General features: G+C 43.5%; 4 protein-coding genes across 7 annotated transcripts in view; 1 reads left to right on the top strand and 3 right to left on the bottom strand.

Annotated features, from left to right (window-relative positions):
* Positions 1-3,872, bottom strand: part of LOC111977945 (NFU1 iron-sulfur cluster scaffold homolog, mitochondrial-like) — a 7,207-nt gene extending 3,335 nt beyond the window's left edge. Inside the window, exons 1-4 of the mRNA XM_070448567.1 lie at positions 990-3,872; positions 810-876; positions 338-438; positions 123-183 (exon numbers count right to left, since the gene is read on the bottom strand). Coding sequence (XP_070304668.1) covers positions 123-183; positions 338-438; positions 810-838 — 191 coding nt within the window. The 5' untranslated portion in view covers positions 839-876; positions 990-3,872. The remainder of the gene's footprint in view (positions 1-122; positions 184-337; positions 439-809; positions 877-989) is intronic.
* LOC111978534 (transmembrane protein 150A) lies at positions 2,609-18,047 on the top strand. 3 transcript variants are annotated; one of them, XR_002879187.2, is made up of 9 exons: positions 2,609-2,687; positions 4,687-4,848; positions 8,532-8,579; positions 8,957-9,019; positions 9,349-9,416; positions 10,396-10,526; positions 15,745-15,922; positions 16,326-17,105; positions 17,565-18,047. XR_002879187.2 is itself a non-coding variant. In XM_024008642.2 (9 exons), the coding sequence occupies exons 1-8, from the start codon at positions 2,623-2,625 to the stop codon at positions 16,511-16,513; spliced, it is 903 nt and encodes a 300-aa protein (XP_023864410.2). In that variant the 5' UTR covers positions 2,609-2,622; the 3' UTR covers positions 16,514-16,549; positions 17,565-18,047. The 3 variants fall into 3 exon arrangements, 2 of the variants coding, with proteins under 2 accessions (XP_023864410.2, XP_070304667.1); XM_024008642.2 differs by having other exon boundaries at positions 16,326-16,549; XM_070448566.1 differs by having other exon boundaries at positions 16,326-18,047.
* A 9,916-nt stretch (positions 18,048-27,963) lies between these two features.
* Positions 27,964-46,241, bottom strand: LOC111978162 (eukaryotic translation initiation factor 4E). 2 transcript variants are annotated; one of them, XM_024008057.2, is made up of 7 exons: positions 45,566-46,241; positions 43,272-43,372; positions 33,371-33,466; positions 32,766-32,829; positions 29,817-29,930; positions 29,312-29,451; positions 27,964-28,536 (listed from the first exon to the last, which is right to left on the bottom strand). In XM_024008057.2, exons 1-7 carry the CDS (start codon positions 45,596-45,598, stop codon positions 28,422-28,424), a joined length of 663 nt encoding a protein of 220 aa, XP_023863825.1. In that variant the 5' UTR covers positions 45,599-46,241; the 3' UTR covers positions 27,964-28,421. The 2 variants fall into 2 exon arrangements, with proteins under 2 accessions (XP_023863825.1, XP_023863826.1); XM_024008058.2 differs by having other exon boundaries at positions 45,581-45,931.
* A 3,235-nt stretch (positions 46,242-49,476) lies between these two features.
* Positions 49,477-65,192, bottom strand: LOC111978183 (methylcytosine dioxygenase TET3-like). The gene is made up of 9 exons (XM_024008097.2): positions 60,391-65,192; positions 60,092-60,182; positions 57,485-57,578; positions 56,397-56,605; positions 56,038-56,188; positions 55,273-55,500; positions 54,314-54,490; positions 53,676-53,826; positions 49,477-53,415 (listed from the first exon to the last, which is right to left on the bottom strand). Exons 1-9 carry the CDS (start codon positions 62,753-62,755, stop codon positions 52,241-52,243), a joined length of 4,641 nt encoding a protein of 1,546 aa, XP_023863865.2. The 5' UTR covers positions 62,756-65,192; the 3' UTR covers positions 49,477-52,240.
* Between the last annotated feature and the right edge of the window lie 6,897 nt (positions 65,193-72,089).

The following is a 72,089-nucleotide window of genomic DNA, read 5'->3' as shown; positions in this document are numbered from 1 at the left end:
CATACAACATAGCTCAATATTTTAATTATTTATTTTATAGTCATTTTTGCTCATCTTTATCAACGGTGTCAATCATTTCAGACCCCACTGTACATCATACTAATAGTATATGGGGATTTTACCTTATCCGTGTATCTAGAAGCTCGTTAATCATTGAAACGATTTCATCATCTTCAAAGTGACCTAAGACAGGAACAGCATGTTGAAAAGTCTTAAATTCATAATACAAAAAAACAAACATTTTCATTAGATGTATGCAATTTATCAAGATGACAATACAGTACAGATTGACCCTCAACACCCATATGAAGAAGAGTTTTGTTCCTGTCATACTCACTGCTCTCATGGTGGGTCACCTGCGTGGTCATGGGGTCTCCACTTAGTGATGGCATCCATGACATGGTGCTTGATGTCTGTCCACTCCACATCGTCTTCTGCCTGACAAAGGCAACACAAAACATGCAAAGGCCTGTTAGTAAATGAACATGGCCCGATACCCCACCCTTCTCCCGAATTCTGCACTTGCACACTTTCTTGCATGGATTTAGCAATGGTGAAAACTCACTCTTGCCAATGCTTATACCAATCCTATGTTTTCAAATCAATGACAAGGATTGTGCAAGTGCACAATTTGGGAGAATGTCAAAAATTTGGACATGGCCCATGAATTGAATCAGAAAATGTCAGTTAAATTGTATTTGTGACATGATCCATTCAGTCATCATGGTCTAATTGCACACAATATCCCAGAGTAAATGGATAGGGTTGGTAGATGAGGGTTTAAACTTTAAAGTGTATTTATTGGGTACCTTGGTAACTGTGATGAAGTCAAGGCCATAGAACGCACTTTTCACTCCTTCCATTTCAAACAGGTTCCTGTGAAAACCAAGGGGGGTCACCAAACAGTGGAGAAGCACATTGCACGTTGCAATAGATTTTTACTTGAGGCATGCACAGAACTGTAACTTAGGCTAATCAGTACAGTAAACCTCTAAGAAATATGTTCCTAGAGCACAAATGATCATCTTCGGTTCGAGTTCTCCTACAGCAGTTCATGTACAAACGTCACTGGTTCTCCCACACTCTGAAAGCAAACAAGCTGATGTTTAGAGAACAATTTGTGATTCACGTTGGAAAACCTCAGTTTATTCACACTGTCTGGTTTGTCATGGTTACTGCTCATTGTTCACATTTCCAATATGGGGAAAAGATGCACTGAGTACAACCCAGGGAATAACACATTAAAGCAATTCCACTTGTTTCCAACGTGATCCCCGATGGAATAAACAAAATATAGACAAAACCAGAAAACGACAGTAATCCATACAGTAAATAAAAAAAACGGTATTACACAGCATAGAATAAATACATTTAAAATAAGAGATAGTCAACCTATCCTATTCCCATAATTTGTTCTCCCAGACTCTCAATACATTATACATCAATAAATCTATATTGCTATCAATACAACTGTAACCGCAATCATTTGAGCATATAGCTACAGCTAACTGCCAAAATAAAGGAAACACCAACATAACGTGTCTTAATAGGGAGTTGGGCCACCACAGGCCTTGGCATAGACAAATTCCCTCATTTGGTGTTTTGTTGATGGTGGTGGTAGAAAACGCTTTCTCAGGCGCCGCTCCAGAATCTCCCATAACTGTTCAATCTGGTTGAGATCTGGTGACAGAGACACACACACCCTTTAATCCCACTATGCTCCATTGAGACCCTTCTTTCAAAGGCACTGAGATCTCTTCTTCTAGCCATGGTAGCCAAAATGATGGGCAACTGGGCATTGTTATACATGATGGGATGTTAATTTCTTAATTAACTCGGGAACCAGGGTGCGATGACACAGAAGCATAAAAATGGCACTAAGTACATACCTACGTCTCCTGAGTACAAACCTTTGTTCAATCATTTTCTTCTCCTGAATACAAACCAAGTAAAATGACCTATAAATCTACTTGTGCTCTTGAGAACATCGGTCAGCAGTAGTGAGTGCTCTGAAGTCACGGATTTAGGTGTCACGGATTCAGACATGTTGCAGCAGTGTGTAGAAAGGAGATCCCACAATGTGAGAAATGTGCAGAAGGGCATAGTCAATGGGAGTGTAAAGTTGGGTTAGAAAAAGCACTGTGTGTCAACTGTGGGGGCGCCCATGCAGTTGGAGATCCGAAGTGCCCTGTGAGAGAGAGAGACCGGTTGAGTGGGGCAGAAAGTTTCCTATGAGGCAGTGAAGAGACTAGAGGACAGCCCAAAGGTGAGTGATTCAACTGGGAGTTCCCAAGTGAGTAGGCCTGAAGAAAGAACCAAAGAGGATGAGTTTTTCAGTAAGGTTGGATTTCTTGCGTTTATAGCAATGGTGATCAACTGCACTGCACTGATGGACTGCAAATCACAGAACATAGATGTGTTAGTCGCATCGGCAGAAAAATATTTGGGTGAGAGATTGTAGTGCAGAAGATCTACAGGGAGTTTTGAGAAAAGGGGTTAGATGGTGGTGCAATTTAAGAGTTTCCCCTTCCACTTTTTTGGGGGACCAAAATGTGCAATCTGCACTCCGACCTGCGAAAGGCAGAAATATGCAACACAGCGTCCAGTCTGCCAGAAATTCACATGAAGAACTCCGGAACCACACCTGTGTGGAAGTACTTGCTTTCAATATACTTTGCATCCAAAATGTACGCAAGTGTTTCCTTTATTTTGGCAGTTACCTGTAGTTCCACTTGTAGGCCTACTCTGTATGTACTACAGAAAACGTGACAACTGTAGCCTTTGAATGTGGTTCTTATAGTTAGTAAATGTGATCAGAAAGGACGGTTTCTCATCTGCGAACTGTGTGGGTCCCGTCAGAGACAGAAGTTTTCTGAAGTTCTGGCCAATGTGTATTGTGTGTGGAACTAGTTTCTCGTTTTAATTGTAAACCTATAACACAGTTATGTCATGGTCGGACATTCATTCAACAGAGTGGGTTTATCCTTACAAACCGAATCTGTTGGATGAATGTCCGATGGTCTTGAAACATTAACTTGAGACTGTCAAAAAGCAAAGAAACGACAAAAGCAGCTAAAGTTAGCTACCTATGGTTGTGCAGTGACACTGACTAGGCTAGGTAATGCCTCAATGACCAGCCTGCAGAACAAAACGGAATGGTTTTTAGATAGCTAGCTAGCTAACGTCGTTAGCTACTTCACTCAATCAAGTTGCTGATGACGGGTTTAACGTTAGTTAGATAACGTTAACTGAAGAAGACCCAGGCAAACAGAGTTCTTGTTATACTTCTTGGCCCATCGTTATTGTTGACTGAACTTTATCTTTAATACATTTAGAGAAATTTCAGCTGCGCAACATGAAGATGGGATTAGGCTAGGACCTGGTTTGACATCGATGATGTGGCAGTTAGGGTTTAGCTACTGTAACGTCCTAAAGATATTGGCAACCAATCGAGCTGAAATCACAGCAAGACGTTCATTAAGTTGGTATACCCAAGTAGAACTCTTAATTTAATAGAAAATGTTGAAACTGAAACCTAAAATGTAATGTATTTCATGACCGAATCAACGGTAGAAAACTCAATTTTACGCGGACCGCCATGATTTTATTTGTTTTGAAAATGAGGACTTGAGASAGCTGGCTTGACATATCCTGTTTAAAATCGATTCCAATTGCTCTACTGTTTATTAATCGTACGTTTGCTAAGTAAATATTCTTAGTCATTACAATAAATAAACATAAATTCAACCTATATAGCTAGCTAGATACATTTATAGAAAGTACGAATATTGGCATCTGAACAGCCAGCTACTATTGAGATGAATTAACTGTTGGTTCTGCAGACTGCAACATAAATCAGAATTCTTGCATGGAATGTATTGGGATTTTGTTGCTGCTACTAAAGCAAAATATAGATATTTAATGTAAATGATCACTGAAGTGGGAATATGTGTGATAGGCTACATAAATAATATAATCTCTAAATTTGGTATGCATTTTGTCAAATTTGCCACTATAGTTTCCGGAATTTGTAACAAGATGTTAAACACAGGAATGACAAGACATGCATTCAAGGCAGAACTTCGAAAGGCCATTTACTACAAAGCTGCAGTTCTCTCTCCCCCCTCCCTCTCTACTCCACTTTCACGAGTTGTTGGCCAATTATTTCAAATCAATCTCATCATTTACCATAGCATAAAGTTTGATTTCTGGACAACTTTAATAACACATTTTTAAGCTCATCTGAAAGTTATAGTTTTAGTTTACAGTTCAGTAAAGGAATCTAAGAAACATATAGTTGGATAGAGCTCCACACTGCCCCTGGGGAACTAGAGTTTGACCGCTATGCAGTCTACAGTGTGTGCTATGTAATTTAAAACAAACAGGGAGATAGCGTCGAGAGGGCCCACCCCATGTTACCTCACGTCTGTCCTCTGACAGGACAAGGTGGTACTCCCTTCCAAAAGGAGTGGCAATAGTGGTTAGACCTTTAGTTTCCTCTGCTGCTCTCAAATGGCAGGAATGTTGCCTGGGTGGTGGAAGGTACACAGACAAACTGGTGCTACGTCAATCTGCTGGATATACTTGAATGATCTAGTTTGGTGACAGGACATACTTATTGGGATTCTACAGTTACGATGAGGCGTCAGGTTTATGGGTGACTGACTCTACTGTGGGGGAATCTAGAGGCAGAAATCTTCAAAGTGCCAGAAAGACAGACCGTGTCTGGACCCAGATCGTCACTACTGTACTTCTGCTGCTGCTCTCACTAAACTACCAAGACATGGTCCTCTGGAGTCTACTCCCAATCTCCCTCTCCCTGGTGTCTCTCATTGGCACATGGGTGACGTAAGTTATATTTATATTTTCTTCTAATGTTTTATAAGAATAACATGTTCTTGAGTTTATTGACTTAGATTTCTGTCCAGCCTGGTCTCATAGACTAGATGTAATTTAGTAAACGTAAATCCGGGACACTSAAATTAGTATGTTACGTTACACTGAGTGTACAAAACATAAGGAACTCTTTCCATGACAGACTGACCAGGTGAATTCAGGTGAAAGCTATGATCCTTTATTGATGTCACTTGTTAAATCCACTTCAATCAGTGTAGATGAAGGGGAGGAGACAGGTAACATGGATTGTATATCAAATCAAGTCAAACTTTATATGTCACATGCGCCGAATACAACAAGTGCAGACTTTACTGTGAAATGCTTACTTACAAGCCCTTAACCAACAGTACAGTTCAAGAAGAGTTAAGAAAATATTTACCAAGTAGACTAAAATAAAAAGAAATAATAAAAAAGTAACACAATAAGAATAACAATAATGAGGTTATATACAAGGGGCACCGGTAGTGAGTCAGTGTGTGGGGTACAGGTTAGTTGAGGTAATTTGTACATGTAGGTGGGGGTGAAGTAACTATGCATAGATAATAAACAGCGAGTAGCAGCAGTGTACAAAAGGGGGGGGGTCAATGTAAATTGTCTGGTGGCGATTTTATGAATTGTTCAGCAGTCTTATGGCTTGGGGGTAGAAGGTGTTGAGGAGCTTCTTGGTCCTAGACTTGGCGCTCTGGTACCGCTTGCCATGCGGTAGCAGAGAAAACAGTCTATAACTTGGGTGACTGGAATCTCTGACAATTTTATGGGCTTTCCTCTGACACCACCTATTATATAGGTCCTTGATGGCAGGAAGCTTGGCCCCAGTGATGTACTGGGCCGTTTGCACTACCCTCTGTAGTGCCTTACGGTCAGATGCCGAGCAGTTGCCATACCAGGTGGTGATGCAAGCGGTCAGGATGCTCTCGATGGTGCAGCTGTAGAACCTTTTGAGGATCTGAGGACCCATGCCAAATCTTTTCAGTCTCCTGAGGGGGAAGAGGCTTTGTTGTGCCCTCTTCACGACTGTCTTGGTATGTTTGGACCATGATAGTTCGTTGGTGATGTGGACACCAAGGAACTTGAAACTCTAAACCCGCTCCACTACAGCCCCGTCGATGTTAATGGGGGCCTGTTCAGCCCACCTTTTCTTGTAGTCCACAATCAGCTCCTTAGTCTTGCTCACATTGAGGGAGAGGTTGTTGTCCTGGCACCATGCAGTGGTGGGGGAACAGGGAGTACAGGAGGGGACTAAGTACACATCCCTGAGGGGCCCCAGTGTTAAGGATCAGCGTGGCAGATGTGTTGATACCTACCCTCACCAGCTGGGGTGGCCCATCAGGAAGTCCAGGATCCAGTTGCAGAGGGAGGTGTTTAGTCCCAGGATCCTTMGCTTAGTGATGAGCTTTGAGGATACTATGGTGTTGAATGCTGAGCTGTAGTCAATGAATAGCATTCTCACATAGGTGTTCCTTTTGTCCAGTTGGGAAAGGGCAGTGTGGAGTGCAATAGAGATTGCATCATCTGTGGATCTGTTTGGGCAGTATTCAAATTGGAGTGGGTCTAGGGTTTCTGGGATAATGGTGTTGTTGTGAGCCATTACCAGCCTTTCAAAGCACTTCATGGCTACGGACGTGAGTGCTACGCGTCTGTAGTCATTAAGGCAGGTTGCCTTAGTGTTCTTGGGCACAGGGACTATGGTGGTCTGCTTGAAACATGTTGGTATTACAGACTCAATCAGGGACATGTTGAAAATGTCAGTGAAGACACCTGCCAGATGGTCAGCACATGCCCGGAGCACACGTCCTGGTAATGCGTCTGGCCCCGCGGCCTTGTGAATGTTGACCTGTTTAAAGGTCTTACTCACATCGGCTACATAGAGCGTAATCACGGAACAGCTGTCCGGAACAGCTGATGCTCTCAGGCATGCCTCAGTGTTGCTTGCCTCGAAGCGAGCATAGAAGGGATTTAGCTCGTCTGGTAGGCTCGTGTCATTGGGCAGCTCGCGGCTGTGCTTCCCTTTGTAGTCTGTAATAGTTTGAGACGAGAGAGTCGGAGCCGGTGTAGTACGATTCAATCTTAGCCCTGTTTTGACGCTTTGCCTGTTTGATGGTTCGTCGGAGGGCATAGCAGGATTTCTTATAAGCTTCCGGGTTAGAGTCACACACCTTGAAAGCGGCAGCTCTACCCTTTAGCTCAGTGCGAATGTTACCTGTAATCCATGGCTTCTGGTTGGGGTATGCACGTACAGTTACTGTGGGGACTACGTCATCGATGCACTTATCGATGAAGCCAGTGACTGATGTGGTGTATGTCATCGGAAGAATCCCGGAACATATTCCAGTCTATGATAGCAAAACAGTCCTGWTGTTTAGCATCTGCTTCATCTGACCGAGTCACTGGTGCTTTCTGCTTTAATTTTTGCTTGGAATCAGGAGGATAGAATTATGGTCAGATTTGCCAAATGGAGGGCGAGGGAGAGCTTTGTACGCATCTCTGTGTGTGGAGTAAATGTGGTTTAGAGTTTTTTTCCCCCTGGTTGCACATTTTACATGCTGATAGAAATTAGGTAAAACTGATTTAAGTTTCCCTGCATTAAAGTCCCCAGCCACTAGGAGCGCCGCCTCTGGATCAGTTGTGGCAGCTTTGCATGATGTATTGTTGTCTTTACCGCCTTGCCCTTTGTGCTGTTGTCTGTGCCCAATAATGTTTGTAACCTGTTTTGTACTACTACCATGTTGTGCTGCTGCCATGTTGTGCCCATCCCCCGTCCCCGCAGGAGGCCTTTTGGTTGGCCATCATTGTAAATAAGAATTTGTTCTTAACTGACTTGCCTAGTTAAATAAAGGTTAAATAAATAAAATGTCGCTTAGTGGCTAGGGCCGACGCTGAACAAAACTTTCCAGAAAGAAAGTCCCATGCTGATACTAAATATTTTTATTCGGTTGAGTTATCTTTTAAGATGCCTGTAGAGCCAGAACCACCACCTTACACCCCACCTCACAACCTCACAAAATATAAACCACTTGTTTCACTGATTCATACATTGTGAGACATTTTATTTAACCTTCATGCTAATAATATTCTAATGACCTCCAACTGTGTACTCTTGCTTAGTCACCCTAATCAGTTCCTGGTTACCCATTGTACCTCTCAAGATTATCAGTGTTTTTTCTGCGAGTGTACTGTATATCACATTGTAAGTTGAGGGTGCGAGTACAAGTGGATGGATGACTTTTCTGGATGGAGATGGATAACTATTTAGCAGCTTTAAAGGTCAAACCACATTGAACACCATCAGCAACCACACTAGAACTGACTGTCACTTTCTGTTTCAATAAAGCGTATTCAACACAATTAATGCATTGGCCAATAAGAAAACAGGTAATTAGTTACTCGGTAAAGAATTAGGTAAACAGTTATTTCCTAAAAGACCGATTCACCACATATACTGTAAGCAATGTGTATAAAGGGAACAGGTTATTTTGACAAAATATAAATGCTCATAAAATAATTATGCTCATAAAATAATTAGTACAATATTACAATATTAGTACAATATTGTACATTGAAAAAATATAGGCCCTAACATAGATAATTAGGCACTTCAATCATATCAAATGGGTGTGTTTGTTTTGTTGTTTCAGGTATGGCCTGGCTTACAGCTATGACCATGTGTGTTCCCTCAACAACTGGTACGTTGTGTTCTGTCTGTGAGAACTCCTACAGACCATTGTGAATGGTTATCTCAGCCAATTATATGTCAATGAAATACATTGCTTTAATGTAACACAAGCATATTTATAAAGCAGTATTGTTCAACACAAGTCCTGGAGATTGACAGGGTGTCCAGTCTCTTCGTTTTAGCCCAGCACCAACACACCTGATTAAATTAATCCACTAATCATCAACTTGATTAGTTGAATCAGGTGTGTTGTTGCTATTGGGTTGGAACAAATGCCTGCACACCCTGTAGCCCTCCAAGACCAGGGGTGAAGACCACTGCATACTGTATACACACTATACATAAAAGGAAGGTCTGTAACCATGATTATTTCCCCTCTGTCTTCAGGGCCCCTGGGAACCCCTGCGGAAACAATACAACTATGGCATGTTGTCAAGTTCCCACCATAAGGTAACCATAGACCACTATACCAAGGCTGGGTTCAACTAACAGAATTTAATCTCATTTCAGAAAGTGAAGAAAATAATTGAAATTATAGTAAAACATTTATAGAAATACTTACTGAACATACATTTTTTGAATTAGACTTTCATTTTTAAGTTTGTCAATTTAAATGGAATTTAACATTGAATTACAATTTGAACTTTAACTCTGTTCCATTCACATCAGAACACTTAGTCAGCTTTTTAACAGACATTCCTAGTTTGTTCTCTGTCACTGGGGAATTTGAGTATTGTTTGAAATAATAGTTTCTTACACATGCTTTGGCCTTGTTGCAGCACGAGTGGAACAAGCTCACCAGAAAACTCTTTCTTCACAGCCACCATCAATGCTGCTTCATTTCTGTGTAAGATTACCTCTGTGACTGTACAGATTACCCACTCTATACATACACAGGTCAACCTGGATCTCTATGCACTATGCAGATGTCTATACTGACACAAAGATGAGAGTGTGCGAGTATGTGCTTATAATGTTGTAATGTAATGGGAGAATCATGAGGCGTCGTACGGGTTAGGGTAGGGTTTGGCCAGCCAGGAAGTCCTTGTCCCATCGCGCTCTGTGGCGGGCCGGGTGAATGCGCGCTGACACAGTCGCCAAGTGTACGGTGTTTTCTCCGACACATTGGTGCGGCTGGCTACCGGGTTAAACGGGCAGTGTGTCAAGAAGCAGTGCGGCTTGGCGGGGTCGTGTTTCAGGGACGCACGGCTCTCGACCATCGCCTCTCCCGAGTCCGTACGGGAGTTGCAGCGATGGGACAAGACTGTAACTACCAATTGGATATCACAAAATTGAGGAGAAAAAGTGGTAAAAGTACCAAACAATTACAATAAATATAAAAGGGTTTGGTATGTCATATTTAGGGCCCTGTGTTTTGGATAATCATGTCACATGACCTGGATTTTAACCTTTATTTAAATCTTTTTCATCAAACTGTCCCCTTTTCATTTTATATCAGATGGTCCAGCACCATCCTCAGACAATTGCTTATATTTTTTGTTGAATTCTTGTTTCTGGAAAAGGCTTAAAATGAAGGTTAAAATCCAGGTCATATGACATGATTAACCAAAGCACAGGGCCCTAGTCATATTTCATATCAAATGTGTTGCTTGTCCTGCTCAGAAAACATCTTCCCGAAAGAAAAGTTATTACGAGTTGATTGTCATTGTTGTGTTATTGAATAATAATCATATAATCACATTGTTTTAGATCAGATGTGATGTTGCACCTATTGTATAAACATGTAATAAACATCTTATGAACATTTGATCAATTATACTGTTATAGATGCATTATAATATACATTTTTACTCTCTCCTCCTTAGTTATGGTGTTCTGTATCTTCCACCATGCTCACATCTTGGAGAGGAACAGTGTCCACTCCATGCTCAGTAGAATCGCCCTGGTGTTTGGTGGAGTGGCAGCCATCGGGGCCTTCGTGGCTGGGAACTGCAATGTTAGTACTTCATGTATTACATACAGTAAATATAATATGCCATTTAGTAGACACTTTTATCCAAAGTGACTTACAGGCGACTTAGGCCTGCGCGGCTGGCTACACTGTACACAACGATGCAGAGAGGAAAAATAAATACAAATAATAATGGAGCTATATACAGGGAGTACCAATACCAGTTCAAGTTGCAGGGGTACGAGGTATTTGAAGTAGATATGTACAGTTATCATCTATCCTAAGTGACTAGTCATCAGGATAGATGATAATAATAAGAATAAAATAAAGAACAGAGTAGCAGCAGCACATGATGAGTGCAAAAGTGTGTGTGTTTGTGGTGTCGGTATGTATGTGTATGTGTTTGTCAGTGGAGGCTGGTGGGAGGAGTTATAGGTGGATGGGCTCATTGTAATGGTTGGAATGGAATGAATTGAACGGAGTCAAGCATGTGGTTTCAATATGTTTGACGTGTTTGATACCGTTCCATTCATTCCATTCCAGCCATTACAATGAGCCCTTCCTCCTATACAGTGAAGGAAAAAAGTATTTGATCCCCTGCTGATTTTGTACGTTTGCCGACTGACAAAGAAATTATCAGTCTATAATTTTAATGGTAGGTTTATTTGAACAGTGAGAGACAGAATAACAACAAAAAAATCCAGAAAAACGCATGTCAAAAATGTTATAAATTGATTTGCATTTTAATGAGGGAAATAAGTATTTGACCCCTCTGCAAAACATGACTTAGTACTTGGTAGCAAAACCCTTGTTGGCAATCAGAGAGGTCAGACGTTTCTTGTAGTTGGCCACCAGGTTTGCACACATATCAGGAGGGATTTTGTCCCACTCCTCTTTGCAGATCTTCTCCAAGTCATTAATGTTTTGAGGCTGACGTTTGGCAACTCGAACCTTCAGCTCCCTCCACAGATTTTCTATGGGATTAAGGTCTGGAGACTGGCTAGGCCACTCCAGGACCTTAATGTGCTTCTTCTTGAGCCACTCCTTTGTTGCCTTGGCCGTGTGTTTTGSGTCATTGTCATGCTGGAATACCCATCCACGRCCCATTTTCAATRCCCTGGCYGAGGGAAGGAGGTTCTCACCCAAGATTTGACGGTACATGGCCCCGTCCATCGTCCCTTTGATGCGGTGAAGTTGTCCTGTCCCTTTAGCAGAAAAACACCCCCAAAGCATAATGTTTCCACCTCCATGTTTGACAGTGGGGATGGTGTTCTTGGGGTCATAGGCAGCATTCCTCCTCCTCCAAACACGGCGAGTTGAGTTGATGCCAAAAAGCTCCATTTTTTTTTCTCATCTGACCACAACACTTTCACCCAGTTGTCCTCTGAATCATTCAGATGTTCATTGGCAAACTTCAGACGGGCATGTATATGTGCTTTCTTGAGCAGGGGGACCTTGCGGGCGCTGCAGGATTTCAGTCCTTCACGGCGTAGTGTGTTACCAATTGTTTTCTKGGTGACTATGGTCCCAGCTGCCTTGAGATCATTGACAAGATCYTCCCGTGTAGTTCTGGGCTGATYCYTCACCGTTCTCATGATCATTGCAACTCCACGAGGTGAGATCTTGCATGGAGCCCCAGGCCGAGGGAGATTGACAGTTCTTTTGTGTTTCTTCCATTTGCGAATAATCACACCAACTGTTGTCACCTTCTCACCAAGCTGCTTGGTGATGGTCTTGTAGCCCATTCCAGCCTTGTGTAGGTCTACAATCTTGTCACTGACATCCTTGGACTGATATCCTTGGAGAGCTCTTTGGTCTTGGCCATGGTGGAGAGTTTGGAATCTGATTAATTGCTTCTGTGGACAGGTGTCTTTTATACAGGTAACAAACTGAGATTAGGAGCACTCCTTTTAAGAGTGTGCTCTAATCTCAGCTTGTTACCTGTATAAAAGACACCTGGGAGCCAGAAATCTTTCTGATTGAGAGGGGGTCAAATACTTATTTCCCTCATTAAAATGCAAATCAATTTATAACATTTTTGACATGTGTTTTTCTGTATTTTTGTTGTTGTTATTCTGTCTCTCACTGTTCAAATAAACCTACCATTAAAATTATAGACTGATCATTTCTTTGTCAGTGGGCAAACGTACAAAATCAGTAGGGGATCAAATACTTTTTCCCTCATTGTAGCTCCTCCCACCAGCCTCCACTGGTGTGTGTTTGTGTTGTGTCGGTATGCGTGTGTGTGTGTGTTATGTGTGAGTATGTATATGTAGTGTGTGTGAATGTGTGTGGGTTTTATGTGAGAGTGGTAGTGTGTGTGAGTGTGTATGTACACCACCCCGTTCACAAAAATGGTTTGCTCCTACAGACAGTGAGTCACGTCGATGTGGCATGCTATATAAAGCAGGCAGACAAGCATTGAGGCATTCGGTTACAGTTCGATTGAATGTTGGAATGGGCAAAACGAGTGACCTCAGCGACTTTCAGCATGGTATGATCGTCGATGCCAGGCTCGCCGGTTCCAGTATCTCAGAAACGGCCGGCCTTCTGGGCTTTTCAGGCACGACAGTGTCTAGGGTTTACAGAGAACTGTGGGACAAATAAAAAACATCCAGTCGCCGGCAGTCCTGTGGGCGAAAGGAGCTYGTTGATAAGAGGTCGAAGGAGAATGGCAAGAATCGTGCAAGCTAACAGGCGGGCCATAACCAGGCAAATAACAGTGCAGTACAACAGTGGTGTGCAGAACGGCATCTCGGAATGCACAACTCATCGGTCCTTGTCACGGATGGGCTATTGCAGCAGACGACCACACTGGATTCCACTCCTATCAGCTGTCAACACCCCAATTGTGTTTGTACATTTCCTCAGACAATTGAGCAAGTGTGAAGAGATCGCAGAAGAAGCGGCTCCAGTGGGTACACCAACACTGGACAATTGTGGGAAAGTGGAAAAACATTGCTTGGTCCGACGAGTCCCAGTTCATGTTGCGTTATGCTGATGGCAGAGTCAGGATTTGGCGTAAGCAGCATGAGTCTGTGGACCCATCCTGCCTGGTGTCAACGGTATAGACTGGTGGCAGTGGTGTAATGATGTGGGGAATGTTTTCCTGGCACCCGTTAGGGCTGTTGATACCAATAGAGCAACGTTTCCATGCCCCAAAGAATTCAGGCTGTTCTGGGTGCAAAGGGGGTCCGACCCGGTACTATATGGATGCACCTAATAAACTGGACACTGAGTGTATAGTCTTGTGAGTGTGCATAGAGTCAGTGCAGATAATCCGGGTAACCACTTAATTAACTGTTAACTGCCTTATGGCTTGTGGGTAGAAGCTGTCTTGGAGCCTATTGTTCCGAGAGCCGTTGCTCCGGTATCGTTTGCCGGACGGTAGCAGAGTGAACAGTCTAGGGCTTGGGTGGTTGGAGTCTTCTGCAATTTTTCGGCCTTTCCTCTGACACCGCCTGATACAGTATAGAGGTTGTGGATGGCAGGGAGTTCGGCCCCAGTGATGTACTGGGCTGACGGCACCAGTGCCACCCTCTATAGCACTTTGCGGTCGAGGGAGGTGCATTTGCCATACCAAGCGGTGATGCAGCCAGTTCACATGCTCAGACGTTGCATGCATCAACCAATGGTTATGTGCCATGTCATCGACTGTGTCATCGTCTGACAGATTGAGGGGATTCGATTAATCTGGCTCGGGCACCCGGGTAGGCATGTTTTGCACCATTCGTTTTGGAACCGGGCTAACTCCCGGGTGTGAGCCAGGTGCCACATTCAAAGCCCAAGGTGAAGTTGGCTCAAAACAAAAGTGATGTAATAATGAGTAGGATTCTGTGTTTTCACATGCAAAAGTGATTGCTTTTGATAAAAACGCTTCATCTGCCTTCCCAAATTCAAACATACTGTATATTTTATGGAAAAGAGATGTTGTATGTTTCTGGACGATACATCATGCTGCCTGGCTGACAACATGACAGAGCGGCATAGATTACTGAGAAGGGAGCTCCTTCCTCACTGCTTTTGCAGGCCATAGACTGGTGTGTGCCCTGCGGCTCAGCATAATCCAATCCGCCCATTGCTAAAACTTATGATGTGGTTAGCTGATACTTAAAATAACTATCCAGGCATTGTAAGATCTGGCATGCATCAGCAACACCTGGGCAGAGGAACACACCAAAAGTCTGTATAGGCCAAAAGATGGGAGACGTCGTGACCTGTGCTCTTAAGGTCGTACTGCCTTAGTTAGCAACCGGAATCACACATACACCTATTAAGTTGAACGGTACGACCTTTCCGTTTGTCTCTAGAGCTGCCACAAAGACACATTCAGAACAGAGAGGAAAAGACAAAGCGAGAGGGTTTACTGCGCCCAAAATCTGTCCACGTTAAGCAGATAATTAATTATACTAAACAAAAATATAAACTCAACATGCAATAATGTACTTTACTGAGTTACAGTTCATATAAGGAAATCAGTCAATTTAAATAAATTCATTAGGCCCTAATCTATGGATTTCACATGACTGGGCAAGGGCGCAGCCATGGGTAGGCCTGGGAGGGCATAGACCCACCCACTTGGGAGCCAGGCCCAGCCAATCAGAATTCGTTTTTCTCCACATAGGGCTTTATTACAGACAGAAATATGCCCCAGCATCCACTCAGACGATCCAGAAGGTGAAGATGCCGGATGTGGAGGTTCGCGGCTGACGTGGTTACACATGCTCTGCGGTTGTGAGGCCAGTTGGACGTACTGACAAATTCTTTAAAATGACGTTGGAGTGGCTTATGGTAGAAAAATGAACATTCAATTCTCGGGCAACAGCTCTGGTGGACATTCCTGCAGTCAGCATGCCAATTACACGCTTCCGCAAAACTTGAGACTTCTGTGGTATTGTCTTGTGTGACAAAACTGCACATTTTAGAGTGGCCTTTTATTGCCCCCAGCACAAGGTGCACCTGTGTAATGATCATGCTGTTTAATCAGCTTCTTGATATGCCACACCTGTCAAGTGGATTGATTATTTTGGCAAAGGAGAAATGCTCACTAACTGGGATGTAATAACCCAGGAGCTTGAGAATGTTCTCTGTAACACAAACATATCCATCATTGAGGAATTGGAGTATTGTGTGACATAATGGTTTCTTATAAGTGCTTTGGCTTTGTCATTTGCAGCTAGAATAGTTAAATGGAACCTTGTCTTAAGCCTCTCCTCTAGCCAAGGTACCTGATACTAACTGTAACCTGTCCTCTCTCCTCCAGCCCGCGTACCTAACGCTGGCCCATTACCTGGGGGCTGCGGTGAGCTTCCTGTGTATCTGTTTCTACAGCCTGCTCCTCACGGTGCTCACAGGGAAGTGTGTTCTGACCCGGATGGAGTGGTTCCTCTACCCAGCACGGGTCATGTCTACTGCGGTCCAAATCATTGTCACTATTGGCTGTATCCTTTCACTTGCTCTGATGAACACTATAAGCCTTACCCCTGACCTTATAACCCCTGAACCTATTAAACTCTGCTGGGTGTGCATACACTCAGGAAAATTATAGGGATGACACAGTGCAAGAGTAAATATACAAGAACAGTAGTGTCCTCTTCCATACGTCTTCAACTTCAACTTTGCAAACGCTCACAGGCCCTGAAAGGCACAGGACATCCTAGGTAGTAGTGGTATTTGATAACAAGAAGATACCGTCCAGAACATTGACAGTGAGGTTGCCTATCTGTGTGTTTTGTCTGTTTACTGATGAGTAATGTTTGAACATCTTCAACGTTCCTTTGAACATATGCGTAGGGTTACTATTAACAACTACAGTTCTCCCTCCTTGACCTCTGACCACGACAGATGCAATCTTGTTTGTACAGGAGGAATACATGTACAAGCACTCAGCGGCCGTGTTTGAGTGGATACTGAGCGTCAACCTGGAGCTGTTTGAGCTCAGCTTCGCTGTTGAGTTCTGTTTCTTCTCCTCCTCCATGTTGTGTATGCTGCTGGGGAAGAAAGATGAGGAGGAGCCTATCCTTCTGGCCTGAGAAGATAAGATGCTACTGGGCTGGGGGAGACCCACTGTAAGAGACACTTGGGTCATGTGATGCATGAAATGGAAGAAAACGTTCCAAAACGGAGACCAGCTGGACTTGTCCATTTAAGAGTCGGTTAAAAAAAAATCACGTTGTGCCCTAATGAAATAACCCAGTAGTTTACAAACTTTTCTATGTTGTGACCGATCTAAAGCTTGTGGAATTGGACCAACCAAGTAAAGGGAACAATTGTTTGTAACCGGTTCTGGCTGTGACCAAAAAACGAATCAGCTGAATCGTCCACGACCCACCGTTTGGGGAAACACTGACCTAGTGGAATCAAAGATGGGGATCATACATAACCTTTGATCTCGTTCTCAGACCAAGTCTTATTATTGAGGATGATTTAAAAAAATAAATAATCAGGGCTGAAAACATTTTTCTTATGCAGTCCCTAAATACAAAACGAAAGATGAGTTATTCGGGTCACAACAAATCAAAGTATTTCTGAAAGCTTTGGAAAAGGAAAACTGTCAATCCTACAACTTTCATAGCCACTGATGGACCAATACCAGGACACCTTAGCATTTGAGTAGTAGTCACTGTAAGTACTAAAATCATTATTTCTATTCCCATGTTCTGAATTGATCAAGGTGAAATTTCCTATTTTATGGGCCATGGAGAATTGTGAATGATATTATTCTTTCAATGTTTTGTCTATATGTCTAAAACGTAAAGTCTTGGGTGCATTACTCTGCCTTTGAAGTATGCCAGGCAACAACAGAAAAAGGTTTCATATATATTGTGTATAAAAATGTAACTGTCTGCAAAGTGAAGTATTGAGGTGTAATGTTGTGATGGAATCTGAGGCCAGTAATCTCTCGACAGCTTTAACATAAAAATTATGATCAAGTAGCTGATTTGGTTATTGGTGTGGAGATTAGAAGCCAGTGATGGTTCTACCTTTGTGATAGAACAGGTGATGTAATGTGAAGGAGGCAGGAAATTCAGGCAGGTGTGGTGGTTAAGATTTATTAATAGAGGCCTCTGTCTTTTGTGATAGATCATTCTGGAAAGCTTTTTGATGGCAGAACAGCTGGTTGTACAAGTTTTACTGCATACCTGTCAGATGAGAAGAACCCGAACATAAGCAATCATTCATCCAGAAACAATGTAACTGAAAATGTTATGAACAGAACAAATTTCTTAGCAAGGCATAATACTTTGTATTTGTTGCTTTCTTATGTATCGGTCTCATTTTCTACTGCTTTTCTACAGTGTTCCTATTCAAGGATTTGTGCAATGATGATTCACTTGTTTACAACAACAATATATCATGGACTATATGGTTACATCTTAACAAAGTGGTACATAAATAAATAGTGACAAACTGATGTTTACTTAGGGTATAAATAAATAAAAGCCTTTAGCCTAATTCAGTATGAAAATATCGACTTGGAAGGTTTCCTYAAGGCTCTTAATTTTTGGAGGCATTTCTTTTGCCAAGTGTAATTGAACAATAAAACGTGTGGAAGATCAAATCTAATCATTGTTGTATTTGTGATTCCTCTGCAGGACTGTCTCATGATATCACACACTTTATAACAAGATCTAGTCGTCACATCCCTTAAGCTGTCATATCAGTGACGTGAAAACTTCTCTGACAAGTTCAACCGCATGGTTTCCGCATCAACACAACTCACTCCAGGGTCTGTCATGTGTTTATGTAATGCTCCAAAGGGGACAGTGTGTAGGCCGTTCATTATAGGTGTGTGTGTGTGTGGGAATGCAGGCAGGAGTCAGTAAAAAGCATGTAATGTTAACATATCTAAGGGGAGTCTGACTTCGCTATTCCTGGGGTATACTGTACAGAGTTGGGGTCAACCATGATACTGTATATGAGTTGTGTCCACAAAAACATCCCCCTTGCCTCACTCATATGTGGAAACAAGTAGTGCTGTCTCTTCACGCTTGCTCAATTGTCTGAGGAAATGTACAAACACAATGAATGTCAAAAACATGCATACCTCTGGAACACAAGCATTAAGTGTTCTTAGAACACAGGCATGACTCATATCAGTGGTGTTCGGTACAGTAGGTGTTGCCCCATCATTATATAATTACTATGGCATTGTGGGGTGTTAACACTTATCGGCTCCCAGGTGGTATTTGCGTGGGGACAGGTGTGTACTGTAGGTGCACAGGTAACTCAGGTGGTATTTGCGTGGGGACAGGTGTGTACTGTAGGTGCACAGGTAACTCAGGTGGAGTTTGAACCGGAGATGTTTGAGAAACCTAGTCATTGTGTTGTTGACTCTCACTGCGGACTGATAGCTGTCTGAATTGTAGGGTCTTGGAATAATGAATGTCTGTTGGGTGTGTGCACTGGCTGAGGATGACTTGGGAATGTACAGAACAAGAAGTACTTGAAATTGATTAGCCTACTTTATGTACAAAGGGTGCATAATTATAAAAAATATATATAAATATGTTTTTATTGTCACTTCCCCCAGATAGGTGCAGTGAAATGTGTTGTTCTACAGAGTCAGCCATAGTAGTAAGGGTCCACTGGGGCAAATTAGGGTTAAGTGCCTTGCTCGAKGGCACATTGGCCGATTTTTCACCTTATCGGCTCGGGTATTCGAACCAGCGACGAACACTCCAACCACCAGGTAACCAATATGGCAAGGTGAAGCTACTATATCCAATCCTTTGAGATCTACATACATTGTAGAGGTAGGGAACGATCTGGATTTCAACATAGAGCAAAAGTAGATACTGGGTGCATTTCAGATACAGATTCTGTGCATTTTATTGGGAGATTATATGATGTTCATACAATATGTTTCCTGGGATTGTTATTAAACACTTCTACAGGCTTTGTACAGATCTGATTATCTATTCAGACCAGAGCGGTATACTATGATTGAATCTAGTTCTACCTAGGGTTTTCCAAAGCTAGCAGGCTACCATCTTCCCATTCCAGCTCAGGCTTCATCTGTAGAGTGTCTCCTGACCCCTCCTGTCTCAGCCTCCAGTATTTATGCTGCAGTMGTTTGTGTCGGGGGGCTAGGGTCAGTCCGTTATATCTGSAGTATTTCTCCAGTGTCCTGTGTGAATTTAAGTATGCTCTCTCTAATTCTCTCTTTCGGAGGACCTGAGCCCTAGGACCATGCCTCAGGACTACCTGGCATGATGACCTATGGAATGGAACCCTGACCTGTTCACCTGACGTGCTACCTTTCCCAGAACTGCTGTTTTCAACTCTCTAGAGACAGCAGTAGCGGTGGAGATACTCTCAATGATCGGCTATGAAAAGCCACTTGACATTTACTCCTGAGGTGCTGACCTGTTGCACCCTCGACAACCACTGTGATTATTTTTATTTGACCATGCTGGTCATTTATGAACAATTGAACATCTTGGCCATGTTCTGTTAAAATCTCCACCCGGCACAGCCAGAACAGGACTGGCCACCCCTCAGCCTGGTTCCTCTCTAGGTTTCTTCCTAGGTTTTGGCCTTTCTAGGGAGTTTTTCCTAGCCAATACACCTGCATTGCTTGCTGTTTGGGGTTTTAGGCTGGGTTTCTGTACAGCACTTTGAGATATCAGCTGATATAAGGGCTATATAAATACATTTGATGAATGACAACTACGTGCCGTTTAAGGGATTGTTAAATAAATGTTAACTATTTGGTTTTAAATAATATCACCTCTTGAAGAGCATAGTAGTCAGAACTACACATTTCTGATAATTCCACATTTAGCTSTATCATCAGTTGCACAGCAAGTAACTGCATGCTTTTCATGATCAGTAAACATCCATTGATCGTCATCCTGATAGTTGTCAGTCGGACTACTGTCATCACCACTAGATGGCAAGCAAATATAGCCTAGCCATTTAGTTTATCCCCTGAAAGTTAGCTTGTCTAACTTGCCATATGGATGTGATCTGTTATTAGCTAACGTAGCTAGCCTATCATGTCTGTCAACATACATCGTGATTAAACACTCACAATGTTGAAAAGGGGATAAAATAATGTTAGCTAACTTCGCTAGGTAGGCCTACGTTGGTTGGAGAAAAAAATACATGAGCATTACTTAACTTATCAATATGTTTAGCCAACTGTACAACGTTTCTACCGGTAGCTTGCATTGTAAACATTATGCCTATAAGCTACCGCACATCGGCAAATGCGACATTCTGCTGGCACGCAGCTGTCAATGGTTTTAGCGGAGCTTGGAGTCTCGTTGTCCCCCAGCAGGCAAATCGAACGCTCTGCACTTTATAACGACCTCGAAGCGTACTCTGTTTGAATGTTAAATGACGAGACAGAGGCATTGATGCGAGTAACCAGTCTTGTTCCGTACATCACAATACATACGGGTATCTCAAGCACACCGATAAAACACATGAGTTGCAGTAATGAACATTTACCAACTGATGGCATCACTGTGCCATCTTACACCCATAACATCTTCCCTTTAATAAAATAGGACAGGAGGTGTCCATTCACTAACAAAACAAACCTAGTAATAAKTTCCAACATGAACAGTTTAGTTTTTTTTTCTTTCTTCTCCTCAGGTAACAACAACACATTTTGATACTCTCTTCACTTTTATCTCTGTCTGTCAACAATCCCTGATGGGAAACCTACAGATTAAGTATTTTTGGTGGCTGGGACAGATGCCCGCAGTGTGAAAAGACAGGGGGCTTGTCTGCGAGGACTGCAGGTTCCCGCACAGGCGTGTCACCTGACTGTCTAAGGGGAGTATTGATGGGCGAAGGAGCGGCCGACCTGTGATGCCCTGGCTCTTTGCCCAGTGCCTCAGGCCCCATGTGACTTGCTGGGGTTCCGTCTTTTCTCATGCGACCCCTTTGACCATCAGGGTTCTGAGTAGGTGCTGGCTCAGCAATCCGAAGGTCAACCCTGTTGCGACGGTACAGTGATCCATTCACTTCGACCAAGTAGRAGCGTGGTGCCMCTTTCTGTACACAGGATCCGAGTCTCCAGAGGCCCGTCCGGTCCCCTGGTAGTGGCTTCATTCGCACCGTTTCACCCACCCTGAGCTCAGGTAAGTCTTTTGCTGATTTGTCATAGATGAACTTGGAGACCTGTCTTCTGTGACGTAGCTTCACCAGCATGTCTGTCACCACACATGGCTCCAGGAGAGTGCTGGAATCTGGCAGAGCTGCTTTTAAGCGCCGTGCTATGAGGCACTGGGCCGGGCTGCTATCCATGCCTTCTGTCGGGGTATTGCGCCACTGCAGGATTGCTTTCCAGGCATCTTTGCCCTCTTGCAGAGCCTTTTTGCAGACGTTCTTTGCGATTTTTACTGCGGACTCCGCCTTCCCATTAGCTTTTGGGTGTCATGGTGATGAAGTGACAAAGTGCTCGAATTCCCATCCTGCAGAAAATTTTCGGAACTCAACTCCGGAGAATTGGGGTCCATCGTCTGAAATTACCCTATCTGGCTGGCCATAGCGGGCAAACTGAGCCTTGCAGCATTTGATCGTTGTCTCTGCTGAGAGGTCGGGGTCAATCTCCCAAAAGTCTGAGTAATGATCGACTACCAGCAGAAAGTCTTTGCCACTGTGCTGGAAGAGATCTAGACTTACTATCTGCCAGGGGCGCATCGGTAGCTCGTGGGACATCATCGTCTCTCTCTGTTGCTCAATGGCATATTCATTGCAGATTGTGCATTTACTGTCATAGTCTTTGATTTCACTCTGCATTCCTGGCCAATACAGTGTGTCACGTGCTTGTCTGTAACAGGCCTCACCTCCTATGTGACTTGAGTGCACGCGCGCCAACATCTCAGGACGCAGAGACCGGGGAATAACGACTCTCTGACACTTGAAGATTACTCCGTTTTGAACACTGAGCTCCTCTTTGACTGGCCAATATTCTGACGGCTAAAGCAGTTTCTTCCTTGAAGTCGGGCCAGCCCATCAGAATCACAGACCTCAATGCCTGGAGTTGCTCGTCCCTGTCTGTGTGCTGTCTGATTTGTATTAGGCACTGGTCCGTAACATTGAGGTAGTCAGCCTGGTTGATGTGTTCAACATCCACTTGCTCTGTTTGTAAACTGCACACTGCGTGTTGTTCATGCATGGAGCGTGTGTGAGTGCCTGATGCAGTAGCCCTGCTGAGCGTGTCACTCACATACATCTCTGGCCCTGGCTTATACACCACCTTGAGGTTGTAGTTTTGTAGGGCCAGTAGCATGCTCTGCAGTCATTTTGGGGCATTCAGAAGAGGCTTGCTGAATATAGCAATAAGGGGCTTGTGATCTGTCTCTGCGGTAATATTGTCGCGCCCGTACAGGTAGTGGTGGAGCGTGCAGCCAAAACACAATGCTGAGGCACTCCTTCTCTATCTGGGCATAGTTCTGCTCTGTTGGGGTGAGTGCCCTAGAGGCGAATGCCACAGGCTGGCCCTCCTGCATGAGGCAACAGCCAAGTCCATACTGGCTTGAGTCACTCTGAATCGTGACAGGTTTTGACACATTGTAGTATCGCAGTACAGGTGTCTGGGTACCAGTTGTTTTATTTCCCTCCCGCTGCGTCATGTTTTGGGAGCCAATGCCAGATGGTGTCCTTGTCCATGACCTCCTTAGTGGCTCACACACTTCAGAGAGCCGCGGTAGAATTTGGCCAGGCAGGTGACGAATCCGACAAAGCGCTGCACTCCCTTCACGTCAGATGGGTGGGGCATTTCCAAGACAGCCTCACTTTTTCAGGATCCGCTTTCAATCCGGTGGAGGACAAGATGTGCCCATGAAAGCGGACCTCTGGCACTTTAAACTGAAGCTTTTTATGCTTAGCCTTAGCTTGACCTGTCTGCATCTGACCATCAGGGCCAGCAGCTTGGCGTCATTCACATTCTGCCTCCTCATCACTGTCCCCACAGCCACTACGAGGATGTCATCTGCTATGGTTCCACGCCACTGAGTCCCATCAACAGCTCATGCTGTTTCCGTTGATACACCTCTGGAGCCACGGAGACACCAAACGGAAGCTTCAACCACCTCTTCCTGCCCAGGTGTCCAAAAGGTGGTCATGTAGCTGCTGGGCTCGTCGAGCTTGCACTGCGGAAGAGCATCTCTGGCATCCACGAGCGTGAAGACTCTGTCCTTTGGGAGCTTGTAAAGAACATCCTCCAACGTGGCATAAATTAATGTGAACGTCGCAGAGCCCGGTTGAGGTGTTTAGGATCAATGCATATCCGTAGCTTGTCTGGTTTCTTGACGATAACCATATTACTTATCCAGTAGCTCGGGCATGTCGCAAGTGGCTAGACGAACGCTGAACACTTCATTGCCACAATGCTGACACATCAATCTATGGGCAACTCCGTGCCACATAAAGACAAGTGCTCTTGAAAATTCCGCAGACAATGCTGTGAAATGTTGAAGTGCCGTCTTTATTCTATTACTTATCGTTAATATCTACTGTTAACTCTTTGGCGTGCTTATCTATTCACAAGCAATTTTTTCCCCACTCATATTAATAAAATTAATGTATTGTAATGAAACAGGCAGGGAGCAGGTCTCGAACCCTCGACCTTCTAGCCTGAGGTCCGGCTCGCTATCGACTGTGCTGCAAAAGCATGCTCGTGCGGCAGAGTCGATTTCCGCGCTTATAAACCCAGGGTCGTTACAGTATTATGTCATACACTAGTTTTACTTTGTCAAGTTTCAAATGCATTCTATCATTAAATGTGTAATGTGATAGGTATTTTAACATTACAAATGTTTAAAACACACACACACAAATATTAAACTATTGAATCAGCCGTTTTACGCAAATGAATGGGATGATGAAGCAATCTTTGCAAGAGGAAGGGGTTCTGATTTAATTTATCCTGAACTTGCAGCGCTGAAGTATTTGTACAATTATTCATGCAAATTGTTGACAAGCACTTCAAGAAATGAACTGAGAACTGTTAGAGCCCCCTGGATTGATGACGAATAAAACGCTATAGTTCGAATAAATAAATAAAAATAAGAAATTATATTACCAAACCAAGATAAATGGTACAGTTAGTGTGGCAGAGGTGGAAAAACTATTGTTATCCATCAATAATGATAAGCCACCAGGTACAGACAACCTTGATGGGAAACTACGGAGAATGGAGGCAGACTGTATTGCCACCCCTATTTGCTATATCTTTAGCCAAAGCCTAAAGGAATGTGTGTCCACAGGCGTGGAAGGAAGCTAATGTAATTCCCCTGCCTAAAAATATTAAAGCACCCTTTGCTGGCTCTAACAGCCACCCAATCAGTTTGAGGATCGTTTTTAGTAAACTGATGGAGAGAATTGTGTTTGACCAAATACGCCATTTTTCAGAGAAAACGTTAACTACTGACTTTCAGCATGCATAAAGAAGGACACTCAACTTGTACTGCACTGACTCAGGTGACTGATGATTGGTTAAAATAAATGGATACCCTTACAAAAAAAGATTGCAGTCAGAGTGCAGTCTAACTGCAGTATGCTGCAAATACTGTGTCCAAAATAACACTATTTTTTACCAAAGTAATTTTGCAGTATAACTGCAGTTATTCTGCATTTACTGCGTCCAAAATACCACAGTAGACTGCAGTTACTGCACGTTACTGCGGTTTCAAAATGGCAATATTTTTTTGTAAGGTGATACTGTAGTTGGAGCTGCATTGTTAGATTTCAGTGTAGTCTGATGTCATTGATCATAAATTGTTATTGAAAAAACTRCCATCACATGGTTGGAGTTATTTATCCAATATAACCCAGTGTTCTTCAATTGGAGCTTACATAAGATATGTACAGTGCGCTGTGCTGTTACTGTTTTCTATTTTTGCAAATGATTTGCCACTGGTCTTACACAAAGCTAGAATGAATATGTATATTGATGATCCCACACTTTTGTCAGCACCCAAAGCCAGTGAGCTCACTTAAATTCGAAATAATATGTTAGTCAGTATCAGAGTGGGTGATTAATAACAAACTGGTTTTAAATACATCTAAAACTAAAAGCATTGTATTTGGTTCAAAACATTCTCTAAGACCTAAACCGGAGTTTTGCATAAATTGACAAAGTTGTTGTAAAGATGGGGAGGGGTATGTCTGTTATAACAAATCAACTGTACTAGTTGTTCAGGTTCTGCTCTGGTCTTGTCCCATCTGGATTACTGTCCGGTAATATGGTCAAGTGCAGCAAAGAAAGACCTAGCAAAGCTGCAGCTGGCTCAAAACAAAGCAGCATGCCTTGCCCTTAACTGCACATACAGAACATCAACAACATGCATGCCAGTCTTTCCTGGTTGAGAGTTGAGAGATTCCGTCTCTCACAGTTGAGGTGTACCTATGATAAAAATTACAGACCTCTAACATGCTTTGTAAGTAGGAAAACATGCAAAATCGGCAGTGTATCAAATACTTGTTCTCCCCACTAAGTATTCAGACCCTTTGCTATGAGACTCGAAATTGAGCTCAGGTGCATCCTGTTTCCTTTGATCATCYTTGAGATGTWTCCACAACTTGATATGACTCCACCTGTGGTAAATTCAATTGATTGGACATGATTTGGAAAGGCACACACCTGTCTATATAAGGTCCCACAGTTGACGGCATATCAGAGCAAAAACCAAGGCATGAGGTCTAAGGAATTGTCCGTTGAGCTCCGAGACAGGATTGTGTCGAGGCACAGATCTGTGGAAGGGTAGCAAAACATTTCTGCAGCATTGGTCACAAAGAAAGCAGTGGCCTCCATCATTCTTAAATGGAAGATGTTTGGAAACACCAACACTCTTCCTAGAGCTGGCCAAACTAAGCAATTGGGGGAGAATGGCCTCGGTCAGGGAGGTGACAAAAAACCTGATGGTCACTCAGAGAGCTCAAGAGTTCCACTGTGGAGATGGAAGAACCTTCCAGAAGGACAACCATCTCTGCAGCACTCCACCAATCAGGCCTTTATGGTAGAGTGGCCAGACAGAAGTAACTCCTCAGTAAAAGGCACATGACAGCCCGTTTGGAGTTTGCCAAAAGGCACCTATGAAACCAAGATTGAACTATTTGGCCTGAATGCCAAGCATCACGTCTGGAGGAAACCTAGCACCATCCCTACKGTGAAGCATGGGTGGCAGAATAATGCTGTGGGGATGTTTTTCAGCAGCAGAGATTGGGAGACTATTCAGGATTGAGGGAGAGATGAACASAGCGAAGTACAGAGATCCTTGATGCGYGCTCAGGACCTCAGACTGGGGCAAAGGTTCACCTTACAACAGGACAACGACCCTAAGCACGCAGGAGTGGCTTCGGGACAAATCTCTGAATGTCCTCGAGTGGCCCAGCCAGAACCTGGACTTAAACCCGATCTAACATCTCTGGAGACCTGAAAAATAGCTGTGCAGCAACACTCCCCATCCAACCGGAGAGGATCTGCAGAGAAGAATGGGAGAAACTCCCCAAATACAGGTCTGCCAAGCTTGTAGCGTCATTCCCAAGACTAAAGGCTGTAATCGCTCCCAGGGGTGCTTCAACAAAGTACTGAGTAAAGCATCTGAATACTTATGTAAAACATTTATATATTTTTTTACTTTGAATACATTTTTTCTAAAAACCTGTTTTAACTTTTGTCATTATGGTGTAGTGTGTAGATTGAGAAAAAACAACAATTTAATAAATTTTCGAATAAGGCCGTAACTTAATAAAATGTGGAAAAAGTCAAATGCACTGTATGTGGTATAAGGCTCTGATCTAGGTATAATCTGTATATTGAACGCACCCCCATGACACTATAGGAAGTGATGCTAAACAGACGACACAGAAAAGGAGACCGTGTGGTTCTGGTTTTAATGCAAAGCACTTAACCTTTACTTGAAAGAAGGTAATATACATCCTGGAATTACAGATAATAAAGATACATTATAAGCTAAATAATTTCACGATGGATAGATATCCTTTTTTCTCCACTCGCACAGGCCCCAGAGTAGTGCGAAATGTTCTACAGTTTGTTAGGAAGAAAACGGTAAGAAGCAGACCTAAAACTTGTCCAGGCATCTTTACTTAGTATGATACACTGTAAAAAAAATTATCTATATTATTAAGCAGTAGTCCATGTCGTTAACCTCCTCAAAAACAAAARAAATGGTAAAGAACTTGAGTTTTTCCCCCCTATGGTTGTCCTCCAACTATGTAGTTCAACTGCAATGCATATATCATAAATGCATGTAAGGGAAACAAAAGTTCAAAATAGTTCTACAAGCAAAGGATCCACAATCCCAGCATGGCTGAAACTATGTGTGGCCGTTCTTCTGTTACCGCTACTATTCTTTTACACAAAAAATAATTATGGTACCGTTGTCTTTTCTGCAACAGGTGCATCTGCAATCCCTTCTCATGCCAAACACCTCCAACTAAAGAAGGTTAAAACGCTGGTTGCCCTTTAAAATCTGCTGAATGAATGAATCTCGTCTACTTTTCTATCCTGGGTGGTTGGTGAGAAACACTTTTCATAACAGGGAATGATCATAAACTCTGCATGAGAAAAGGAAAAGGTTGTACAGCTAAGAAAGTTGTCTGTCTTTTAATCAAGCCTTAAACGACAGATCTTCTCCTCAGTTACGTTAATAGGGGGAAAGCCACTGGTATTATTAGTCACATATACTCTCCAATTCTAAAATTAACTCATTTAACGATCTTCTAGCTCAAATCCCAACAGCTTCAGCTGACGCTGTCCTTTCTTTCCGACAAGAACCGGAGGTTAGCCAGCCGGTCCATCGGGTGTCAGTGGGGCGGCTCTAATTTTGTATACGTTTCAACAATTCTCTCGTCTGTAAAAAGGACACTAACAGCAGTTGACAACTGAAAAGTATTAATGGATTGGTGATGCAGGGGGTTGATAGTTGAGCTGAGATGGGGGGTAGGTGTTGTTGATCAGACTGAGTACATGTTCTTGGTGGTGGAACCACTCTTGCTAGACGTGTCGTCGTGTGACTGGTAGCCAATCAGGAGCTTGATGGGGATACTCAGGCGCTCTTTATACTGTTGTCTGGAGAGAGATGAGTGAGATAATATTGAATAGGTTCTCAGTACAGTCTTACATGCATTGTCTCTACTTAGTGGGGAACTAGAAACAGCACAGTACTGTTAGTCTCAGAACTGATGGCATTTCTGCCAACTACACACTTTTTGCACTCCCGGGTTACCTTAAAAGAAAACCTTTTCATCTGAAAAGTTTCACACTTGAATAACATGCATGTATGATTATCTGAACTTGTTCAATTAACATAATATACAGAATTTGCTTATGTGCCAAATGAAATGTGTAATTGGTGGATAAAAGAGTGTGTGCGCACGAGAGACTCAATTGGGTTCTCTCAACTCCTCACGTTCTTTCCTCACCTCCTTTTGAAAAAGGTCAATGGTAAGTGAGGAAACATAGAAACCAATGCGCGCATATGAAATTAAGCAAATTCCGTTTACAGGGGTGCAATCCCAAAATACATGTGTAAAGTGGTAAAAAGAAATTAGCTAGTTGTGCTAGACATTTTTTGATAAAATAAGAAGCAGCATATTGTTTTTAATCAATGTGTGCACGYGTTTCTCCTTAAAGAAAACAACTGTGTTTTCAAAGGGTGTGTGGCTGATTTCAAAACTCTTCAGCGGTAGGATACACCTGAGCATCCTCTACTGGAGGAAGGCATTCGAGGAAGAAAATCCTCTTCACTTATTAACAAAGTAAACACTTTGTTTCCAAGTCACAGAGGAGTGGAGGAAAGGACAGACTTTTGCCCAATTGACAAAAGGCCAGAGAGATGACCTACCCTATTGTCACGATGGCTTCCTTGTTCTGACAGTTTCCGGTCCAGATGGATATTTTATCTCCCTTGGGTCGGATGTTGACCACCGCTCCACACACATCTTCACTGGCCTCGTCAAACGACTCACCGATTAAACACAACAGCTACAACACACACACAGTACATGATATTATGGAATTAATCAAATGTTATTTACGTGTTAAGTTGCCCTCTAGCAATCCATCCCATACATTAGATTATTTGACAATACTTTGGAAGTATAGTCATGGACAGTTCCAGCAGGGTTGTGTTCATTAGGTACCATATGAAAGAAAACTGGACCATCCAAAAATATTTTTGTGTGTCCTAATGAACTATTCAAAACTCAGGGTCGTATTCGTCAGGGCACACAACGGGAAACATTTAGCAATGAAAATGAGCGTTCAGGTAGTCCATCCTTGTTTCAGTCCCATTTTCTTCCGTTTGGTGTCTAAGAACAGGACCCAGGTTTAAGGATAATGATGCTGACCGTCTCCATCCAGTAGCGGTCGAGGTCGATTTGTCTCTGCTGTTTGCTGAGGGTCATCAGCCACCTCCCACCCAGCTTGTTCTTGTCATCCTCCCACATTGGCTTCACCCCATCCTGAAACACACAGAGAGCAGTAGGGGAACGTTAGGTAACTTGACCCCAATCTACATTCTGGGTAGGGTTTCCGTTAGCCGGCAAATTTTGAGACATGTCTTACCTTGCCTTAAAGTAGCTTATAAGTAAAATCAGAGTTAGAGTTCATAAAAGGAAATCTGTCAAATTAAATAAATTCATTAGGCCCTAATCTAGGGATTTCACATGACTGGGAATACAGATATGCATCTGTTGGTCATAGATACCTTAAAAAAAAGGTAGGGACATGGTTCAGAAAACCAGTCAGTATCTGGTGTGAACATTTGCCTTGTGTCGCGACTCATCTCCTTCGCATAGAACTGATCAGGCTGTTGATTGTGGCCTGTGGAATGTTGTCCCACTCGTCAATGGCGGTGCGAAGTTTCTGGATATTAGCAGGAACTGGAACACGCTGTCGTACACGTCGATCCAAAGCATCCCAAACATGCTCAATGGGTGACATGTCTGGTGGAGTATGCAGGCCMTRGAAGAACGGGGCCATTTTCAGCAACCAGAAATTGTGTACAGATCCTTGGTGACATGGGGCCATGCATTATCATGCTGAAACATGAGGTGATGGTGGCGGCTGAATGGCATGACAATGGGCCTCAGGATCTCGTCACAGTATCTCTGTGCATTCAAATTGCCATCGATAAAATGCAATTGTTTGCTATCCATAGCTTATGCCCGCCCATACCATAACCCCATCGCCACCATGGGGCACTCTGTTCACCACGTTGACATCAGCAAACCGCTCGTCCACACGACACCATACAGTCTGCCAACTGTCCGGTACAATTGAAACCGAGATTCATCCATGAAGAGCACACTTCTCCAGYGTGCCAGTGGCCATCGAAGGTGAGCATTTGCCCACTGAAGTCTGTTATGACGCCGAACTGCAGTCAGGTCAAGACCCTGGTGAGGACGACGAGCACGCAGATGAGCTTCCCTGAGACGGTTTCTGACAGTTTGAGCAGCAATTCTTCATTTGTCTCAATTTGAGACGTCTGTGGCATTGTGTTGTGACAAAACTGCACATTTAAGAGTGGCCTTTTAATGTCCCTAGCATAAGGTGCACGTGTGTAATGATCATGCTGTTTAAATCAGCTTCTTGATATGCCACACCTGTCAGGTGGATGGATTATTTTGGCAAAGGGGAAATGCTCACTAACAGTGATATAAATACATTACGTGCACCAAATTCGAGCGAAATAAGCTGTTTGTGCGTATGGAACATTTTTGGGATCTTTTATTTCAGCTCATGAAACATGGGACCAACACTTTACATGTTGCGTTTATACTTTTGTTCATTGTGTATTATCATTCGCAATGGATGTAAAAAAAACAACACTTTCCTTCATGTCCACGCAGCAGGCCAGGTACTTCTATGCGTGCTCAGGCACACACACTCCCTCAACATTATCAGGACAGAGAAACCAGGCATGCTCATTGCTCACATGGAGCACTCCAAATAAAAGACAATGAAAAAATTGACAAATCTCATTAATGATGGTTATGAAATAAACCAAAACTTGTTTCTCACAAGTGTAGCCGGTGAACTCCGCAAATAACGTTTCCACTCCGAGAATGAGAACGGAAAATGACTAATACATGCATTAAAATAAATGTAACCAAAATGGGGATTAATAGTACATCTACTACTGGTGACATATGAAATTGTTTTTATTTTATTTATCTAAGTGCAAACAATTCACACAATGAATGTACAAGTATTGGCAGGAGCTAGCTGAGCCATTCTGGAGAGGCTTGTCTATATCTTCGCCACACACCCCTCCCCTTTWTGTCTCAAAAGTTTAAATTATACTCAAGACACATTCTCTTCACACATATTTTATATGCTTTTCACTGACAGCCCTAACTCAATAATCAGTTAGGCCTATTGCCACGCACACTGCCCAAACGGCGGGCCTCCCAAATAGGCATAGGCCTACGAGCTTGTGATTTGAAAGAATCCACAGCAATTTGTYTACAAGAAGCTAATGATCCTCAATTCCTCTGTGGCTAAGTTCTGCTTTCTGGTGAAGTATTTGGAATTATTTAATTTATTTTTCTGTATAGACAGGAGAAATTATATAATTTTGGCAAATATATTTCCATTTGCTTCCCTATTAGACCCAGCACTATGCCATTTCTCTCCTGTTCTACTGGTTTTCATAGAAACTTTCTTTCATTGTCCAGAAGCCAAAGGCACAATCCTAGTCATATTAGCAACACATCTTAGTTGTTGCATCTTTAGATTTCCCCTCGCAGTTTTCTGTCTGTCACAAATGGAACCACTATCAGGTGCGCTGTTTACAATGGTGTTTTCCCAGGTGTGCTGTTTTGACAAATTGTATTTTGGGAAATGTTTGAAAATAACATTTTATTGGCTGCTTCATTACATGAGTTGCATGTTCTGTTAAGATGCATTACCATAATCTAAATGTGATTTGTCATTCTGATCACCATGGGTAGACGCCCTAATGAGTTATGCACCCAATGCATATGGGTCCAGTACATTTCTCAAAATGGCCGGTAAATTAAAATCTTCCCGGCGATATTGTCCGGCGCCACATTTTGTTAATGGAAACCCTKATCTTGGGCCCGTATTCATAGTGTCTTACAGTAGAAGTGCCGATCCAGGATCAGTTTTGCCTATCAGATCATAATAAGATTTAAATGGACAGGAGAAACTTGATCCTAGATCATCACTCCTACTCTGAGATGGTTTATGCATACGGGCCCTGATGTTTTTCATTTAACAGAACAGCGACAAGTCCTCTGAAGGGATACTGTTTGTTTCAGAAGTGAACTTACCTTAAATAAGCAGTAGTCACAGCCGAAGCCCAACTTGCTGGGCTGCTGTATGTGGTTATATAATCTACAACACAAAACCAAGAGGCACACTTAAACAAAGGCCCATATGCAACAATATTAGACACCACAATTATAAATATCAATGTCCTGTTCCACGTCATTCTCCATAATTTCTATTTGGAGAGAACTAATGACTAATTTGGGCTCCCGAGTGGCGCGGCGGTCTAAGGCACTGCATCTCAGTGCTAGAGGCGTCACTACAGAGCCTGGTTCGATTCCAGGCTGTAACACAACCGGCCGTGATTGGGAGTCCCATAGGGTGGCGCACAATTGGCCCAGCGACGTCCGGGTTAGGATTTGGCCGGGGTAGGCCGTCATTGTAAAAAAAATAAAAAAAAATAAAAAAAATCTTAACTGACTTGCCTAGTTAAATAAAGGTTAAATATATATATATAATAATAAATGAGGCACAGATAGCAATGCATAGAACTGCCAGTCCTTTACTCCACATAGAAACTTGTCTCAATTCTGTACAATGCACTCTGTCATGGTTACGTCATAGCGTGGAGGAGAAAGAGGATAAGGAGAAGAGAACGAGTACTCACGCCCAGAAGTCTTCCACTGTGTCAAACTTTGCGATGAGACGAAGGTTCTCTGTCCAGCTTTTGCTCTTGTCGTTTTTGAAATACCACAGGGCCCATCTGAGGAGAGAAGACTCAGTCAGAGATTCCCTATCGTGCTCCCCAGTACCCACAAGACAGAACAGGTTGGACGTTTACTGTCATGAATCAGCAGTCAACAGAACTGATCGCAGTAAAATTCCACGTGACCGTTGAGTAACCGTGATCTCCTCTTATGCACTCTGGACATGCGTTGGTAGTACCTAACTCACTAATGACCATCAGGTAGCTAATAGGCTAGTACTCAGTTCTCAATTGTCCCTCTAACCACTCTGACAATGCAACTGCATTCAAAAACTCACCTCACCGTGATTGATCAATTTGAAGAAAATAGTTCCACAACTGTTTGAAACTGAGTGGAAAATATGGTCGTTGATGTTTCAAAGCCTAACAACGAAATGGACAGCTTTCTAAGATGATGATTAATTAAAAACGCATACACATAGAGTTTATGCATACACATAGCTCAGACATGTATACAGTGCATTCGGAAAGTATTCATACCCATTTACTTATTCTACATTGTTACGTTGCAACCTTATTCTAAAATGTATTAAAATATATATTTGTCTTATCAATCTACACATAATACATCATAATAACAAAGCAAAAACAGGTTTTTAGAAATTCAGCAAACGTATTAAAAGTTAACTGGACGTAGCCATTCCTCTAGTGCAGTGGTTCCCAAACTTTTTATAGTCCCGTACCCCTTCAACATTCAACCTCCAGCTGCGTACCCCCTCTAGCACCAGGGTCAGCGCACTCTCAAATGTTGTTTTCTGCCATCATTGTAAGCCTGCACACACAAACACTATACATATATTAAATATAAGAGTGAGTGTGAGTTTTTGTCTCAACCCGGCTCGTGGGAAGTGACAAAGAGCTCTTATAGGACCAGGGCACAAATAATAATATAATAATAATCAAAAATGTTGCTCTTTATTTAGCTATCTTACATATAAAACCTTATTTGTTCATCAAACATTGTGAATAACTCACCACAGGTTAATGAGAAGGGTGTGCTTGAAGGATGCACATAACTCTGCAATGTTGGGTTGTATTGGAGAGAGTCTGTCTTAAATAATTTTCCACATACAGTCTGTGCCTGTATTTAGTTTTCATGCTAGTGAGGGCCGAGAATCCACTCTCACATAGGTACGTGGTTGCAAAGGGCATCCGTGTCTTAACAGCACAATTAGCCAAGGCAAGAAACTCTGAGCGCAGCCCAATCCAGAAATGTGGCAGTGGCTTCTGATTAAATAAAAATTTCACAGAACCGCTTGTTGCAATTTTGATGAGGCTCCCATGTTCAGATATTGGTAAGTGGACTGGAGGTAGGGCATGAAAGGGATAACAAATCCAGTTGTTTGTGTCATCCGTTTCGGGAAAGTAACTGCGTAATTGCACACCCAGCTCACTCAGGTGCTTCGCTATATCACATTTGACATTGTCCGTAAGCTTGAGTTCATTTGCACACAAAAAATCATACAATGATGGAAAAACCTGTGTGTTGTCCTTGTTAATGCAGACAGAAAAGAGCTCCAACTTCTTAACCACAGCCTCAATTTTGTCCCGCATATTGAATAAAGTTACGGAAAGTCCCTGTAAATCTAGATTCAGATCATTCAGGCGAGAAAAAACATCACCCAGATAGGCCAGTCGTGTGAGAAACTCGTCATCATGCAAGCAGTCAGACAAGTGAAAATGATGGTCAGTAAAGAACTTGAAGCTCGTCTCTCTCAAAAAAAAAAAAAAAGATAACCAGCTCACTTCTTTCTGTATGTTATAAAAGCGTTACATGTTCGCTGTCCAAATCATTGCATAGTTCAGAATGTACACGAGAGGTCAGGGGCCTTGCTTTAACAAAGTTAAGCATTTTCACTGTAGCATCCAAAACGTCTTTCAAGCTGTCAGCCATTCCTTTGGCAGCAAGAGCCTCTCCGTGGATGCTACAGTGTACCTAAGTGGTGTCGGGAGCAATTGCTTGCACGCGCGTTACCACTCCACTATGTCTCCCTGTCATGGCTTTTGCGCCATCAGTACAGATACCAACACATCTTGACCACCAAAGTCCATTTGATGTCACAAAGCTGTCCAGTACTTTAAAAACATTCTCATGTTGTCATGGTTTCCAGTGGTTTGCGGAAGAGGATGTCTTCTTTAATTGACCCCACATAAACGTAATGGACATATACCAGGAGATGTGCCAGGCCTGCCACGTCTGTTGACTCATCCAGCTGTAACGCATATAATTCACTGGCTTGTATGCGAAGCAGTAATTGTTTCAAAACATCTCCTGCCATGTCAATGATTCATCAAACGACACTTTCGCGACGCAAGCATTGTCTGTATCGTTTTTTTTAACCTTTTCCCCCAGCATTGTCCCAGCCATATCCACGGCAGCTGGTAGAATTAAGTAATCCACAGTGCTATGGAGCTTGCCTGTCCTAGACACTCGGTAGCTCACCATGTAAGACGCTTCTAGACCCTTCTTATTAATGGTATCTGTTGCTTTTAAATATGTCTTACTACTCGAAAATCGTCTTAATTCTCGCTCAAAAAACTCCTGTGGTTTATTTTTCAAATGGTCATGTTTCGTTTCTAAATGTCTGCGCAAGAATGAATGTTTCCTGCGAGAGAGTAACAGTTAATGTGATTGGATGTTAATTATTTGACTAGGCTACCTGTATTTGACATTGTGTTATTTCGCTGAACACTAGATGGTTACATTTTATTTTTGGCAGTGAAACGCGGCTACTCACACGAGAATAAATACTCACCCAAATGTATAGCCCCATTGGAAAATATAAACGCACTGTTTAAAAATATGATAGGGATAACTAATCCAGTTGTTTGTGTCGTCCGTTTCGGGAAAGTACCTGCATAATTGCGCACCCAACTCACTCAGGTGCTTGTGCCAAGAAACACGAGCAATGGACATTAGACTGGAAGTCTATCCTTTGTTCTGATGAGTCCAAATTTGCGATTTTTGGTTCCAAATGCCGTGTCTTTGTGAGACGCAGAGTAGGTGAATGAGTGATCTCCACATGTGCGGTWCCCACCATTAAAGCATGGAGGAGGTGGTGTGATGGTGCTTTGCTGGTGACACTGTCAGTGATTTATTCAAGACAGCATTCTGACAACGATACGCCATCCTGTCTGGTTTGAGCTTAGTGGGACTATCATTTGTTTTTCAACAGGACAATAACCTAAAACACACCTCCAGGCTGTTTGACCAAGAAGGATAGTGATGGAGTGCTGCATCAGATGACCTGGCCTCCACAATCACCGGACCTCAACCCAATTGAGATGGTTTGGGATGAGTTGGACCGCAGAGTGAAAGAAAAGCAGCCAACAAGTGCTCAGCACATGTGGGAACTCCTTCAAGACTGTTGGAAAAGCATTCCTCATGAAGCTGGTTGAGAGAATACCAAGAGTGTGCAAAGCTGTCATCAAGGCAAAGGGTGGCCATTTGAAGAATCTCAAATATATTTTGATTAGTTTAACACTTGTTTGGTACCTACATGATTCCATATGTTATTTCATAGTTCTGATGTATTCACTATTATTCTACAACGTAGAAAATAGTAAACATACAGAAAAACCCTTGAATGAGTAGGTGTCCAAACTTTTGACTGGTATTGTACCTTAATAGGATAACACAGTGCCACTGACGCGGCCTGCTACCAAAGACTGGTCTCTCCTCCTCCGTGTCCGACGTAAGACATTTAAGCGTGATAACACTCGCAAGACTGCCGGCCCAGAGCATGAGCAGACCAGCTGGCTGGAGTGTTTACGGACATATTCAATCTCTCCCTATCCCAGTCTGCTGTCCCCACATGCTTCAAGATTTCCACCATTTACCCTGTAACCAAGACAGCAAAGGTAACTGAACTAAATGACTATCACCCCGTAGCACTGACTTCTGTCATCATGAAGTGCATTGARAGACTAGTCAAGGACCACCTCTTCCTTACCTGACATCCTAGACCAACTTCAATTTGATTACTGCCAAAATAGATCCAGACGATGCAATCGCCATTTGCACTGCACACTGCCCTATCCCATCTGGACCATACGAATACCTATGTAAGAATGCTGTTTATTAACTATAGCTCATCATTCAACAACATAGTACCCTCCAAGCTCATGAATTCAAGCTTGGGGCCCTGGGTCTCAACCACGCCATGTGCAACTGGGTCCTGGACTTCCTGACGGGCCGCCCCCAGGTGGTGAAGGTAGGAAACAAAACCTCCACTTCGCTGATCCTCAACACTGGGGCCCCACAAGGATGCGTGCTCAGCCCCATCCTGTACGCCATGTTCACCCATGACCGCGTGGCCTCGCACACCTCCAACTCAATCATCAAGTTTGTAGATGACAAGTGTGGTTCCAGGAAAATAACCTCACCCAATGTCAACAAAACAAAGGAGCTGATCGTGGATATCAGGAAACAGCAGAGGGAGCACCCCCCTATCCACATCGACGGGACCGCAGTGGAGAAGGTGGAAAGCTTCAAGTTCCTCGGCGCACACATCACTGACAAACTGAAATGGTCCACCCACACAGACAATGTGGGGAAGAAGGTGCAACAGCACCTCTTCGACCTCAGGAGGCTGAAGAAATCTGGCATGTCACCTAAAACTAGAGGTCGACCGATTAATCGGAATGGCCGATTAATTAGGGCCRATTTCAAGTTTTCATAACAATCGGAAATTGGTAATTTTGGACGCCGTTTTTTAATTATTTTTTAACACCTTTATTTAACTAGGCAAGTCAGTTAAGAACACATTCTTATTTTCAATGACGGCCTAGGAACGGTGGGTTAACTGCCTTGTTCAGGGGCAGAACGACAGATTTTTACCTTGTCAGCTCAGGGATTCAATCTTGCAACCTTACGGTTAACAGCCTCCAGTATTTATGCTGCAGTAGTTTGTGTCGGGGGGCTGGGGCCAGTTGGTTATATCTGGAGTACTTCTCCTGTCTTATCCAGTGTCCTGTGTGAATTTAAGTATGCTCTCTCTAATTCTCTCCTTCTCTCTTTCTTTCTCTCTCTCTCTCTCGGAGGACCTGAGCCCTAGGACCATACGTCAGGACTACTGGGCATGATGACTCCTTGCTGTCCCCAGTCCACCTGGCCTTGCTGCTGTTCCAGTTTCAACTGTTCTGCCTGCAGTTATGGAACCCCTACCTGTCCCAGACCTGCTGTTTTCAACTCTTAATGATCGGCTATGAAAAGCCAACTGACCTTATTCCTGATTATTATTTGACCATGCTTGTCATTTATGAACATTTTGAACATCTTGGCCATTTCTTGTTTAATCTCCACCCGGCACAGCCAGAAGAGGACTGGCCACCCCTCATAGCCTGGTCCCTCTCTAGGTTTCTTCCTAGGTTTGTGGCCTTTCTAGGGAGTTTTCCTAGCCACCGTGCTTCTACACCTGCATTGCTTGCTGTTTGGGTTTAGGCTGGGTTTCTGTACAGCACTTCGAGATATTAGCTGATGTACGAAGGGCTATATAAAATAAACTTGATTGATTGAACTAGTCCAACACTCTAACCACCTGCCTCACGAGGAGCGAGCGTGTGTTACGCGAATGCAGTAAGAAGCCAAGGTAGTTTGCTAGCTAGCATTAAACTTATCTTATAAAAAACATCAATCAATCATAATCACTAGTTATAACTACACATGGTTGATGATATTACTAGTTTATCTAGCTTGTCCTGCGTTGCATATAATTGATGCAGTGCACATTCGCGAAAAGGACTGTCGTTGCTCCAACGTGTACCTAACCATAAACATAAATGCCTTTCTTAAATCAATACACAGAAGTATATATTTTCAAACCTGACATATTATGCTAAGGAAATCCAGGTTAGCAGGCAATACTAACCAGGTGAAATTGTGTCACTTCTCTTGCGTTCATTGCACGCAGAGTCAGGGTATATGCAACAGTTGCCGCCTGGCTCATTGCGAACTAATTTGCCAGAATTTTACGTAATTATGACATAAATTGAAGGTTGTGCAATGTAACAGGAATATTAGACTTATGGATGCCACCCGTTAAGATAAAATACGGAACGGTTCCGTATTTCACTGAAAGAATTGAATAGTTTCCGGATTCTACCATATTAATGACCTAAGGCTGTATTTCTGTGTGTTATTATGTTATAATTAGTCTATGATTTGATAGAGCAGTCTGAGCGATGGGTGGGCCAGCAGGCTCGTAACCGCATTCATCTCAAACGCACTTTTGTGCGTTTTGCCAGCAGCTCTGCTGTTTATGAATTCAAGCCTATCAACTCCCGAGATTAGGCTGGTGTAAACCGATGTGAAATGGCTAGCTAGTTAGCGGGTGCGCGCTAATAGCGTTCAAACGTCACTCGCTCTGAGACTTGGAGTAGTTGTTCCCCTTGCTCTGAAGGGTACGCTGTATCGAGGGTGGCTGTTGTCGATGTGTTCCTGGTTTGAGCTAGGTAGGAGCGAGGAGAGGGACCGGGAGCGAGGAGAGGGACGGAAGCTATACTGTTACTTGCAATACTAAAGTGCTCTATAAACATCCAATAGTCAAGGTATATGAATACAAATGGTATAAGAGAAATAGTCCTATTATTCCTATAATAACTACAACTAAAACTTCTTACCTGGGAATATTGAAGACTCATGTTAAAGGAACCACCAGCTTTCATATGTTTCTATGTTCTGAGCAAGGAACTTAAACATTAGCTTTCTTACATGGCACATATGCACTTTTACTTTCTTCTCCAACACTTTTTTTGCATTTAAACAAATTGAACATTTTCATTATCTATTTGAGGCTAAATTGATTTTATTGATGTATTATATTAAGTTAAAATAAGTGATCATTCAGTATTGTTGTAATTGTCATTATTACAAATACATTATTTTTTTWATTTTTTTAATCGGCCGATTAATCGGTTGCCCCTGAGCAAGGCAGTTAACCCAMTGTTCCCCGAAGACGTGGACGTCGATTAAGGCAGCCTGCCGCACCTCTTTGATTCAGAGGGGTTGGGTTAAATGCAGAAAACACATTTCAGTTCAATACATTCAGTTGGACAACTGACTAGGTATTTCCCTTTCCCAATCATGGCTGGCATAGTGTAATAAAGGCTTCTGATGAATAGGCTGGGGTCGTATCCAAGAAGTTAAATACTGAAACGAATACTAGAAAGAGAACAGAGCGCAAGCTTTTTTAGCGACTTTCTCAAATCATCAATAATGTTAAGAAACAAGACGACGTGTGCCATGACTCGTCTGGTGAACCAGGGTGAGGTCACAGACAGATGCGTAAACAAACACTAATGTGTCACTTGAGGTAAAGCCTGTGGACTTATGGACTAGTAGGAATTACCTCCACTAGGTAATTCCTACTACAGTCACACAGTGTGTGTGTTGAGTGACTCCAAACTTCCTATCCCTGGTATCACCCTGAAAAACATAATAAACATGAGGAAGAGGTTTCACAAGGCAGTGTTTGGCCTTGTTTTTTCTCTGGTGCAAAGACACCCCAAAGTAACATTCAGAGAGCTGCAAAGTACCAACACCAAAACCAATAGAATCTGAAATCCACTGGACTAAGATCACTTTTTCAAACAGGAAAAAAGACCAGAACAATGGAGTTTAAAGCATCATACTAGTCCAGAATCGGTGGCTAGGGAGGAACAGCCGCCACCTGAGAGGCAGGGACAGAACAGACGGAAAGGTCTAGAGAAGGTCTATCCTGAGGCTGTGCTCTATGTCAGCAGTTCTACTCAGCCTGCTGTACTGCCTACAGTAGTCTATGGCCTAGCGCCCTATTGAATAGACAGCCACTGGATGGGATGTGCTAGAAGAGACAAAAGTGGTGGTATCACAATGTCACATCTTTAGAGCGCAAGTATGATCAGCTTTGTTCTTCATCTAGGTTTAGGGTTAAAGCTAGCTGTGAGAATGTAAAGGGAAATATGGACAAAACATTTTGGGAAGCACCAAAGCGTTTAATTGGCCTAGTGAGCGTGACCCTAGTATCCCAACTGGGTCATGTTAATTTGGGCACACAATAACATGTGCTAAAACATTTTGCAACTGAAATCAAAACTTAAAATTGACAAGCCCAGCTGTCCTTTTCCTTCCGTTTGGTGCCTATGCCTAATGAATAAACACAACCCTGGTGTCAACAATGAGTAGCAAGTGTGTTGTAATCAGCAGCCAGTTATCAAAAAAGTAGAACTATTGTACCAAACAAGCACTGCTTCAAGCTGAAACATCTACAGGACCCACTTARAGTGCATTCGTTAAGTATTCAGACCCCTTGACCCTTTCCACATTTAAAAAAATGATCATCAATATACACGCAATACCGCGTAATGACAAATCAAAAACAGATTTTTAGAAATGTTTGCAAATGTATAAAACATTTAAAAAACTGAAATATCAAATTGGCTGTGTGCTTAGGGTCATTGTCCTGTTGGAAGGTGAACCTTCTCCCCAGTCTGAGGTCCTGAGCGCTGTGGAGCAGGTTTTCATCAAGGATCTCTATACTTTGCTCTGTTCATCTTTCCCTCGATCCTGACCAGTCTCCCAGTCCCTGCTGCTGAAAAACATCCCCACAGCATGATCATGCCACCACCATGCTTCACCGTAGGTAGGCCAGGTTTCCGTAGGCCAGGTTTCCTCCAGACGTGACGCTTGGCATTCAGGCCAAAGAGTTCCATCTTTGTTTCATCAGACCAGAGAATCTTGTGTCTCATAGTCTGAGAGTCCTTTAGGTGCCTTTTGGCAAACTCCAAGCGGGCTGTCATGTGCCTTTTACTGAAGAGTGGCTTCCGTCTGGCCACTACCATAAAGGCCTGATTGATGGTGTGCTGCAGAGATGGTTGTCCTTCTGGAAGGTTCTCCTATCTCCCCAGAGGAACTCTGGAGCTCTGTCAGAGGGACCATCGGGTTCTTGGTTACCTCCCCAACCAAGGCCCTTCTCTCTCGCTTGCTCAGTTTGGCCGGGCAACCAGCTCTAGGAAGAGTCTCAGAGTTTCCAAACTTCTTCCATTTAAGAATGATGGAGGGCACTGTGTTCTTGGGGACCTTTTTGGTACCCTTCCCCAGATCTGTGCCTCAACACAATCCTGTCTCAGAGCTCTACGCTCAATTTATTCGACCTCATGGCTTGGTTTTTGCTCTGACAGGCACTATCAACTGTGGGACCTTATATAGACAGGTGTGTGCCTTTCCWAAATCATGTCCAAACAATTGAATTTACCACAGGCAGACTCCAATCAAGTTGTAGAAACATCTCAAGSATTATCAATTTCTAAAAACCTGTTTTCGTTTRGTCAGTATGGGGTATTGTGTGTAGATTGATGAGGAAAAACATTTATATAATCCATTTTGAAATAAGGCTGTAAGGTAACAAAATGTGGAAAAAGCGAAAGGTTCTGAATACTTTCCGAATGCACTGTAAGTCATATGTCTTACACAGCTACTGTATACCACCTGGGTCAGAGAGAAAGTCTCAGCTACTTGCTGTAGTGTGTCACGGGATACAGTGGCAGACTATGCAGTTTCTCTGCGTATTAACCTATGGTGAATAATATGGCAATCACTGAGAGTAGATTCAATTAGGACACATTCTATCTCTTCTGTTATGCTATATAAACCTGTTATTCTGCAAAGTAATAAGCTTATGTTTCAGGCTACCTTTGTCACTGATTGTTGCATGTGCTGACTACCACAACAATTTGTCTCACTGGAAAATGCACTAATTGTAATGCCTAAACAGAGACAGACATAGACAGAAGCACACACACACACACCCAGCGGTGTCCATACTTATTTTGCAGGGGGTGTTTGATGTACTGCTGAGAACCAGCAACCACAGGTGGTGCAGTGAGTATAACTTCAGGTTGGGGCTCTTCTGTTTCAGGTGCATTCTGGATGGGATGACACCAAAAACATGAATCAATACAATATAAGCTGTTTGCAGGAAATCTGACAATAATAATATCCTTAGACCCATCCTGCCAATARTTCTAAACATTTATAAACATATCAACATCAAGGATAATCATGTATACTAACTACTTCTGATAGTAGATCAATACTAAATGTGCAGGTATTCCATCCATGTCTGACTAGAATATAMAATTTTGATTCAACCCAAACCTAGAATTTTAGGTCCATATCTGCCATTTCTACTACTGAATGATGCATACAATGACTCAACATGCCTACTGAATATCTACCAACATCTTTGTAGGAGTGGTGAAGATCTAGACTTTCACTATTGAAAGATCAAGAACAAGCTCCGACTGACACACTGCCCTAATTTGGGTGRGGAGACATTGGGTAGCTAGTCTGCTCAATGGCCTTACTGAAGAGCTCAGTGACTTTCAATGTGGCACCGTCATAGGATGCCATCTTTCCAACAATTCAGTTCGTTAAATTTCCGCCCTGGTCAACTGCAATGCACAATGACGCTGTAGGTGTGATGGAGGCATAAGATCATCATGCGCAATGTAAAGTATCGGCTGGAGTGGTGTAAAGCTCCGCCGCCATTGTACTCTGGAGCAGTGGAAATGTGTTCCCTGGAGTGATGAATCACGCTTCACCATCTGGCAGTCCGACGGACGAATCTGGGTTTGGCGGATGCAAGGATAATGCTACCTGTCCGAATTCATAGTKCCAACTGTAAAATTTGGTGAAGGAGGAATAATGGTCTGGGACTGGTTTTTTTCATAGTTCGGGCTAGGCCCTGTAGTTCCAGTGATGGGAAATCTTAACGCTACAGCGTTCAATGACATTGTAAACGATTMTGTGCTTCCAACTTTGTGGCAACAGTTTGAGGAAGGCCCTTTCCTGTTTTAGCATCACAATGCCCCTGTGCAGGTCCATACAGAAATGTTTWGTCGCGATTGGTGTGGAAGAACATGACTGGCCCGCAGAGCCCTGACCTCAACCCTGTCTAACACCTTTGGGATGAATTGGAACGCCGACTGCGAGCCAGGCCTAATCGTCCAACATCAGTGCCCGATCTCACCAATGCTCTTGTGGCTGAATGGAAGAAAGTCTCTGCAGAAATGTTCAAACATCTAGTGGAAAGTCTTCCCAGAAGATTGGAGACTCATAGCAGCAAAGGGGGGGACTTATGGCAGAAGGGGAGGGGCTTATGGCAGAAGGTGAGGGGGGGCTTATGGCAGAAAGGGAGGGGGGACTCCATATTAATGCCCATGATTTTGGAATGAGATGTCCACATAAGTTTGGTCTTGTAGTGTACTTCATTTGACTGGGAGACTCACTAACGTTATCTAGCTAATACACTTTCAAACAYTAATGTTGGCACTAATTAATTAATGTCAGAGTATGTCGTGTAGCTAACGTTAGCTAATTTACATAGCTAGCTAGGTAACATTAGCTAATTCAAATTAGGAACACCATTTAGCTAACGTTACCTACCTAGCCTAGAAAGGAAGCTAATAATTAGCTAACTTGTCAGTTACAGGTATTCGATTAGTTAATGATAGATCAGTTGCAAATTCATTACGATTGGCCCCAGAACAGGTAGTTACATTTGGAAAAATAGTTCCGATTCAAATGGTCTAGGTTCGTTATGGTCTAGGTAGCCCCATGGCCCCAGAACAGGTAGTTACATTTGTAAAAGTAATTTCGATTCAAAATGGTCTAGGTAGCCCCATAGCAACTAGTTAGCAAATTAATGTAAAACTTAGCTAGCACAGGCAGCACGGACACACGTGTCCAGATGTCACCAGTTTATGATTAGTCTAAATAAAACCGATCACAAATACGATCAATATATTTGAAAGGACACAATTAAAATGATAGGTAGTGTGATATATCAAATTATATTGAATTAAAGCTCCAAGTGTGAACCACCGATGTCCAGTCCCTCCTTGTCACCAATGCCACCCCCTAAATCCATCGCTAACGTTAGCATCCATTGCTGAGCATGTTGGAACCAGACACCCGAGGTTTCACAGCTTCCGAAGCCAAATATTAAATTGAAACCGGGTATATTTAACTGCCATAAGATTAGACTTAATATAAAAACATGATTGATTTTATTTTTTGTTTTATGTGTCGTGTGGTACCACGAAATGTCCATATACCTCAATCTCGCTTACCGGCTCCGAAGTCGCCATCTTGCCTGTCAAAATTATCCTGTCCGTTCGGCGCTGGTGCGTCACGAACCACTAAAAAAATCTACGGAAACCGAGTAAGCCCACTATATGTGAGGGTATACTTTCCGCACGCAGGACTCTATTTATGGCCAATTATAACAACTCTATCAATATCCATTACAGACTGATAGGGAAATATGTTGACTTCTGTTCACAAAAGAAAAWTCCTGACATATCGAGTAGGCCTACACATATATCAGGAGTCTTGCTATAGGTTGTGTCTGAAGAAAGATGATCTATTATATTGACCAGATTGATATTCAAGTGGCAGCTCTAACTAACAATGAAAATAAATGTCTTAAAAAATGGAAGGTAGTTGGCAGGCTTAATTATACCAGATATTTTAGAGAAAGGAGGAGATGGGAATCCCGATGGACAAGAGTGGAAAAACGTATAACGCAACAAACTGTCGACCAATCGTGTTCACGCGGTTGATAAACGAATCGCAGGCAATTCCTTCTCAAAGTCAGGGTATGAGTCTTGAAACCTGCCTACTTTGCTCGAAAGTACGTAATGTCACGATTCCAAAGCTGTACAATGTTACAGATAGAAAGTTAATTATCTCATATATTGTTGTACTTCTTGTTGACGAAATTTATGCTAATGTTGGATTTTTGAGCTGGCGCCCAATTCACTCCTTGGAGGAGCGCTCGCCTTGTCCCAAACTAGCCCAGAATGCACCGCGCGGCCTGTTGACGTAGCATGGGCAACGTCCACACAATGGTWGTTAATAGACTCCAATTAAGTTTCCTATCTCCTTAAAAATATCTCTGATAATTACCTCACTGTCGGGAGCTGGCCGCCATCGGGAGGGGGCAAGATCAGGTGGGATCMCTCTAGCCAATGAGAGGGCAGATACGCGGAGCAACTACGGAAGTCCAGAGAGGACATATTAATAAAATACAATACATCCCTAATTATGTCGAGATTACAATTKATTTATCTCGTGATCATGATGTAACAAAAGTTGTTTTGTTGGTCCTCCCGAGTGGCGCAGCGGTCTAAGGCGTCACTACAGACCTGGGTTCGATCCAGGGCTGTATCACAACTGGCCGTGATCGGGAGTCCCATAGGGCGGCGCACAAGTGGCCCATAGGGGGAGCAGTATGACCATTRAGGGGGTGTGGGGACCAAGTGAAATATTTTTTTTTTTAGTTAAATTGTAACATATACATATTAACAACTGCAACAGTAATGCATGTTGTTGATTCATAATCTTGAATTTCATGATTTCTGAGTGGATAGACTATTGTAAGTATCTAAAACCAGCTACCTCTGAATCAGCCGTCTGAGTTCGTATTTGATCTAAGGTTTGATACTGGGTAAGAAGGGATTGTCTTTGGGCAGCAGGAGAGAGAATGTAGTTCTAGTGGTGGCTATTCAGCAGCCTGATGGTCTAAGGTTAGAAACTATTGACCAGTCTTTMAGTTTTGGCAATGATGCTCCTGTACTACCCGTGTCTGAGTGATTGAAGCAGGAAGAAAAGGGCATTGCTTGGGTGGCTGGGGTCCCTGATTATCTTCTTGGCCTTCCTTCGACACCTGGTGTTGTAGGTATCCTGTAGGGCAGGCAGTGTGCACCCAATGGTGTGTTTAGCTGCATGTATCACCCTCTGAAGATCCTTGCGGTCCGCGGCGGTGGATTTGCCGTACCAGGCTGTGATGCACCTCGACAGTATGCTCTCGATGGTGCTCCTGTAGGACACTGTGAGGGCCCTCAGGGATAGGCCACATTTTTTCAGCATCCTGAGGTTGAACAGTCGCTGTCGTGCCTTCTTCACTATGGTGTCCATGTGGTTAGACCATTTCAGCTTCTCTGAGATGTGTATGCCGAAGAATTTGAAGTTATTGACCGTCTCCACGGCGGCCCCGTTGATGAGGATGGGGGTGGTCCAGCCTGGTTCCTCCTGAAGTCCACAATCAGCTCTTTTGTTTTGCTAACGTTGAGGGAGAGGTTGTTTACCTGGCACCACACCTCAATTGTGCCTACCTCCTCCCTGTAGGCTATCTCGGCGTTGTTGGTAATTAGGCCTACTACTGTCATGTCGTTAGCGAACTTGATGATGGAGTTGGAACTGTATAGCACTATGTGACAGTTGCTGATGTAAAAAGGCTTCATAAATACATTTGATTTGATCGGTATGAGGCCATGCAGTCGTGGGTACAGGGAATACAGGAGGAGACTGAGGACGCACCTTTGTGGGCCCGTGTTGAGAATTAGTGTTGAGGAGATAATGTTGCCTACCGTCACCTCCTGGGGGCAGCCCGTCAGGAAGTCCAGGACGGTGAGCTTTGTAATGAGCTTATAGGGCACTATGGTATTGAAGGCCGAGCTGTAGTAGGTGAACAGCATCCTCACATATGCATTCCTTTTGTCCAGGTGGGTAAGGGCAGTGTGCAGTGCAATGGCGATTGTGTCGTCCGTGGATCTGTCAGGGCGTTAGACGAATTTGTGAGGGTCGAGTGTGTCGTGGAGGGAGGATGTGATATGRTCTTTGACTAGCCTCTTGTAGCACTTTATGATGACAGAAGTGAGTGCTACTGGTCAGTAATCATTCAGTTCMGTTACTTTCCTTTTCTTGGGCATGGGGATGATAATGTTGTACTGTAAGTGGATGATAGTGTTGTACTGTAAGTAGCCATGTGTTTGTCTATAGGCTTGGGCCTGCTTATCAAATCTCCAGAAATAAAAGGCAAACTGAGGAATTACAAATTCCAAACAAACTGCACGTGTTACAGTATGTGTCTAGTCAGTGAGACAATTTTTATAGCTGGATGAATGGAGGAGTTGTCCTTCAGCACCACAACATTTTGCCCACCATTTGTGGCTGAAATGACAAATAGACTGTAGCCTACCTGAAATGTTGGATAATTTAGAAACCTCGACATGTGATTCACTTCACCTGCTTTACTCTTTGTATTTTTCTGTGCAACTTGTTAATTATCGTTTGTGACAGTGTTTTTGCTGCTATTGACAGGACAACCTCCCTGTTAAAAATATTAAAATCAACTTTTATTGGTAGTCTGGTAAACTTTGGTAAACTTTCATTGGTAGTCTGCAACCACAGACCTCAATGTTAACTTTTCTTGCACTGAACATTCCACATTCAATCCATTTAAAATAGAAGTGCAACCACACTTTTACATGTCTTTAAAATTAGATTGGAGACAAAATTGGAAGACATCTATAATTGACAGACATAATGCAATTTTTGCCTGGGTTAATCCCTGAACAAAATAAAAATGGATGTGGTGATCCCCCGTGGACTCTGCCTCCTCAGCTATACTTTCAGTGTCGATCTATCATCAGTAAGTCCACTTCTACTTTATAGAGTTTATCTTGTGATCTCGACAAAACAAGGGATTTAAAAAAATGTATTAATATGTCATCTCTGGACTTCTGTACTACGACTCCGATATAAAGTTTATTTTTTATTTTTTATTTGCCTACTTATATCAGTACACTCGCAACAACCTAAGCATTACGAAACATATATTTGATCAAATAAGCCACAGGTAGAAAATAAGCCATATAATATTTTGTTAAACCAAATTTGACACTCTCATTAACTTCCATACAAAAACTCCTAGCTTGGTGAGCAAAACAAAACAAAAACGCCACCTGCTAGAGAAGACAGATTTTGGGCCCGGTTACCCCTCTCGCTTCGCCTCTTCCTCTCTGGTCTGAATGAGTTTAATTCACATTTCAAAATGGGTCAATGTGACACAGTATAGACAGAACACACACACACGAACACACACACACACACACAATGTTGTATTATAGCTTGTACAGTTTGAAGTAGCTTATTGTCAATAAAGCAAAAACAGACACACAAGTCCAAAATATAAATACATCTTTATTTCAAAATCACCAGAGGGCAGCCATTGACAGGAATGCTGAATTTAGTATTTTTTTCAAGTCTGTCAAATTGATATACACACCTTTCAGTTATGTACAGTAATTTTGGCAATCAATTTCAAAATAGCAAGACTGCTCGTTATCTACAAACCATGAATAGTACAGTAAAAACAGTCAGTTTCACATGTGTATTTTATATAGTTTTATTCCAATAAAAACCTTGAGTTTTAAATGCTGGTGCTAGTTTTTCCTCCTTGATGTAAGTTACATTTTTCAAGTCACACATAAAGGAAGATCCGAGAAATCTTCAAGTGAAGCAATTACAAAAGTTTACAGGATCATATTTTTCTTACAAACTGTCTTATGTAAAGGTGGAAACATTTTAAAGTGACTGTTTTCTACCACATCAGTAACTTGCAACGGCCTACATTCAATATAATGTAATAGACTATATATGTACTGTATATACTTTTCTACTTTGTATAAAATGTATTCAATCTATGTGTCAACATACTTATCTCTTAGGAAAGGTCTAAGTATATGGTTTGACTTTGTGAATCTGTTAAAGACATTATTGGAAGACAGAGTTTTTTAGGAGACTGTGTTTGCCCTAGTTGGGTTGAAGCCTGGGTAATGCCCTAGTTGGGTTGAAGACTAGGTAAATTAACAACCTCACTCACACCTGAGAAACAAAGAGAAAAACAACAGAAAAAAAAGATGACAAAAACCAAACAAACAAACATTTCCAGCTCTGTGTATTACTAAAATGAAAGCACCAGTGAAATGTTTATCTGCGTTGAGCTGATTTAGATTCAGCATATGCTAAGACAGATCAATACAACAGATACCTAATCCATTACATTAGTAGCAGTGCTTGACTTGGACTGCACTAGGTGTCGGTACCTCTTTTGGGTGCCGGTACTGTTAATATGTATTTTGTARGAGCTCCACAATACTTTTGATCTAATAGTCTATAAGAGGAACAGGAGCTCAAGCTGTTGAACATTTGAGGTGCCGGTATTCAGCTCCAGTTTGCTCCTACCCCAGCAAAGCACTGAGTATTAGTGAATGGGCCTATTATTACATGGTTATGATTGACTAATGTGAGCATGAATTACTACTCAAAATGTTTGCCCCTATCAGAAGAAGGTTTATAATCTGTAGAGGTCTACTGTCTGACTCAATACRTGATAAGCCTACAATTTATGATGATGCAACGATCTGAGGAGGTGCAACGATCTGAGGAGTGTGTTATTTTGTCAGAGCAGCGTCTCCCAAAAATTGAAGAGGAGGCAATGAGAAACAACAAAGGGGTTTGATTGGTTTGGTATCCACTTGTATAATGTATTTATAACCAGCATATGGAAAAAAATAACTGTCAATCAATGCCCTAGTCAGTTAAAAAGAGGGTACAGATCTTGTTAGCACCAGTAACAAATATACAGTAATATAGTCACCATTTAAACAGGTTTTATGTGGTCTTTTTAGCTATGTCTGTATAAAAACATGTCCTATTTAAAACACTCTAGAAGTCCAGACAGTGAACAAACATGATTATCCAGATTCATATAAATCAAGTGCGGTTGACAATAAGCACCGTAATCTGACAATCTTTATATGCAGCATTTCATAATTAAGCTTGGTTTTGTGTGAGACTGATATGTAATTTATCATTCTACGACAAAAAAACAACAACAAATAAACACAGAACTACTGAATAAAGAGGAGAAGAGGTTTCACACAAGCTGTCTGATATATCTCTCGATCTGTACATATTGGAACAGGACCTTTTTCAAGTTATGAAAAATAAAAAAGTGCTTTTTCAATATGTCATCATATACACTGAACAAAAAGACTAAAACTATCCAGACCAAAACAAAAACGAAGGTAGTACTGTTCCTTCATGACCACCAATAGAGGAACGGGGAAGTACTGTTCCTTCATGACCACCAATAGAGGAACGGGGAAGTACTGTTCCTTCATGACCACCAATAGAGGAACGGGGAAGTACTGTTCCTTCATGACCACCAATAGAGGAACGGGGAAGTACTGTTCCTTCATGACCACCAATAGAGGAACGGGGAAGGGAAGGAAAAGCACCATGCTACATGTGTTCATTATTTTCACATAAAACTACATACTGTGTCAAATGTGTAATATGTGGTCTGTTTATCAAAAGTTGCTGCTACAAATGGCACCTTTATATAAATCAATCATTGATAAAACTCATCTTGTGAAAAGAGCACTCTTGGTTGAAACAAAGACCACAGAGACTTAACATGAGTGTTTACTAGTGTAAAATGCTGGTTGACAGTAAAATTGCAGTAAATAGCCTTGCACCAAAAAATATACAAAAATAATCAGAATAAATAATCACATCTTGTTTGTTCTTATTAATCAATTCCTATATAAAACCAGTTAAAAAAATTGGTTCTGAGCACCATCTCTTTACATGAAAAACCAGACCAAAATGTTTTATCATCAAATACCAAAACTCACAGTTAAAACCCAACAAACGATAGTCTTCCTCATCACTTTAAAAGCAGAGACAAAGAGAAACAAAAATAAACAGACATACATTAGAAAAAGTAACACAATGAAAAAACACCTAACGAGACTAGAAGTGTAATGTTGATTGAGGTAAGGCAGTAGCACAGGGTGGTGTGTGTGTGTGTATGGTGGTGTGTGTTGAAATGTATTTGTCGTATGTGTCTGTGTGTGTGTGTACATAACAGTATCATCTCATGTCCAGCGGTTGTAAGGGCCCGTGACCTGTGTCAGAGCATAAGGGGAAACAGTGACCACCCCATCCCGCGGGACAGTCACCGCCTTCCGGGTAGGAACCGTCAACACACCCTTCTTCTCCTCCGGGCCCTCCTCCTCTACCTCCTCAGGCTCCACACTCTCACCGCCGGCCCCATTCCCCCTCTTCCCCTTGACCGGGCTAACCTCTTCCAGGTCTAGGCCCATCCCCAGCCTCTCAGCCTCCTCCTCTCTCTCCCGCTCCCTCCGGGCCTTCTTGGCCTCCCACATGTGCAAGCCGTGGTCGGGCTCATTGAGGGACTTGTGCTGGTAGAAGACCAGGGAGATGCGGGTGGGGTGGCTGCGGTCGGGCCGGAGGATGGGGGTGGTGGCATGGAGCTCTCGGCGGGCGCATTCGATCAGGATGGAACCGTGGGAKGGAGCCACCGCCACCCCGCCGATGTCACTGTCCAGGAAGTTGTGCTCGCTGTCCGACCACACCTCTTCCTGTTCCTGTTTGACCTCTTTTGGGTTGGGGAAGAGAGGGGGAGGGGCCTGATGAGGAGGATGGGGGGCACTGTGAGGAATAACATGACCTACATGACCTCTAACCCCGTCCTTGACTCCCAGCTCCCCCTCCGCCCTGAGGAGCCCATTGAGTCTGCTGTGGAAGCCCTCTGGGTGGGTGTGGGTGGAGGAGGAGGGAGGAGGAGTGCTGTGGCTGTGAGGGGGTCTGAGGAGAGGGGAGCAGTGCACCTCGTTGGGCTCTGTTTTAAAAATCCTGGGGGGGTAGTCGCCACCCTGGGGCATTCCTGGGGGGGTCCGACACGTCTCAGGGTCCACCAGCTGCTTTCTGCTGAGTCCTGGGGAGTAACCATTCACAGCCACAGCCTCTTCCATTGTCTTGTAATGGAATGGGGAACCATTGCTCTGGGTCCCTGGTAGCCCTCTGTACTGGGGGGTAGGCAGGCCGGGGTGATGGGGGGAAAGAGCCTCCATCCCTGGTGTGGATCTTCCAGGAGGTGTGGGGTAGGTGGGGGTGCTGTGGTTGTAAGCGCTAGGGGAGTTAGAGTCTGGTACATACGCACCCACATTTCCTGGTCTGTAAGAGCTGAAGGACTGAGGCTCTCTTTTGAACAAGGGGGACTGATCTGCTGAAGAAGCACTTTTCAAACCTGTTAAGTTAAACATACAAACCGGGATTAATGATGAGTATTTACATACCACATTTTTCAAGCTTTTTCTTGTACATGATTTTGTAGCAACAATCAATCAACCAATTAATCAATTAATGCACCCACCCCATCCATCCACCCACTCAATCACCCACCCATCAATCAATTGATAAATCAATGAACCAACCAACCAATTGACTAATCATCCATCCATCCATCCAACCAACCAACCAACCAACCAATCAACTAGAGATCGCTACCTTTATTGGCAGTCTTGACCTTGCCCGGGGTTAGTGGACTTTGTCCAGGCTTCCTGTTCTGAGCTGCAGCTTGTTTGTCAGCCTGGGCCTTCAGCTTGGCCTCCTGCTTCCTCTTACGGGCTGATTTCACCGGCTCAGCCAGCAGACGCACCTGGTGATGATATAAACATGGTCATTAAGGAGAGCTTTTAGTAGATGCTTTTATCAAGTGTCTTGAAGTAAACACGCAAATGTGACTCATGCAAGAATCAAACCCAAAACTCTCCTATTGACATGTCCTTGACACCAACTAATTTCAATCCCAAAGGGCGCAATGGTGACCAACCCTCACCCTGGAGAGCAACTGGATGTGCAGGTTGATTAGTAAAATCAGGTGTGGTAGAGCAGGACTGGAACAAAAGCCTGCACACCCAGTAACTACTCTATAAGAGGAGGGTTGGCCAAAATATCTTATAGCCTCTTGGTTCTCCTGGTTGCTACAGGGGGTACGAACCGATTTAGGGTGAAGTTGCCCCTAGATGCTGATCTCTTGGGTCAGTTTCAGATTTTCCCCACTAATAAGGTTAGGACTGGGGGAGAGGAAGCTGCTTATAGATCTTTACCCAGGGGAGACTTTAACCTGGAGTGTAGGAACCTACCTCTCTGGGGAAGGCTGAGAGCACCTGCAGGGCCCCAGTCTGGATCTTGGCCCACTGGCCATCGGCACTGCCAAACTCATCCCTCTGTGAGATCTTATAAAGGGGCAAGACGTGGAGCTGTTCGTCCTCAGGGACGTTACGCACCGCACGGTTGTCCTCCTTGGTTAAAGTGCAAACCTGCAGGAGGGTGAGACATTTTACGTAAATGGAAAAGACTAACACAGTATCTGGCAGTTTTCCGGGATAAAATGCCTATCTTGGTGGAAGTGAAAACAGGTATTTTTGGTATTTTATTAGGATCCCCATTAGCTGTTGAAAAAGGAGCAGCTACTCTTCCTGGGGTACACACAAAACATGAAACATAATACAGAATGACATAATACAGAACATCATTAGACAAGGACAGAACTACATACATTTTTAAAAAGGCACACGTAGCCTACATCTCAGTGCATACAGACAAACTATCAAATAGGGGAGAGGCGTTGTGCCGCGAGGTGATAAGATAGCTGATATTGATTTTTGTTTCAACTATGGAAACATGTTAATGATTTGATATTGACATTTGTCTAAGATATATATATATTTATTTAAAATATATATGTGTATATATACTGTATATATTTACAAAATAATATATGGGGGATTGGAAATTATGCAGACAATTACATTGATGGTACAATGCTACAATCTCTCTGCAGTATTAAAGCTGACTTACCCAGCCCCCCAAAAATAAAAAATATATGATATGTCCATTAATATGCTGGCACGCAATCAGAAGCAAGTGTCTAAGTATCTGTGTATGTGGTTCTCTCTATGTGTGACAGTGAGTGTGTGTATGTGTGCGCGATTGAGCGAGCGTGCGTTTGTATCTGTGGCTATGGCTCTGTGTGTTTGACAGTGAATGTGTGTGCACCTGTGTGTGTGTCCATTGACAAACAGTCATATGAGCGGCATACCACAGTGCTGCCATTGTTCATGTTGTGTGTGTCTTTGTGAGCGTGGGCACAGAAATCCACACATGCCGTGACCCCGGAGAAAGGTCGGCCCGCCCTCCGACCCAGCCTGCAGTCCTGGCCCGCCTGCTCCTGATCCACCTGGTTTTGGAAAGCCTCCGGGGCCAGTCTCTGGTAGACAGGACCCAGGTCTGTAGCCAGGTTCTGCAGCCGATTCTCCAGCTTCTCCTCCTGAACAACCCACAGACAGACAACACACAGATCAGAGGAAGAGTGGGACAAAAAGGGACAGGAACAGATGAGGGAAAAGGTGTGAGGAAATAAAGGAGAGTTCCCCTGGAGAATCTGGGAGTGTTTAAGATAATACCAGTAATGTTTAAGTCACTATCCTCCATGTCACGCTTTGACTGTCATATCAACCTGAGGCCACTAGGAGGTGTCTATTAGCCACTTTAACATGCCAAGAAGACTATTCACAGAGGAATATCTATTCTAAACCATTGTTTGTAAAGCTATAACAAGGCTTAGATTAGCAAAGCAAAGAGCTAGAGTTTAGGCATATTGGGAAGTGGCTAGGGTTCTTTTCAGACCAGGCTCTCAAATCTAATTCAAGGGTGTCAGACTCAATTCCTAGRGAGTCAAATTGGCTGCTGTTTTTTTGCTCTTTCCCTTAAGCTAGTACTGATTTAGACCAGGAAAACCAGGTATGTGGCCGGCCCTAGAGGACTAGAGTTTGACACAGTTTGACTGGAGTGTCCTGGTCCTCACCTCCTGTGGCATGTCTCCCAGCAGGCGGTACTTTCTGGGGATCTTGCTGCGGGCGAACTTGCAGCCGTTGAAGTACATACTCCAGGAGCAGCCGAAGGAGAACGAGGCGCCACAAGAGTCTGGGTCCAAACCCTGGCACGCACACGTCCGACTGGAGAGACAGAAAGAGGGAGAGAGATGGGGAGAGGGGGAAGAAGATCTATTTAGATCCTGGCACATAAGTGCAACTGAAGAGAGAGAGGGAGAGAGACTAAATGCTAGAAAGGAAAGAATTAACTCCTTTGTTCTATGAATCTAAATGTGTATGTGTAAGCCTGTTATTGAATAATACGCATAGGTCTGTTGTTTCAGTAACTCACTCCTCGTTGAGGGCGCAGCGTCGACTGGTGGGCGAGCCGTATTTACAGAGGGTCTGGGTGAGTTCTTGGTACAGACTGTCTGCCACCCCCCGGGGGATGCCCTCCCATGCCAGGATGAGGATCACCACCACGGCACTCTCACAGCGGTGCCCTGCCCGGTGTCTCACCAGACACAGCAGCTTCTCCTCCTCACTGCCCCGACGGATCACCTGGGGGAGAGAGAAGGTTTACTACACAGACATGCAGATGTGTATACGCACACACAAAACACGACACAGCCATATACGCACCCATACACATACACACGCGCACAGTGTACACACAGGCACGCTGGCACTCATGCACACACACACACACACCACACACACACACACACACACACACACACACACACCCACACAACACCACACACACACACACACACACAACACACACACACACACACACACCCAGACACACACACACACACACACACACACAGCCATATACGCACACATACACACGCAGCAGTGTACACACAGGCACGCACACACAAACACAGACACAGACACACACACAGCCATATATGCACACATACACATACACACGCAGCAGTGTACACACAGGCACACTGGCACGCATACACACACACACACGCAGCGGTGTACACAGAGGCACGCACGCACGCACACACACACACACACACACAACACACACACACACCACACACCACACACACACACAACACCACACACACACACACACACACACACACACACACACACACACAGCCATATACGCACACATACACACGCAGCAGTGTACACACAGGCACGCACACACAAACACAGACACAGACACAGCCATATATGCACACATACACACGCAGCAGTGTACACACAGGCACACTGGCACGCATACACACACACACACGCAGCGGTGTACACAGAGGCACGCACGCACGCACGCACGCGCCGCGCACACACACACACACACACACACACACACCACACACACACACACACCCACACACACACACACACACACACACACACACAACACACACACACACACACACACACACACACACCACACACAGAGGTACTTACCCACTTGGCGATGGGACAACCCTGGGAACTGCGTCCTTCTTTCCCAGTGTACACCACCACCTCCAGCCTTACTGCCTTCCCTTTCTCTCCATACCTTTGAACAAACACAGCAATAACATACAGAGCCGGATTATTGCAGGGGCTTACTAGGGATGAAGCCCCTGGGTCCAGGCCAATGGGGGGCACAAGAGGCAGCAAAAAAAAGATATATATGTATATACAATATATGTTCCTTTTTTTATATTATAATTTTTTATCCAACCACAGCCCACTCTCAATGTTAAAAATACACCAGAGAGCATCATTTACCCATAGAGGATCAACAGTTTATAAAAAWWAAATAACTGTGGATTAAGTCACAAGCTCATACAGGTATCAGCCAAAAAGGAAACACCAACATAAATTGTCTTAAAAGGGTGTTGCAGAACAGCTTCWAWGCGCTTTGGCATAGATTCTAAAAGACCTAAACCATGCTAGGAAAATGCACCMMACACCATAACACATACTTTGTATCCCTTGTTTACTCAAGTGTTTCCTTTATTTTGGCACTTACCGGTATGCCTACAGTCGGGAAGGCTGCAGTTTGGACAGCATGCGTGCCAAATAGGCTACAGCTTGTTGCGTTGTGGCCATAGACATATAATCCATAGAAGGGTTTTGTAACCCCGTACCCTGGCAATTTGACTGTTAAAAGTCATGGGTACACTAGCAATGGATGCCAATCCTGACTTGAATTGTAGTAGCCATCTGTGGAATATATTTATATGCTTGGTTGCGGCTGTCAGTTTCCTTTTGCAGATTTCAAAATACAATCGTGGGRAAAACGTACAGTTTGGAAAGCAAATGCCTACTGCTGAAAAGAGAAGATGAATCGGTATGTAGAACCAATATAAATAATTTCTCTCAACAACTCCTAAYTTGTAGCTAACAGCAGCACTGTTTTTCAAAGTAGCTCATCTTAAAATAGGCTGTTGCCACAACGAGCCCATTGGCCATCACCATGAGTAGCCTATGGGTTCATCTTCATCCTCACATGCTGACCAGACCRGACACGTCGCGTGCGCGAGCATCGCAAAATAAATGTARAAATCCATGTTATTCAATTATTGCACCAACACTGCTCGCGYGCGCCAAAGAGCGTCTGCGATGCCAAGGGMTAAAATAGAACTCCTTTCTATTTCTGACGCAGATCGCGCTGAAAGTCCTGCCTCTCCCATCTCCTCATTGGTTTATAGAAGCAGGTACCCACGTGCCATCTCCTCATTGGTTATACCCATGTGGGTGATTGAAAGACAAAATGTTTTGCCGGTTGTCGTGGTAAAAGTGTAGATGCCAATCACCATATAAGTTCAAAGATGAAAAAGCCTGGAAGGGGGAGAGATGACTAGAAACGATTGCAAGCTAACTAGCTAAATTGCCATACATGTTTAATGCTTTTCGACCTGTCCCCAAATTAATGTCATTGGTTCAGAGTTTATTTTGATATTTTAACCTGCGTGTCGTGATCGCGTTTGGTGTGGGGGGACAAAATAAATGTATGCACGATGGCRCACGCGTGCAGCCGGTTTGGGTTCCGTGTAAGGTGAGTCAGTGTGCCACTGGCCATTTTAATTAGATATTTTTWAAAAACAAAGCCCCRGGGCCTATGATTTCTTAATACGGACCTGATAACGTACATCACATCTTCATGACATTTCACACTTCTCATCTTAGAACACAAACACAATCCTTTAAGCAATGACATACTGTATCAAGCATTTCTCCCTTTATCTGCGACCACCAGTACCAACATCTTTCAATGAATGCCAATACAACAACAAATCACATTTTGAGAACTTCATCAAAATACAATGGGRCAGTGAGACTACATCACTAGCCAAAATGCAGCAATAGTTTTTGGAATAACTGTCAAAACAGTTAAAAACCAGGCACTGRGGCCATTCAGCAGACTACTACAGAGCAGAGAGACTGTGAGTGTGTGGTTGTTGTAGAGGTTGTCATTTCTCCTCATGTGCCCCTCGACTTGGCCCTAGGGGTTTCCTKTTCTAACACGCAGGGTGTGTTTTTGTATTGGTGAATGTGTGTGTGTACAAGTGTGTGTTTTGCCAGCGGGGTGCTGCTTTCCTTCAATGACAGGCTCTATAATATATGAGCTATAATATGATTGTAAGCCCCACCTCATTCCATGAACACCAAGAGCCCTTTGGGAAACCAGGCCTTTGGCAGGGCAAATGGTTCATACAGTAGGCTAATAAGAGTATGTACCAGACTTTTAGAAATATATACAGCTACATAGTAGTAGTGGTAGTGGTACATAGTGGTACATATTAGCCTAGCTCTATAAGCCTATTGGTAAGCCAACCTGTGAGGCACTGAGCCACTCCTGTTTTCATATCAACTCTTACCTTAGCAGTATTATACAGCCAATAGATTTGTCATGAAAACAGAAGTGGATTAGCACCTCACAGGTTTGCAGTCCCAATGGAAATATGAATGCATAAAGTAAAATGGCTAGGCAGCAACAAACACTTGTTTTCCCCCCAAGCTTGGTTGTGGAATGGAATAAAAAAAACTGATGCAGTTTGGCTTGTTAGTTTTTGTTGTTACCTGTTCTCCATCATCTCTCTGACGGCTGACACACTGGGTCCAGCACCAAGATGAGTGTAGTACGGACCCTCCTCCTTCTCTATGATTTGCTCTGTGGAGAGAGTCGTTTTTAGAATAAAGTTTCAGCTTATTTCTCGGAAAGCAAATGCTATGTACATGGATGTGACAAATACAGCCCCAGTTAACCAGTCATGTTGTGGCATGCAGAGAAAATCATATTCATAATCATCATAATCCTCATCATTATTATGTCCACCACCACTACCATCATCATCATCATCATCATCAAGGTGACTCACCCATGCAGCCACAGGAGGGGATCTCAGAGAGTTTCTTAGAGGGGGTGTTGAGCAGGTTCTTAGTGGGCGTGTCCAGGAATATGAGGGGCGATTCCAGGAAGCTGTTTACGTTGTGTTTGGTTGGCGTCAACTCCTCAGATAGGTCCAAAGCGCCGTCAGTTGACGTGGACAAGATGGTGACCGGACCGGACCTCTCCACCTTGTAATACCCCTGCCGTTGACCCCCAGAGGAGTAGCCGTTGGGTAAACTATGGTTCAACCCGGTTCTGTGGTTGTTAGAGTCTAAACTGGTAAAACTGGGGTTGGTGGAGCTAGCCTTTAGGTTAGCACCGTGCTGCTGCCAAACGTAGGGTGGCGATACCTGAGAATACAATTGTCTTTCACACTCATGTCCCTGTCCAACTCCTTGTCCTTGTAAAGGGTCCAGGTGACCGYTCAGAGGACCATTGTGGTGACCGTTCAAATGCGACCACTGTTGGTTGTCATGACCATAACTGTGACCACGATCGATGGCTCCAGATGTTTTGTGGTATTTGACCCCACTGTGGCTGTTGCTGTAGTAAAAGAGCTGCCGTTGTTCCTCCTGAGCCTCAGCCAGGTATCTCTTTAGATCCATTTGAGTCTGAGGCAGGAACAGGCTCCTCTTGTGGCTGAGCGACAATGTCTTCGGCTGGGGCAGAACCTTCTGGACCCTGGCTCTGTGGGGGGTCTTGCCATTGGGTTTGTAGCCCTCCTCTTCAACCCCCTCCATCCCCTTCTTCTTCCTAGGTTTGGAAGGCGTGGACCTTGGTTTCCTCACAGGGATTTTCTTGTTGTTGGGTGGTGCATGCTGGGAATTGTAGTTGTACTTGATGGCCGAGACTGGCGTTCCTCTGGGAGGGTTGTTCTCAGAGTGCTGGGAGGGTTGGAAACCCTGCTGCTTGTGACGTGATTGGATGATGAATGCCAACTCGGCCAGTTGAGCCGCCACCTCTTCCTCATCCCTGTTCCTCCCGCTCTTACCCACCGTCCTCTCTGTTGTTTCCTTACTATTCCTCTCCATGTCTTTCCGCTCTCTGAAAGTGCCTTCGGACCTGTTATGGTGAGAACCAAGGTCTTCTGCTCTGCTGTACAGGTGTTGTCCTGCTCTCTCGGTGCTGTCGTAGGGAAGTCTGCCACAGTCCGAGCTGGCTTCTAGCAGGTTCTGTAGGGACAGCTTGCCAGTGGCTGCGGGACTACGGGAATGACACTGGATGACAAGACTCTGTCTGGCCACCGGGGACCTGATGACTGAGGTCTGGTGCAGAGGGGAGCGTATGACTGAGGTCTGGTGCAGAGGGGAGCTGATGACTAGAACTTTGTTGGGGAGGAAACCTGTAGGGGGTTTGACATCCTGGAGAGAGGTGTTTCTACTGGATAAGTGCATGGAAGGTGTGGTGGGGTTTTGACCATGTGCGTCCATTCTAAATGGTTCGGGGGGGTTTTGGGGGATAGATGCCAGTAGGGTTAGCGCCTCGATAGCGATAGCTTGGTCACTGCTAATATTCCTCTCTTGCACCAACGACTGGATGCTTGGCAGAGAGAGATCTGGAGAGGGTTGCTCTCGTTTGACAATAATGTCAAGAGCTTTCCGTGGACTGATGGGAGTGCTTTTCAGGAGAAGGTCTACCTTAAAGTCCTCCGGCTCTGTTTTTAACGAGTGTAGCACCGGGGAACGGGAGCTAAACAGCTTGTCCTCCAGTCCCTTCCTGTCTGTGATAGAGAAACACACAACTGCTGCTAGTGTGGACAGAGCGTCCACATAGACATCGTCATCATTGCCCCCTAGTAGGGTGGAGCACTGGTCCGTAGACCACACCCACGGCTCCTCCAACTTGATCTTCTTCAGAGGAATGGCCATGGTGTCATCCGGAAGTGCATCATTGGGCTCAGAGCTGCCTTTGGGGTATGTGGTCTTTGTAGTCCTTTGGGACTCTAATTGTCTTGTAGTTTTTTGGGAATCTGGTGACACTGGAGCACCGTTGGTTTCATCAGCACCATTGTGAAAAGTCCCAGATGAAGAGTAGTGGTGTTGCAGAAGAAGTGCATCGTTGGTGTCCTCCAGGCCAGGCTCTCTCTTGATAAGTACTGCTGGTCGGCCATCTAGGATTGGGGTGAGAGTGTGGGCGTGGGGAGGGTGTGTGTGAGGGTGTGTCTGGGGGTGTGTGGGAGGTATGTGACCCTCCTCCTCCTCTGCCGTATAGGTTTCCTCTACCATCTGGACAGGGCTTCTGCCATTTATTGCGACACCCTCTGGAACCACCTGAGAGAGAGAGTGAGACAGAGAGTTGCCACAAGAAAAGGACAACCAGTTAAGAATAAACACAACTGTAAATACAACCCACATTTATGTTTATTTATTTTCCCTATTGTACTTCATTTGCGCATCGTTACAACACTGTACATAGCCATAATGTGACATTCGAAATGTATCGATTCCTTTTAAACTTTTGTGAGTGTGATGTTTATTGTTCACTTTTGTTCATTATCTATTTCACTTACTTTGGCAATGTGAACACATGTTTCCCATGCCAATAAAGCCCTTTGAATTGAATTTAGAGAGAGAGCGAGAGAGAAAGCGAGAGAGACACACGGAGAAAGATAGATTTGAATCTGTAATTTCCACTTAAAAATGTCAGACTTGATTTGCCTTAACGACAAATATATCAACCCCTACAAACATTTCCATTAATTATAATCCACATAATAATTCAAATTTCCTGTTGCTGTCGGATTATTTTCCTGCTGTGAGAAACTGGTTGAATTAAGATAGCAGATCTGTACCTTACTGCTTTGTGTGTGTGTGTGTGTGTGTGTGTATTGATACAGTAGTGTACATACCATAATACTGTCATGGAGCAAGGCCAAATCTTTGCTGAACCCCAGAGTTTCTATATTAATAGGAGCTTGCAACACTTTCCATAACTAATGATAATGTCGTTGGCACATCCAATCTGATTAAAACAATATGGCAGATAAAAACACCACAGTGCCAAGACTCCACCCATTAAATTGTGTGTGTGCCTGTTTTATGTAAAGCTAATGAACTGTTCTAACTACAGGGAGCCTGGAGGTGGGTGGATGTCAGCTACTTGTTTACCTTGTCTGAACTGTCATTAAACTCACTGTTTAACCACTCTTTATAGACTACACTACCCAGCATGCACTCTCTGTTTTAAAGCCTCCAGGCCTACAGTACCCAACATGCCCTGTGAGAAAGGACAGCCACCAGCCGTCTAGTCTAGGTCACATCCTTCTTCTAGGCCACTACTAACACAACTGACTCAATCCTAGTTCAATTAGTTGAAACAGGTGTGTTAGTACAGGGCTGGAACAAAAATGTGGACTGGAGTTGAGAAACACTGCTGTAGTACAGGATTAACTAGGCTAATAAGACACACGAGGGTTTGTGTTACTGCTGTTACTGGCACAGAGACAGGTCTATCTCACAGAGGACCAGTGCAGCTCACATCATCATCACATCTCTGTTGCTGGGTAAATCAAGACTTGTCTATCTAATGGAGAAAGGACGCCCTTACGTGACAGACAAAGGGTAGGCAGGTAGTATGAAGTGTGAACATACTTTTACAGTGTTGGTGGTACTCTAAAACCTTACAAACCCTACAACAACCCTATAAATAGTCTGAGCTGCTACTGTAGGTCACTGATATTAAATTAGATTAGCAAGAGGGACATTGCTTACAGCAACAACAACAACAATAGAAAGGAGACATACAACATAAAATCATCACCATAAGCATACTGTAAGAARAATGCACTTTACATTGATCAGAGCACAGTAAATGTGAACTTTAAAACACTGTCTACACTTTCTCTAACCCACACACCAAACAGAAAACTCAGTCTGTCTGTCAATTACGGGGTGAAGCCCTCTTCTCTCCTTCCACTAGAGATGAGAATTATACACAATAATACCCTCCCAATACACTGTAGTAAAAACCCCAACTCTATTTACAGTCATGTAGTATTCAGAACACTCCTCCTCTCCTCCTCTCCTGGTCTCGTGACCCTCCCTTACCACTAAGAGCATGCTGCTACTGATAGCGGGAGAGGAGGCTGAGGCAACATCTTGACTGCTGCTGTAATCATAAGAGAGAGAGAGACATCACAGAGAATGTGGAAATGAGCTACTATTGAGAAAGAGAGAGAGAGCAAGAGAAAAAGGGAGCGAGAGGGAGAGAAAGAGAGAGGGAAGGAGAAAGAGACAGAGGGACAGAGAGAGAAATAGAGACAGATACAGAAAGAGGAGACAGTAGAAGAGAGAGAAATTGATGGAGAGAAATAGGGAGAGGAAAGAGAGAGAAAGAAAGGGGTAAAGGCAGTGTGTCACTCACATTAACCTGCTTTTCTTAACAAAGCATTAGTGGCTGGGTTCCAGCAGTACGCCAGCAGTGTGTATGTATCATAACATTTCATATAACAGTACATTAATATATTTTTTGACATATACTGTAGATATGGGTGTCTGTAATTTTTTTGTAAGATATACAGTACCAGTCAAAAGTTTGGACACACCTACTCATTCAAGGGTTTTTCTTTATTTTTACTCTTTTCTACATTGTAGAAAAATAGTGAAGACATCAAAACCATGAAATAACACATATGGAATCATGTCGTAACCAAAAAAGTGTTAAACAAATCAAAATATATTTTAGATTTGAGATTCTTCAAAGTAGCCACCCTTTCCTGAATGACAGCTTGCACAAATCTTCACTCCTGTCCTAGCAACAAGACTATGACTGCTCTCTGACTCCTAACGACCCTCTCAGAGGAGGAGGTTTCAACCGAGGGACTATCCATCCATAAAAACACACACACAGATACGCATCAATTACACACACGCGCACACACCACACACACACACAACACACACACACACACACACACACACACACACACACACACACACACACACACACACACACACACACACACACACACACACACACACACACACACACACACACAGCTCCACATAGGGAGTGTCCATACACCATATACAATGCACTCCACATACAGAGATGCATACAAAGATTTCCCTTTTATGCTTGCTTCAAGGCAAGCAACACTGAAGCATGCATGAGAGCACCAGCTGTTCCGGACGACCGTGTGATCACACTCTCTGTAGCCCATGTGAGCAAGACCTTTAAACAGGTCAACATTCACAAGGCCGCCGGGCCAGACTAATTACCATGAAGTGTACTTAGAGCATGCGCAGACCAAGTGTCTTCACTAACATTTCCAACCTCTACCTCACCGAGTATGTAATACCTACAGTTGAAGTCGGAAGTTTACATGCACCTTAGCCAAATACATTTAAACTCAGGAATTGTGAAAAACTGAGTTTAAATGTATTTGGCAAAGATRWATGTAAACCTCCGACTTCAACTGTATATACTAGGTCGTGTCAGAGGATAGCCAAAAAATTGTCAAAGACTCCAGTTACCCAAGTCTGTTCTCTCTGCTACCGCACGACAAGCGGTACCGGAGTGCCAAGTCTAGGTCCAAAAGGCTCCTTAACAGCTTCTACCCCCTGCTGAACAATTAATCAAATGGCCACCCAGACTAATTACAAATGACCTCRACAAACCTGTACCMCCGCACATAGACTCGGTACCGGTACCCCCTGTATATAGCCTTGGTATTGTTGTTTCTTGTGTTACTTAAAAAAATAAAAAATAAAAACTTATTTAGTAAATATTTTCTCAACTCTTTTTCTTGAACTGAATTGTTGGTTAAGGGCTTGTAAGTAAGCATTTCACGGTAAGGTACCTGTTGTATTCGGCGCATATGACAAATAACATTTTATTTTATTTTACTTCTAAAAAGAAGTGACATCATAAGAATACAGTAGGCATTTTCACATCCTCATTGAATGTCACAGACAGCAAACAGGTGGTTCTACTGTCAATCCTTTCAGAACATTCTCTTAAAATAATGCATTAAAAAGGCTTATTTAAAAGTATTTGAAAAGTAATTCCTGATAAAGTAGCTCTTTCAGCTCTGATAATCCTCAAAAACATCCACAGAGTTCAAAGCCAGACCACAGGCTGCAGACAGTCTTACGACAACTATCCCACGGTGTGCTGTGCTTAAGATAAGACATAAAAAAACATGCTTCCTTCCTGGGCTGAGTGTGTGAGTGTGTTTCTCTGAAGTTCTGTGCATCGGATTCGTTTCATTCATAGAGCGTAATGCCGCCTTCCTCTCTGAACTCAACTTCACAGAGTCAGACACACACTGACCAAACAGAGCAGTGCACAAATACATTAACTCCTACAAACACTGCAGCTACTAATAATACTTTTTCTTCCAGCCAGTCAGGCTAAAAACAGAGTCAAACAGACTCACTGCAGCTACTAATAATACTCTTTCTTCCAGCCAGTCAGGCTAAAAACAGAGTCAAACAGACTCACGCAAACACAGTAGCACAAAAAGAAAACATTGCATAATGTACTATCACTACTGCTACTACTGCAGCTAAAACTACCACAGCACAACCTACAAACACTCTTCTTCACTTTTCAATGAAAAGTTACTACTACTACTACTACTACTACTCCTGTCCTAGCAACAAGACTATGACTGCTCTGACTCCTAACGCCCCTCTCAGAGGAGAAGGGTTTCCAAGGAGGTTTCAACCGAGGGGACTATCCCATGCCCTAACAAACACACACAACACACCACACACACACAACACACACACACACACACACAACAACACACCACACACCACACACACCACACAAAACACACACACACACACACACACACAAACACACACCACACACACACACACACCACACACACACCACACACACACACCACACACACACACACACACACACAAAACACACACACACACACACACAACACACACCACACACACGACAGCTCCAACATAGCGGGAGTATCCATCCCTAGCATCCCCAACAGAGAAGACAAGAAAGCATCTGCATCTCACCAAAACTAGTTATAATGATATCCTTATACCATATTACTACTACTACTACTACTACTACACTACAACTTCAGTAGCCTGGAGGGTAGGAGCGTTGGGCCAGTGACCGAAAGTTTGAATTCCCTGAGCCTGACAAGGCAAAACATTCTGTCGTTCTCCCCCCTGAGCAAAGCAGTTAACCACACTGTTTCCCCGGGGCGCTGACGCATACGAACGTTGGATCTGTCGATTAAAAGGCCAGCCCCCCGCACCTCTCTGATTCCAGAGGGTTAAAATGTGGAAGACACATTTTCAGCTGGAATGCATTAAGTATGTACAACTGACTACGGTATTTTCCCCTCTACTAGAACCCAGACATTAATTGCTAGTCTAACTACTGTTAACTTCTCCTCTTCACACCAAACAATAAAATGTATGATAGACAGAAAGAGAACAGGACGGCAGAAGCGATCCTTGTCCACCACGGCCTTAAAGAAAGACATGCAGAGAAAAAGAAGAGAAGGGTGGTGTTGTTATCCGTGGAAACTGCGTTTTCTTAACGCCTCTTTGGCCACGGTCCTTGTGCACGCCACCGCGAAAAAACCCCACAAAACATCACACACACAATCACAACACACACACCAACCACACACACACCATCACACACACACACACCATCACACACACACACACACGCACACACACCCACACACACACCACACACACACACACACCACACACACACAACACACACCCACACACACACATCGTTAATGATTTAGAGTTACACAGTCCAACAGGAATAGTAATAATAACAATCAACTATTTGTATCAAACCTGTTATACATTATTCTAATAGTAGTATACTGAAACTGCTTCCAAATACAAACAAAACACACAAAACACATGCAAACACACAGGACACAAAACACTGAAAAACAGTAGAGCTAGTTATCATAATAATACATTCTACTGTAAAGTATCTTTCATACACTACATTGTTTGTGTCCTGATATCCTGAAACTGTTTCCAAATCCACACACAGCCCAGCAGCACAGCAGACAGGGTTAGTCTCCTGCTAGAATGCTGTACTGTATTAACATGCGTCTGGAGCTAGACAATAGCCTCCAGGGCTACTAAAGGCTCCGGGCAGCTTTACCTTGTCTGTCCTCAGAGGCAGAACCTCCAGTTTGGGTAGCATTATATTCCTACAAGGTACCGGTGGCCATCTTGCTTTGCTCCCCTCAGCTCTAGATAGAAGAATAGCAGGCTACTATAACAGCCGTCTCTGAGAGGAGGGCGAGCTGAGCTCTCCACTACCATCGCCAGAGCAGAGAGAGGCTGCCTGCCTGTCTGCCTGCGAGACACTGTGTAGAGAACTGCTGTTGCCGCAGACACGAACACAGACATACACACACACTCACGTAAACACACACACACACACGGCATGCCTCTCGCAGACATAGACTGAGCCCCGCCAGCCAATGGGGTGAGGGCGTCAGCGGCTTGTAAATGATCTCYCATGCCTAGTCCGTCCTAAACAAAGGAGCTCCTATGTGGGCTTTTACTCTAGCCCCTACGAACGGGGGACACACACAAACTGTGGACTGGACAACGTACACGCACCAGACTGGAGCTGAGCTGAGGAAGAGATAGATGTGTCCACTGAGCTGTGTCTGTCTGAGATATTAACCCTTTAAATGCCACTCACAAACTGGGTGTGGGAAACAACATGTTATTTAAAAATATGTTTATAAATGGCGTATTCAACATTATGGAAAAGTTGATTAACAAAATTAGGCCTAACACATGTATTATATTGTTTTCTATTGTATTATATTCTATTCATACAGAAGTAGACAGGCTAGGAGATAGACAGAAAATACAATTACTCTGAGATTATATTGCATGAGGGACAACAAGAACTTATGACTGAATTCAAATCACTGGTTTTATTATTTAGCATCTTAATGGACCCTGACTGTAATGCAAAGCACACACTCCTGTCTGTCTGGCATCAGTCATAGCTCCAATGATTCCTCCAAGTCACCTCAGAGTTCAAACTACAAACACTTGTCCTAGCCTCTATAGTCTCGTTACGCTAGCTTTTTATGAACTCTGTGTCATAACGCTGTGAGCAAACGTCAATCTTAAAAAAATATATATTAAAAGTATCAGTTTTATAACAAGTCGAGAGTTGCAGAGTATTTTTATTATCTAAGCTGTGATTTGGGGCTGTGATTTCCCTAAGCTGTGATTTGGGGCTTTGATTTCCCTAAGCTGATATTTCTCCAACTAACTCAATGTACACAAAACATGACAGAATCCGCCCTAAGCTATGCCACACTTTCCAGGCTTGTGTTCATTAGGCACGAAACGGAAGAAAATGGACTGAAACAAGGACGGACTACCTGCACTTTTACAATAAACCCAAATGTACGTTTTCCGTTGCAAAATGTTTTCAGACGTTTTCCGTTTCGTACCCTAATGAACACAACCCAGCATTGTGAAACACCAAAACACAGTCAGGTGGTCGACTACTGCTGCATGAGTGTAGCACCAGCCCACAGTGGTTCTGCTCCAGTAACTCTCTACTCCCTGGCATACAGGAGTAGTGGCACGAGTTGTGTGTGTTTGTGGTGGAGAAGAAACACACCCCTGACTCCGACGAGTAGACACCCAGCCCTTCTCTCTCTCTCTCTCGTTCCCTCTGTAATTTCTATCTATATCTCTCCCAGATCCYCCCCTTTTCTCTCCTCTAGCCTCTCTTTCACTCTCTCCCAGCAACTTATCTTCCTTTCCCCACTCTTTCTCAGCCTCTTCTCAGAGAGAACTCCCTTTTCTCTCTCTCCTCTCTAAAGATGACCATGTGGTGTCGGCAAGGCGGAGGTCATACCAGGACAAGGGAATAAACTCAGGCAGGCTCCCTGTGTGTGTGTGTGTGTGTGTGTGTGTGTGTGTGTGTGTGTGTGTGTGTGTGTGTGTGTGTGTGTGTGTGTGTGTGTGTGTGTGTGTGTGTAGCTCAGGTACTACGACAACAGCTTATCAGTGTATTCATAACAACCGCTAGCAACAGGCAGCATACAAACCCCAAACAAACACACACGGACATCTCTCGTGAGGATAAACCACTGAATTAAAAGGACATCATAGTAAGCATAACTAAGATGTGGCAGTGTTTAACAGACTACTGTTCTAATTTTCATAAGAATCCTTATTCTAACTTGACAGTCTATACAATTACATTAAAATCTAAGTGCAGAGGAAAAAATATATTTTAGAATTCCACTAAACTACAAGGTGCAATTGAGGCAGGTTAGAACAGGTGTAACACTCCACAGAAAAGGAAAGTTTAGATGCAGACAAGGCTAAAGTGAAGTCTGGACTTAAACAGCTAGTGCCAATGGCTATAGGTAGATGATGAGAGAGAGGAGAGAGATGAAGAAGAGAGAGAGAGACGAGAGAGAGAAGGGAAGAAAGAAGACGAGGAGGAGAGAGAGAAAAGGAGAGAGAGAGAGAGAGAGCAAAAGAAGAGAAGAGAGAAGAGAGGAGAGAGAGAGAGAGAGAGAGAGAAGAGAGAGAGAGAGAGAGAGAAAGAGAGAGAGAGAGAGATGAGGGAGAGGAGAGAGAAGAGGAAGGAGAGAGAGAGAGAGAGAGGTTTTGTGTGATGGTGGGACTATTATAGCTGGTTTGTAGCGTAGTTGGACAGGTTTGTCTCTTTTTGGGCAAGGTTGCTGAGCCGTAATCTTGTTGTTTCCTAAACAGGTCAGGTTGGCTTTCCAGTCACCTTTTAATATGAATCACCACACCTTTCAACTACCATCTGTAACATACTGTAACGAGCCTGTAAGACCACCGAAACTCGCCACGGTTTGTACTAGAGTAAACAGTCTAGGACACTGTATTTCCCATAAAATAATAAGTTCTCATTATTTGGATGAACACAGACAGTGCACCCCAGCACTTATTCGCCGCACAAAATGCCTAACCAAAACTCTCCCTCAGCATGCCTTACATGCAGCAACTAATTTGCATAACATTGTGTGACAGGCTGAGAGACTTTCGAATGTGGTAAAACATTACAATAACACACTTAAAAAGGGTTGCAGCCTGTAGGACGCAGCATATGTCCAGTAATTTGAATAGTCCTCACACCATACTTTACTGTAAGTTTTATTCAATTATTTTTCTTGGATCTTACCAGATCTATTGGCAAAACCTTCTGACAACACCAGCCCACAAATGCCAGTCAGATAATCTGCAATGCTCATCTGTGTTGGACTAAAGGTCTGCACGGGACTGATTTCTTCACCCGCTCCAGCCCGCTCCCACTGATTTGAATACAGCGCCCGCCTGCTCCTGCTGACTTCTTGTCCGACTCCCACCTGCTCCCGCAAGAACTGGTCCCGAACCCACCGCAAGAACTGGTCCCGAACCCACCGCAAGAACTGGTCCCGAACCCACCGCAAGAACTGGTCCCGAACCCGGCCACAAGAACTGGTCCCGAACCCGGCCACAAGAACTGGTCTCGAACCCGGCCGCAAGAACCCACCGCAAGAACTGGTCCCGAACCCACCGCAAGAACTGGTCCCGAACCCGACCGCAGTCCCGCAATGTTATTGTAGGTATATGTGACACAGCTCGCTTTGCTGCCCCGGGTCTTAGCAATTTTGCCACCATAGGCAAGATGTGCAAMAATAGCCTAAGAAATAGGTTAACC

Source organism: Salvelinus sp. IW2-2015, linkage group LG18 (assembly GCF_002910315.2).
Source record: "Salvelinus sp. IW2-2015 linkage group LG18, ASM291031v2, whole genome shotgun sequence".
NCBI lineage: Eukaryota > Metazoa > Chordata > Actinopteri > Salmoniformes > Salmonidae > Salvelinus > Salvelinus sp. IW2-2015.
This window is presented reverse-complemented; position numbering and strand designations above follow the sequence as displayed.

Coding starts and splice junctions, on each gene's coding strand:
- LOC111978534 (XM_024008642.2), top strand. CDS start 2,623: ATGAAGAACTCCGGAACCACACCTGTGTGGAAGTACTTGCTTTCAATA. Junction 2,688..4,686: donor ATATACTTTGCATCCAAAAT/GTACGCAAGTGT, acceptor GGGGGAATCTAG/AGGCAGAAATCTTCAAAGTG. Junction 4,849..8,531: donor CTCATTGGCACATGGGTGAC/GTAAGTTATATT, acceptor TTGTTGTTTCAG/GTATGGCCTGGCTTACAGCT.
- LOC111978162 (XM_024008057.2), bottom strand. CDS start 45,598: ATGGCGACTTCGGAGCCGGTAAGCGAGATTGAG. Junction 33,467..43,271: donor AAACACCCCCTGCAAAATAA/GTATGGACACCG, acceptor TTCTCTCCTCAG/ATGGGCCCTGTGGTATTTCA. Junction 32,830..33,370: donor ACAGTGGAAGACTTCTGGGC/GTGAGTACTCGT, acceptor TTTGTGTTGTAG/ATTATATAACCACATACAGC.